This window comes from Perissodus microlepis, chromosome 15, assembly GCF_051167445.1.
Source record: "Perissodus microlepis isolate ML-2025 ecotype Zambia chromosome 15, ASM5116744v1, whole genome shotgun sequence".
NCBI lineage: Eukaryota > Metazoa > Chordata > Actinopteri > Cichliformes > Cichlidae > Perissodus > Perissodus microlepis.
Window position 1 is genome coordinate 12,771,975 of NC_140475.1, and position 70,652 is coordinate 12,842,626.

At 40.6% G+C, this 70,652-nt stretch overlaps 5 protein-coding genes across 9 annotated transcripts; 4 read left to right on the forward strand and 1 right to left on the reverse strand.

Annotated features, from left to right (window-relative positions):
• Positions 1-1,594: 1,594 nt before the first annotated feature.
• On the reverse strand, positions 1,595-6,251 carry LOC146371846 (ubiquitin carboxyl-terminal hydrolase 12-like). 3 transcript variants are annotated; one of them, XM_084954406.1, is made up of 17 exons: positions 6,147-6,251; positions 5,733-5,788; positions 5,307-5,406; positions 5,114-5,197; positions 4,942-4,997; positions 4,688-4,837; positions 4,403-4,540; positions 4,214-4,279; positions 3,985-4,116; positions 3,769-3,892; positions 3,528-3,679; positions 3,323-3,422; positions 3,114-3,190; positions 2,828-2,936; positions 2,671-2,728; positions 2,337-2,494; positions 1,595-2,260 (listed from the first exon to the last, which is right to left on the reverse strand). In XM_084954406.1, exons 1-17 carry the CDS (start codon positions 6,171-6,173, stop codon positions 2,240-2,242), a joined length of 1,608 nt encoding a protein of 535 aa, XP_084810532.1. In that variant the 5' UTR covers positions 6,174-6,251; the 3' UTR covers positions 1,595-2,239. The 3 variants fall into 3 exon arrangements, with proteins under 3 accessions (XP_084810532.1, XP_084810531.1, XP_084810530.1); XM_084954405.1 differs by having other exon boundaries at positions 1,595-2,257; positions 4,403-4,543; XM_084954404.1 differs by having other exon boundaries at positions 4,403-4,543.
• An 11,213-nt stretch (positions 6,252-17,464) lies between these two features.
• On the forward strand, positions 17,465-20,851 carry LOC146371847 (uncharacterized). Its single transcript, XM_084954118.1, has 2 exons — positions 17,465-17,575; positions 19,736-20,851. The coding sequence occupies exon 2, from the start codon at positions 19,798-19,800 to the stop codon at positions 20,155-20,157; it is 360 nt and encodes a 119-aa protein (XP_084810244.1). The 5' UTR covers positions 17,465-17,575; positions 19,736-19,797; the 3' UTR covers positions 20,158-20,851.
• A 709-nt stretch (positions 20,852-21,560) lies between these two features.
• On the forward strand, positions 21,561-27,157 carry paplnb (papilin b, proteoglycan-like sulfated glycoprotein). Of its 2 annotated transcripts, none has more exons than XM_084954116.1 (12): positions 21,561-21,776; positions 22,117-22,226; positions 22,420-22,480; positions 22,570-22,672; positions 22,743-22,870; positions 23,353-23,673; positions 23,994-24,170; positions 24,247-24,397; positions 24,483-24,563; positions 25,811-25,964; positions 26,092-26,167; positions 26,548-27,157. In XM_084954116.1, exons 1-12 carry the CDS (start codon positions 21,720-21,722, stop codon positions 26,827-26,829), a joined length of 1,701 nt encoding a protein of 566 aa, XP_084810242.1. In that variant the 5' UTR covers positions 21,561-21,719; the 3' UTR covers positions 26,830-27,157. The 2 variants fall into 2 exon arrangements, with proteins under 2 accessions (XP_084810242.1, XP_084810243.1); XM_084954117.1 differs by having other exon boundaries at positions 26,551-27,157.
• A 686-nt stretch (positions 27,158-27,843) lies between these two features.
• erh (ERH mRNA splicing and mitosis factor) lies at positions 27,844-31,368 on the forward strand. Its single transcript, XM_084953105.1, has 4 exons — positions 27,844-27,992; positions 28,442-28,529; positions 29,766-29,886; positions 29,984-31,368. The coding sequence occupies exons 1-4, from the start codon at positions 27,990-27,992 to the stop codon at positions 30,090-30,092; spliced, it is 321 nt and encodes a 106-aa protein (XP_084809231.1). The 5' UTR covers positions 27,844-27,989; the 3' UTR covers positions 30,093-31,368.
• Positions 31,369-31,475: 107 nt separating this feature from the next.
• ppp4r3a (protein phosphatase 4 regulatory subunit 3A) lies at positions 31,476-42,206 on the forward strand. Of its 2 annotated transcripts, none has more exons than XM_084953103.1 (15): positions 31,476-32,681; positions 32,860-32,915; positions 33,016-33,114; positions 33,260-33,877; positions 34,698-34,775; positions 34,874-34,990; positions 36,350-36,466; positions 36,558-36,689; positions 37,125-37,227; positions 37,313-37,471; positions 37,592-37,761; positions 38,623-38,765; positions 39,375-39,565; positions 40,335-40,555; positions 41,105-42,206. In XM_084953103.1, exons 1-15 carry the CDS (start codon positions 32,540-32,542, stop codon positions 41,228-41,230), a joined length of 2,472 nt encoding a protein of 823 aa, XP_084809229.1. In that variant the 5' UTR covers positions 31,476-32,539; the 3' UTR covers positions 41,231-42,206. The 2 variants fall into 2 exon arrangements, with proteins under 2 accessions (XP_084809229.1, XP_084809230.1); XM_084953104.1 differs by having other exon boundaries at positions 38,626-38,765.
• The last annotated feature ends 28,446 nt before the right edge of the window (positions 42,207-70,652 follow it).

Consider the following 70,652-nt stretch of genomic DNA (forward strand, 5'->3'; position numbering starts at 1 on the left):
AGCAAGCTTTTCCTGGAAGTTTTCCAACGCTTGGCGGAGGTGTGTTGGTGGCCAGGGAAGGAACGTGCCCTCCGGTTGTTGCAAGTGGCTGCCATCAGTCTCTCCAGAAGACCATCACAGCAACTTTCATGGGGCAAATGGGGCTGGAGGACCAGTCCTCTGCCTAAACCAGGTGGCTGCAGCCTGGCCCCACACTTTGAAAGGCTGGATTGCTGAAAATGGTAGTGCTAGAGAAATTTGTGGGGGGGGGGGGGGGGGGGGGCTACCGGCCAGGACAGTGAAGTGAGTCTGCTATCACTAGCCGGTGAACCTCGAAACTGCCATCACCCTGGCCAAAGACCAGCTGGCGACCTGTCCGGGTCAGTCATGGATATTCACAAATACCCCATAGTACTGGTGGAAATGAAAGATCGGGGGGAAATGCATAGAGTAACGGCTGCGGTTAGCTGACGGCTAGCATACCCCTTAAATCTCAAAACTGATTGGTTGGGGTTTAGTAGCTCAATAGGGCAGTATGCAGGGCTGCACACACAGCCAATAGGGACACATGGCGTTTGGGCCGCGTTCAGCTTGCCGGTTCCAGCAATTCGCTACACAGAAGATAATGGCACTATGCAATTTTCGCCCTTTGATCAAATGATGAGAGCTGATAGTCAAATAATGCGCCCTGACATAGCACTGACATTTCCACATTTTGTAACGACAGACCATGTTGAGCGTGTCGTGACACTTGTACAATGGAAGAACACATCTACTTGTTGGACGCAGAAGAGCCACTGAGAAATGATTTTTTTAGGTGGCTCGTTACAACTCGATGGCTGGTCACCTGGAATAAGATAAGACTCTGGACCCAAAAATTGACCGATTTTACTGGCCAAGAATCTGTTTGGATGTGCGCTGATGGTGTGCGTCCAGTGGTGTCAGCTGGTGAACCAGCTGGCCATTCCAAAAGTGCCTTTATGCCCTTACTGCCCTTAATGGAGGTACCACTTGAGCACATTGGCATGGACCTCATCTGACCATTTTACCGACGAGAAAAAGTAAATCTTTCGTTCAGCTGTTGTTAACTGATCTTGACTTTGTTAATTAAACGTTGTAAACCTGCTTTCAGTGTGTCCTGTACATGAGTTCTTTCAGTAAACCACAGCACGGTGTGTTTTTTGAGCTGATGAAGTTCAGCCAAAACAGGAAACATGCAGCAGGAGACAGTAACTTGTTAAAATGTTATAAAAGGTACAATTAAAGATTTTCATGGATTTTTCAAGGATAAATGTCTAATTTGATCAAAAGTTCTATATGCCATTTCTGGAGAGAGTGCAGTGGAAATGTTGTCACTTTTGGACTTTGCTACTTGCAGCTAAACATTTGCAGCTAAATAATGTATAATGTAAGCAGAAACTGCTACTGAATGAGGGAATATTTGTCTAAAAACTTAAACTGAACTAGAAGGGTACCAGTGCTCCAGCTTACCATCTTTACCTGAGTAAATCTGTTTGTTGAACAATCTAAAGGGTTGATTCAGAAACTTCTGTGACATCAACTTAACTGAGACTCATTACAAATTTCACAAAACACAGTTGAATACTTAGTTAATTAGTTTTTATTAGTTATTTTTGTTTTTGTTGTTACGTTAATTTTAATAAAAAATAAATGAATAATATCTTTATTTTATTTTATTATTCATTTATTTGTTTATTTTTTTGTTGTTCCCAGAGAGCAAGCCAAACACCGGTCCTGACTATCTCTAGTAGTGGTGCACCGCTAGTAGACTTTGTTTTAACCTCCTAGGACCTGGAGTCCATATATGTGGACATTACATTTTGGGTTGTCTAGACCAAAATATAAAATGTTGCTATACAAAGGCCTGATATTCATGTATGAGGACATCATGCTGCCATATGTCATCATATGTGGATCTCATTTTTCACCGAAATAAAAATCAGGTGAAAAAAAAAAATCAGGTAATTCTTTGTTTTTACATTCATCAGGTCCCAATCAACCCAAAATGGCACAGAGAAATTAAAAATGCATGCCATTAAAAAGTCCAGGTCTTAGAAGGTGAACAATGTCTCTGCTGATGAGACCGGTGAATGTGGGGCGACGGTGGCAAGAAAAAACTCCCTCCTGGAGGAAGAAATCTTGGGAGGAACCAGGCTCTCTGGGAGGACCCTTCCTCCTAAGGGCAATACTTACCAGCGGTCTGAGACGACGGTTGTTCCTTCTCAGCATGATGATGGCTCTAACTTGCTTCCACATCCTGCTTTAGAATGAAGAGAAAAATGATTAACAAGGTAATAGGACATTTCAAAATTCTCTCAGCTGCTGTGTCTTCTTACGTTTCTCTTGTAAAACAGGATGTAGGCAGACTGCTGCTGTTCCTCAAAAACTGCCGATCCAGTTGTGTGGAGCACCTGTGCATCATTATAGGTGAGCCAAGGATCTGATGTAGACTGTGGACTCTCCTCAGGATGCACAGAATTACAGATGTAGTGTCCTGTGATCACATTAAGACAAATGAATCCAACTTCTAAAAGTCAACTGATTCAAGCAAACAGTGGTTTGGACTTAGTGCTTCTTAGAACATCAAAAGCTTTTGCGTGTGAGTCCTTCACTCAAAAGTAGCAAGTTCTGTTAAATCATTTTCTGTTTGTAACAAGTCAGTTGTTTTACCTGATTCTGTGCCTCCATAGTGACTAATGATGCTTACGAGACCGTAACGGCCATCACCCTGAGAAGGAACAAATCCAAAGATTGTCAGTTTCATAAAGTCTCACATCAGTGTGATAATTAAGCTGATTCTCTGAGATGTTCTGCAGTCTGTTTTTACCTGTTTGGATGACACCACCAAGTCCCTCTGCAGCCTGACGGGGTCATTCACCTTCTGAAGCTTGTGGGTTTTTGTAAAGCCAAACCTCTTCAGGTGAAAGATGAGAACTCTGGCAGAAAAGAAAAAAAAAACAACCCAAGGTACAAAATAAGAAGAATGAGTGTCAAACACAAACCGAAGATGGGAGAAAATGACTGCTCAAGTGTTGTCTTAAAAACTCTGATGTTTAGTGCGCCACAGTTTGGAAATCAGGTCAGTCGATCAATTCTGATGTGACCTTACTCACCTTGGCAGTGTATCAAAAGACTGCTTCACTTCTGAGGTCGTCCCTCCACAGTCACAGGTAAATTCTATTTTTTGTTCCTAAACAACAGCACAGAGAAAACAGGCTTTATGTTAGAAAAAAAAAAATCACAACATATGCACACAAACACAAACAAAAAAGGTGTGTTAAGATCAGTGATACTACATCTCTACTGGAATTTGTGATCTTACCTTCAAGTATGTCCCTAACATGTCCTCAACAGACCCCTCTGGAACCAGGTCAAGAGACAAGCTTGTGAATTCCTCTTGGTGTGATGACTGGTGACCGCAGCTACACATTTAAGGAGTAACGTAGTTAAAGTACCGATCAGGTAGGTGGAAAAGAGGTATATGAAAATGTTGCAATCAGCCCTGTGTTTCTGAAAGACTGGCTTACCTCTTGCATGTCCTCATGTTTTCCATTTTGAAAACATGATGGTCTTCTACTGGGCAGGTATAAGTTTGGCCCAGGAGAGCTGCTTTCCTCTGCAGGTGAGGTGAGAGGCTTTTGACCTCATCGAGGAACAAGGTTAGGAATTCATGAGCGTCCTGAAAGAACAACACAGAGGAGATTTAGAACATAAACATAAACATTAGAAGGTAAAGCAAAAAACAAAATGTCCAAATAGCTGACGCACTTTCTGTGCACTGCCTTGGTATTCAGGAACCTGTTTGCTGAATGCCTTCTTAAAAGATATTAGGCGGCGTTTTTTAAGGTCATAATCTCTTGATTCATGACAGTCCCTGATGTTCATGAACCTTCTGTAAAAAGGAAAGGGTAAACAGACATTTCTGGTGTTAGATATCTTTGTTCTTCAGGTTTTTGAAGAAAGTAGAAGGTTGACGTAGCGCACCTTAAGAGCCGAGCTTCTGGGACTGCTCTCCACAAAGTCTCCTGACGTCTGACGTCTCTAATGAACTCCTCATTGTTGAGGAGGCTCTGCAGGCAGGAGTTCATGTAGCAGCTGTTTCCAGTGTTTGGAAACCTGACACACATACACAAAGTTTACACTATCAGTGTAAAATAACTCATTTCCACTTTGACAAAGAGAGCTTTGGTCCTCGTGCACCACGTGTACTCACCCGAAGTGGTCCACAGTCTGAACTTTATTTTGCATTTTTTTTCCATCCTTCATATTTTTCACTACACTATTGCAAAAAGGTAAAAACACAAACACACAATTAGGAAAGATGTCAAGAAGCTAAGCAGTGTATGTGCATGTATGCATGAGCTTTGAAGTTTAAACATTTGGGAGGACGTTTTTCTCTTACATGTCAAACACCTGCTCCCATACATCCTCTTGTGCCAGAAGCTCCATAATCAAAGTGTTCCAACTCAGGTCTGATGACTCACTATTTTCAGTGGTGTTTTTAACCTGGTTGGAACTTTCACCACATTCCTTATGGGTGCTGCTGGATGCAGAAAGAAGAAAGGAGTCAGGGATGCATAGCAAGCACAACAAGACAACAAACAAACATTATCTCTCTGGAGAACAGCATTCAACCATCTAATGCTTATTTTGATCAGCAATCGGCCAAAATATTAAAAGCACTTACCTGGGATTGTCTGTAGTTTTGACCTGTACTGGGTCCTCTGAACTGTTCGGTGGAGGCTTGACGTCCAGTTCTCGGCCTTTTGTTTCTAGGCAGTCTTTTTTTGGTGGTGCTGCCTCGGCAGGTGTACAGTCATGCTGCATGTTCTTTAATCTGCAAAAATATACAAATATATAGAAGATTAAGTATCAAATCTGCAACCAGAAGGATCCCAAAAGAATTTTGCTTTAAAGTGAGAAGATTAAAGTTTCCCTTACTTGTCACTCTTTTTATCAGGTTCCCCTGTTGTTTCTGGAGCAACCTGCCTTTTTCTCTGTAGAAAGAAACCAAAAGACAGGACACAGCTGTGTGCTTCATTGCTCTTAATTGCTCCCATTTCATTGTGATGAATAAATGCTTGATGATAGTGACTCTTTCCATAAAACATACCTTCCAGAATTTGAAAATAGACCAGCGGGACTTTTTTTGTGGCTTTACAGTGGGGGTCTCTGCCTCTGTATCGCTGTCAGTTTCCTGTAGAGAACGAACAAACATAATGTTATTAAAAAAGTAAAGTCACTTCAAATTAACAAGTACATTTTAAGGAAAATATGCATTTCATATGTCTTCTGTAAAAGCAAACCGAGAAACAGCAGAAGAAGTGTCTCCATTTTCTTTTCTTCTTCTTCTTTATACCATTTTCATGGTTTGGTGTTGTGGCAGCAACAGAAGCATCCGGGACGCTGATCGAGGACAAAAGTGTAAATGTTATTTTTCAAAGTGGAAATTTTTAACAAGGAGCACATCCTGGATATTGCAAATAAAAAATAATAACTGTTATGGAATACCAAAATGAACAAAATCATGTATTTTGTACATTTACACTCTATATTTTCAACTAATCTCTGAATCGATATAAATAATAGACAAAACTACAAGTAGTAAAAACGATATAAACACACAAGGCGGAAGAAAAATAACAATAAAAGGGAAATAAAACAGCTCACACTAAACCACTGCTATAAATATCTCCGGCAACATTGGATTAAAGAGTCACACATTTCTTTACCTCTGTTGAGACGTAGAAGGAATTTCCTTCTCTGCCACGTTTTGGTTTTTTGATCTCTGTTTAGAAAGAAGAAAACCAACATCAGTAATGGCATAAAACAAACATACCAAGGGAGGCTCTACATGAAAAGTGTCCAGTTAGAAAATTTGGTATTATTTTAGATTATTTATCAATTTAGTGAGCTATCGACTCATGAAGTGGACCGATATGAATATGTTTAAATAAATTAAAAACAATTTATTCATGCCTTAATTTGAGTTTTAAAGTTTATGGTATGAAATACAAAATCCTTCATTTGGTTCAAAATTCAGTTTTTACAAAAATCATCTATGAAGCTCCATTAAAAGCTTCAAAATGCTTATTTACTGTAAGAAAATATACAGAGAAATGTGCTACAAGTCTCTTCAAACTTACCTTTCTGAGAAAAAAACGTTTGAACATCTTTGAACCTAAGTTGATGGCAGTGAAAATCTTCTGTGCTATGCAAAGGTTCAACTGAAAACAAGTTCAAAAGTTGTATATTTATAAGCTTTCAGCATAGAATGTTCATACCCTGAACATATGTCATCATAATGTATGGGGCTAATTTGCATATTTTGGAATGTATGCTCATCGGAACTGTGTGGTACTCGTCTCCAAGCAACCCCACTGTACATGGTTGAAATGTACAGCGCAATGTGCAAAAAATTGCAAAAATAAACAAGACAGGACAGTGCAATGGATATGTGCAAAATGCTGAGTATTGTGCAAAAGTAACTTGGTGTGTGTGTGTGTGCGTGTGTGTGTGTGTGTAGAGCAGGGCGATATGACCAAAAATATTTATCATGATATACATTTGAAAATTTGCGATAACGATATAACTGACGATATAATTGACGCTAGACAAAATACTTTACAACTCCACAACTTTATTAGTGCAAAAGAAACCCAATCAATGTATTTTCACTTAAACAAGCAGCTGTTTTTTATGTGCATTAAAGTTATATAAAAATGTAACATTGCAAAAACCTTGCTGACAGTTTAACCAAAAGGCATTTCCAGTGGAAATTGGCCGACATATCCTCAGCATAACCATGTATAATATCAACAAAACTTAAAAAGAGGTTATACACACACAATACGGTAATATTATGTTGACGCACAGTACGTATCACTCCGCGAGGCTCCTGCCTAATATAGCCGTAATGCTCAAACAATCCATCAAGTGGTGCGGGTTCGTAGCTTAGCAAAGTCGCACTAAAAGATTTGACAGATTTTCGAGCGCCGTGTATCACATAAAATCGTATCGAGGTCAGTAAACACAACCAGAATTCATACATAAGGCACACAGGATTATAAGGGGCACTGTCAATTTTCAGAAAAATCAAAGGATTGATTTTAAGTGTGCCGTATTTTCCAAACAACACGGTAATAACGACGGCCCGCTAGCATGCTCTACCAAAAATGTGCTTTGTTGCGTATCTGACGGACAAAAGCTAAACCAGTCCCACACCACTGAAGTTGCAACATTTTTACAAACCAAATCTGGTTCATCCGTTTCATTCAACGATCCGCTTTCGCTCTTCTCATTCTGCGTCGCTGCCATGTGCGTATGTAAACATAGGCACTGCGCATGCGCGTTTTACCCATATTCTATCGCGATATTTCATTTTCCTATCGTGGCCCAAAATTACACCGGTATTACCGTGAACGGTATGATAAAGCCCAGCCCTGTGTGTGTGTGTGTGTGTGTGTGTGTGTGTGTGTGTGTGTGTGTGTATGAGTGTGAGATACTGCAGATAAGTGCTTGGTAGCGATGTGTGAAGGTGTGTGTGTGTGTCAGTCCAGTCACTGAGTGTTCAGGAGTCTGACGGCTTGCTGGTACCTCTTTCCAGAAGGCAGCAGGGTGAAGAGTGTGTGAGGTCCTCCATAATGCTGGTGGCTTTGCGGATGGAGCGGGTGCTAAAAGTGTCCATGATGGAGGGGAGAGGGGCTCCAATGATCTTCTCAGCTGCTCTCACTATCAGTTGTAGGGTACTGCGATCTGATACGGTGCAGTTACCATACTAGACAGTGATGCAGCTGCTCAGGACGCTTTCGATAGTTCCTCTGTAGAAGGTGGTGAGAATGGATGGTGAGAGATGGGCTTTCCTCAGCTTCCGCAGGAAGTAGAGATGCTGTTGGGCCTCCTTAGTTATGGAGCTGGGGTTAAGGGACCAGTCTCCGCCAGGTGGACATCAAGGAATTTGGTGCTCTTGACGACCTCCAAAGAGGATCCATTGATGTTAAGTGGGAAGTGAGCTCTCTGTGCTCTCCTGAAGTCAACAATCATCTCTTTTGTTTTGTCCACGTTCACAGACAGGTTGTTGACCCTACATCTCTACAGATGGCCCCTAGCGCAACCCTTCAGCCTACTAGTAATTGCACCTATGGTACAAATTTGAGCAAACTAGGTGACTTCCTTCCTGTCACCGAGTTGTAACATTCACAAGATTTTCAGAAAACTTGACCTTTGACCTTGAGGTCAAGGTCACTGATATTCAAACTGATCCCAGAACTTCAGTAGATGCACCATTGGTATTAATTCAAAATCCTATGCCTCTTGTTCTGGAGTTATTGTCTTGACCAAGCTGAGTATACAATTATGAAAGAATTATTTTCCATTTTATTTCACTATCTGTAAATACGGCAAATAAACAGTATTTGTGACAATTACTAGTAAAGCGGTTAGTGAGAATCCACATCTGATTACAGTATAATACACTGCTTATTTATGTAAAATCATCATCAATAAATGTGTTCAAAACAGAAGCTACACTGGCTTTAAAAGTTTTTGTTAACTCTGACTAGGGCTGGGGCATATCATACCGTTCACAGTAATGCCGGTATAATGTTGGGCAACAATAAGAAAATGAAATATCGCGATAGAATATGGGTAAAACACACATGCACAGTACCTTTGTTTTCATACGCACATGGTGGAAAAAGCGTGCTGGCGACAGAGAATGAGAAGGGCGAAAGCGGATCGTTGAATGAAACGGATGAACCAGAATTGGTTTGTAAAAATGCTGCAACCTCAGTGGTGTGGAACTGGTTTAGCTTTTGTCCGTCAGATACACAACAAAGCACATTTTTGATAGAGCATGCTAGCGGGCCGTCGTTATTACCGTGTTTTTTGGAAAATATGGCACATTTAAAATCAATCCTTTGATTTTTCTAAAAATTGACAGTGCCCCTTATAATCCCGTGTGCCTTATGTATGAATTCTGGTTGTGTTTACTGACCTCGAAACAATTTTATGTGATACACGGCGCTCGAAAATCTGTCAAATGTTTCAGTACAACTCTGCTAAGCTACGAAGCCGCACCGCTTGATGGATTGTTGGAGCATTACGGCTATATTAGGCAGGAGCCTCGCGGAGTGATACGTACTGTGCGTCAACATAATATTACCGTATTGTGTGTGTATAACCTCTTTTTAAGTTTTGTGGATATTATACATGGTTATGCTGAGGATATGTCGGCCAATTTCCACTGGAAATGCCTTTTGGTTAAACTGTCAGCAAGGAATTTGCATTTGCAATGTTACATTTTTATATAGCTTTAATGCACATAAAAAACAGCTGCTTGTTTAAGTGAACATACATTGATTGGGTTTCTTTTGCACTAATAAAGTTGTGGAGTTGTAAAGTATTTTGTCTCGCGTCAATTATATCGTCAGTTCTATCGTTATCGCAAATCTTCAAATGTATATCGTGATAAATATTTTTGGTCCTATCGCCCTGCTCTAACTCTGACTACCTGTCTGCTCTCACCTGTTTCTTTTGCTCTCTCTGCTGTCTTCATCCTCCATCCAACTCTACAGCTATTGTTTGGGATGATATGATGAAACTGAAGGGTGGCTGGGCACCTGGAAAAAAAAGAGGTTGGATGAGGCTGCAGCTCGTGTCCCAGCCTTACTGGCATTGCCCCTCAAACCTGCTGCACCACCCCTTCCCTGCAGAAATGACTAGAAAAGAAATGACAAATGATGGGTCTCTGATGGGCAAAGACAGACAGACAGACAAAGTCCCTAGAGACACAATTTCAGTCAGTTCTATGCCCAGTTGTTGTGAATAAGGGTAAGTATGGAATTGAGTTCCTGTTTTATGTTTGAATAATTCATGCTGGTGTTACAGGGCTTAGTAAACAAAAACTAATTTTGATGAAAGAAGCCAAGTACAAGGACCTCAACAAAGCCTACAATGAGGTGTGCCTATTGGAGAAAAAATACAAAGAAAGTCAGGTTGGCTCAAAGCATTTGTACAGTACTGTATCCGAGGAAATCGATGATATTAAAGCCAAGTTCATAGAAACTTTATATAGCTTAAAGTGAAATTATCAAAGAAACCTCAGCTACTTACCTGCTTTTGACTAACAGTTCTCTGAGTTTTGCTTCAAAGAAATTTTTTTGGTTTATTTCAGCTGTTTTCAATTGATATTGACTTTGTTAGTTAAATATTGTTAACCTGCTTTCAGTGTGTCCTGTACACGAGTCCTCTTAGCAAACCATGACATAATATCTTTTTGGAGCTGATGAAGCTAAGCTAAAAATTATGGAGGACCACAAGAGCCACGCGCATCGAAATAAAGAATTCTGTGCTTAAATATTGAATTGTAGAATAAATTCTCCATTTGTAAATTCATTTTTGAATTCCAATTTAATAAATTGCATTTCAAAATCCATTTTTGATTCCTGTTCGCTCAGGGATTAACCTTTGGATTAGCTGTTGGATTAACAACTTCATTTTAAAAATACTGCAGCTATTCAAATTAGCCACACTGTGGGATGTAAGGAGCTCTCTGATTGGCCCATCTCTGAGGCCGTCTCTCCTGCATGAAGTCCAGGTGCTGGTTTTCCAGTGTGTGCATCTGTCACACCATCAATGGCTGCAGTATGGAACAGATGTGGGTGTGTCCTCATCTCCCAGAGGAGTCCAAATCATCATCAAACAGCCCTACAGACACAAAAACGTGAAAATATAAACAACCAGACTATCAGCAGTGATTTAACTACTTTAAGATCTCTGAGAAAATCATTTACAGTATATATCACTGAATTTAAGGCCTTTAAAATCACAGAGCATACAGAAAAAAGTACTAAACTGAATCAATTTCAGCTTTCGTTTTTCATGATGTATATTGTATTAATAATTAAATTTCATTATCTGTGTCTTTACCGCACATTTGCCACACAGGTGGAGATACTGTAGGTTCAGTGAATGCTTAAATTGCACTGATTAGAATATACTGGACATTCAAAGCCAAGATTCAGCGCACTGTGTTAGAAGATGGGATTTGATGAATTCATCATATATACAACCTTTGATCATCATTTATGTCCAGTTGAGAATGAATCTGTGCACTCACATATTAAATGAACTGAAATCAGTAGTGTGATCTCCAGTCTTGATATAAGGAATGAGAGAACTGACAGCTGTTATTTTAATCCGCCTGTCTCAGTTGTTTTAACTCTAAGTATCATAAAGTAATGTGGTAACATCTGGATTGACGAGTTTACTGTCAGCATTTTAATCGCTAGTTTAAATGCTGTAGGCTGCAGCCATTGCTCTAACACTGTATAAATGTAACAGGGCTCAGTGCTGGTTCTAATAGTCTGAGCTGCTTCCAGCTTTATTTGTGAAGAGCACAGCAGCTTACAAAACACATAGCGAGCTCGTACAGCTGCGAAGTAAGAATTTCATAACCTAAGATGACCTTAAAATAATGGGGCTACGTGAGGTGATGCTAGCGTTAGGCATGTTAGCACGTTACCTTCAACAGGTGGTCAGACTGAGTAAACAGGCACACAGTCAGAGGTTGCGCTCTCCGTTTCGCTGCAGGGTCCCTTCATTCTTCACATATCATGTTGAGCCGAGTGTAAATCCCGAGGCTGAACGGCCTTTGTACAAGTACACACGCTTAGCAGGGCGAAGCTATGAGCTAGAAAAATCCAGGCAGACAGCCTGTGTCTGTCCAACCAATCAGAGAGCTCCTTACATCCCATTTGAATAGCAGCAGTATTTTTAAAATGAAGTTGTTAATCCAACAGCTAATCCAAAAATTAATCCTGAGCGAACAGGAAAGGGAAATGGATTTTGAAATGCAGTTTATTAAAGTGCAATTGGAAAAAGAATTGTGAAATGAAGTTTATTACATTGGAATTCAAAAATGTTTTTTGAAATGAAGTTTTTAAAAAGCATTTTAAAAATCAGTTTATTAAATTGGAATTCAAAAATGAATTTACAAATGGAGAATTTATTCTACAATTCATTATTTTGGCTCTTGTGGTCCTCCATAAAAACAGTCATCATGTAGCAGGAAGCATGAAGTTAAAATCTTGTAAGTGGTACAATAAAGATTTCATCCTGAAGTGATATCATTGTTCCAGGATAAATGTCTTGTCTGAACAAAAGTTGCCACTAGTCAGGGAAATGCTAACCAGGTGCTGGGATGGTTCAAATCCAGCCTAGAGCAGTTCTATGTGAGATTTGCATGTTCTCCCTGTGCCTGTTTTCTCTGTGTTCTCTGGTTTCCTCCTACACTTAAAAAAGTATTTACAGGTTAGGTAACTGGTCATTCTAAATTGGATGTAGGTGTGAATGCTTGTCTGTCTCGCTGTTTTATCTCTGTGACATGTGTACTGGGCTTGCCCCATGACATCTAGGTTAGGCTACAGCTACTCTGTGGGAGAAAATGAATGGATGGTCTCGTCTAAGTCATGTACCCAGATAAATTTTGGGGTAAATAATATAATGCTACAATTTTTCTCAAATTATGGAGCCAAGAATCATAAGGCAGACCACCATGTTAAAACTGAGGCTTCAGACCACATTACATAGGTGGTCGATTTTATTATACAGTATTTAGTTCAGCCACAGTTAAACAGAGATGACAGATCACATCAGATTTTCCTCAGTCCAGCATATCACTGATTTATAAAGCTTTACTGAATGATTTCTCAGCATAAAAATATTTATTACAACATAAATGTTTATGCCACTCTGTCTAAAGATCATTTGCGCCAGACTGGATCCGGTTACAGGCTCCCCAGGTGAGAGTTCTTGTCAAAAATTTCTAAAAAGAGCTAGAATGTCACCAATACGCTCTTCTACATCTCCCTCCCTACTTTATACATAGCGGACAGATGGAACTAGGCTATCGGTTTGCTAAAGTTAGCCACGCAATTAGTTCACACACTAATTAGCTGTGAGAGGCAGAGGCACACCAGATTTCCCCAGTGTCTAAAACCCGTTTCCCAGCCTGAAAAAGAGTAAATGAGGTCCTGGCAAAGACAGCAGAAAATATCCAGAAAGAAAAACATGGCAGCTCATACAACAACATTTATCAAAGAGTGGCGTTGTTATGGGAAATGTGAATGGAAATTTTAATCCTTCTTTGTGGGAGAAACAAATATTCCACATTGCCTAATCAGGAGTAACTCAAACATCTATATCTGTTTTATATAATATCATAATATATATATCAGCAGGAGAAAAAGAAAGAAATTAGATGGTGTCTAAACTTTCCATGAACCCTCCCCCACTTTTGTTTATCACTGAATAATCTTGTAAAAATTAGACCATCTTAGGGCTTTAATTTCATGTAAATATCTCTCATCCTGCCCTCCTTGCTGCTGGGATGAACTGTGGTTTCACTTTAGGGCCAGGGGTTCTTTAAAAGGCCAAATTCCCACATGCTTCTATTTGTTTTTACTGCTAGCCAAATGTTTTACTTCACTGGAAAGAGAAAATAATGTCTGGTGAGTGTTCCTGCAATGTGTGGGCATGTGTGGAGGAACATGTGCATGAGTGTATACTGAGGGGAAACTGCACGCCTGAGAATGTGGAAGAAATACAAAACAATTAAAGCTCTGTTAAGAGAGTGCAGTGTTGGCAGGCATCTCATATCAGGTGCAGCAGAGACCCAACAATGGAATGCTCTGAGGTGGTGAGTAGATCGATGTCAGACGTCTCACTTGTCATGAAAAAGGCCCAGATGCTTCACTTGATGGACAGTCTGGACACATTAGCCATTCAAAATGGACACAAGTCATGAGAAGGTCAACTTGATGCCTTCAACCTTGCATGAAATCCCTGCAATTTCCCTGCAAAGTCTTTGATGAGAATCATTACTGTTTGCTCTGATTTTTTTCTAGCCTGGTTCACTGATCAGGTCACGCAGTAAGAGCCAGTTTTATCATTTCTATTTATGGTAATGCCTCCAACTAGCACAGCTATAGTCTTTAAACCAAATCTCCTTTTCAACAATGGCATCATCTCAAAGCACATTACTTTTCAGTTTCAACATTTGCCAAAAGTAGCAGAAATCACACATTTTCATCATCTGGGCCTTTTGTTTTAGGCAAAGAAGGAGGGAAATATTTGAAGCTTCCCATTCCAGGGAACATTTTGTAACAATCAGGTTTCTGAGCAGTGTCCAGCAGACTTCACATTGTTTCTCTAAGGGGGAGAAAGAAATTCTCTGGCATCATATGAAAGCGGGGGAGGCCTGATTGGAACATTAGCTATTCATGCACTTGTACTTCCCTGGGGGGACGGGATCGGGAATCCCACCCATTTACCAGAAAACGAGAACGTCTCAAGGAAACTGATCCCGATCTGATGGATCTGGGTGGAGCTCTGTTAAGCTGTTTTTCCTTTCACTTTTAGACCAAATCTTTTTCAGAATGTAATATTCTAAAAAATTACTTCTTTCTTTTTAAGATATTTAGCTGAAACTCCTTTACAGAGCTGACTGACAGTTGACTGACAAGTCAAAATTTAAATTAAAAGAGAGAAAAAAGTTCAAATCTAGTTCTTTTCCCTTCTTGATTTTTTTTGTATGATCATTTTCATCTACAAAAACCTAATTAACCAGCCGATACATTAAATAGTCTGTGAAAACAAATACAAACAAAGCATATATTTAGTATTTATTCTGTTTCTATCCCACACATCAAGCGAGCACAGAGTAAAATGAGCATTCATTCAGGGTTGGGCTCTGGATGTACCTCTGTTTCTCTTTTTGGTACTGGGCATGTTTGTATGCATACAATGAGTTAATCAGGGCATTTACTGTATCCTTCTTCAGTTGCTTGCTTGTGAGTTGTTCATCATTCAGTTTTGTAGTCAATAACTGAAAAGCATGCTCTGTTGTGTTGAGATCAGGTGACCCACTTGGTCACTGAAGAATATATCATTTCTTTGTCTTGAGAAACTCCTGCTTTTGCGGTATGCTTTGGATTGTTATCCATTTGCGATGTGAAGAGTTGTGTTCAGTTTTGTAGCATTTAGCTGAATGTGAGCAGAGAGTATAACTCTGTACATGTCACAATTCATCGTTCACATCATCAACGGCTGTTTTATCCTCTTTGCAGACCTCTTTCCATTCATGAAGCCTTCTCTAGATCGTAAACTATGACATGTCTACCTCCTATAAAGCATTCTTGATTTGTTGTGAAGCAGTTTTCCTTAACCATGGAAATAATTCTGTCATCATCCACGTCTGAGGTATTTCAGTCCTTCTGGTGTTGCTGAGCTGACCACTTCTTTTTAAGAATGTAGAAGATTGCTGATTTGGCCGCTACTGAATCTTCCAATGAATAGCCATGAAATGCAAGTTCAATATGTGGAATCACCTCCATTTCTTTTATCTGCCTAATTTGTCATGGAATAATGAGAGAAATTGCCCCTTTTGCTGTGAATTGTCTAATTACATGTTAGCCTCTGAAAAATGGGTCCTATGTCTAAAAATGGCCATATATTTCTTGCCCATTTACACCAATGAGGTGCCATAAATAGTGTAGGAATTCTGTGTGTCAAAGACCCTGAACCCTCCAAGGCCCTAAGGACCGAAGGCACGCGTGAGCCACTGCCTCGTAACTTTCCTTTTTCTTCAGTGACAGAGAGCCTATTTATGCCCGCATTTTGAGAATAAATCACATTTGGGAAACATTTTCATGAAACTTTTTCTTCCTTTATGAGCAGTGATGATAGCGGCCTCTCTGAAGGCATATGCAGACAAATCCAGAGTTTGTGTTCAGATTGTTTGTGCAAATCCAAGACAGTGAGAGATAAGGACAGAGACAGAACGGCTGAGACAAATGTGCATCCACATAATCCACGTAAATTGTTTTACCTAGACTGAATACTAGACAGATAGACGAATGAACAAGGTGCCAGAAAGTCCCAAGGTTTTGAAAACTGATATTATCACCACCACCTTACTTGATAAACCTCAGCCACCTAATGTTCAAGGTAAACAAAATCAGCCTTCAGGAATTTCCCCTTTCACATAAACTTATTATTCAAACCAGATCAAATCCACTTTTTTGTTTCTTCCTCTTTTATTTTTTATTTTTTTGCAGTTTCTTTGTGGTTTACTTGCAGTTAGTGCGCTACCAATCAGACATACAAATGCTATGTTAATTGATACATTTATATACTGTTGTAAAGAGGGGTTCAGCCACGGTCAGACATCTGAAGGGTCAGGGGGTTGTTGCAAGTATGTTTCTGTTAAACCTCCAAGAGTGAATCTATTTTCTGAGGCACCTCTGACACTCATCTAGACCTCAACAATGCCCCCTTTCTCCTCTCTGCCTCACGCTTGGCTGGCCTCTCTGAATACGACCCAGGGTGAAATAATCCATACTCCTGATCCCCCACACAGCACTTACATAAAGAGCACCCACCTAACCACACATGCAAAGCTACACATTTTAGTCCTTAAATGTTTTTAGGAGCTCATTGAAACACATGCATAACCTCGTATAGAGTTGGCAGCCGCCTGCAACTTTAAACCTCAACAAACTATAATTGAGAATTCACATTCGCAAAGGACAATAAATAAAGCACACATAAAAAACGAGTTGGTGCACATAAAAGATACAGAAAAAGTGTATCTCAACCTTCCTTTCTTCCACAGAAGTGTATGGAAAACTTAGCTAAAAGCGCCATCATGTGGAAACGTTTGGAAATACACAGACTTTACCTTCAACACTTTCAGCTTTACACACACACACACACACACACACACACACACACACACACACACACACACACACACACACACACACACACACACACACCATAACCATAGTATCTAGTTTCTTTGGATTATTGTAAAGTAAAAAAATAAATAAATAAAGGTGAGGATGCATTAGCGCACGCAGCATGGGTATCTTACACATCTGTGATGTTTCATTCAGATGACATTACCAAGCCACTTTCTGCATGCATTACATTTTTATGGCTCCAGAGTAAGGATCCGGGTGCTTTGGAGCATTATATGAAATGCCAAAGGAGACCTGAAACTCCTGAGCAGCTGAAATCTTACACCAAGCAAGAATGAGAAAACATGTTACTGTCAAAAATAGAGCTTAGTATTTAGCATTAACAGTTACAGAAGGGTTTCAACATTTCATATGCTGTCCCATTTTAAATATAGGGATCACCGGAATTTGAAATCATTGCATTAAATTTCCACAAACCATTATGATTTTACACGGACCCAGCATGTTTTGAAAATGTGGTTGTGAATGAAGAAATAAACTAAAATAAACTGCAACATGTTCATCATGATGTTGCCTCTGAAAAGTAAAAGGTATCTGTCCTTTACAACTAAATGTTCTGTGTTGATAACGTACAGCAGGGTTTAGCCCTAAATAGCACCATTGTGGGCATCATAGCACAGAGGGAGTGAGTTAGGAGGAGGGCAGGCCTGCTGCACTCTGGCTGGGATCCATATTTAACACATAATCTATATTATCTTTAGTCTGCATGTTGACACATTCCGGATACGCTCAGTAAATAACCACAGAGACAAGTAAGACTTCATTTTCTTGTATTTCGCTGATGGGAAATTTTAATAGTTTATTGATATGTTTTGTTGAATACTATAATGAATACTTTGCTTGATTTTTATTTTATTGATCGTTTTTTGTCTGTTTTTGTCTCTTCATGCTTTAGTGAAGAACTGATGAGGGTCTTTTTCCTCCTGATCTGTCATACCAGTATTTTTTGTGAGCTTTTGCTTTGAAAAATTAAATCTGCCACCTCATAAATACGAAGCAATATTTTTTGAGTAAAATGCAACTCAGATATTCAAATACATGAAATTAAAGGTTTACTTATTCAAATAATTGATCATTAAGGCAACTGTACTTGGCATAAACTTTAAGAGTACAAGTGAATTTAATTTGACCAGATTCCATTAAATGTAACATTTTATATTGTACTTATGCAACAAAATTACATCAGTACATAAAATTTACATGTAATTTAATTGCTTAAAGTCACACACACACACACACACACACACACACACACACACACACACACACACACACACACACATATATATATATATATATATATATATGAATGCTGTTTTCTGGCATCATACTGTCTGCAAATGTTTATTTTATAACAAGACAGCTGTTGTCTTTGTTGTCTAGGTAATGTGTCCTGAACCGATTCATTAATAATTCATTACTTTTCTTTTGAAACTTACACCCTTGTATTTTACACCACTCTCAGAGTAAGGGTATCCCCCTGACATTGGCCTCTATCGAGCAAGTTGTCATGTTTTGATAAGAGACCGAGGGTGGTGAGGTCATCGTCTAGACTCCTTATCTTTACAGCCATTTAAAGGGTAGGAACCTTTGGTGGCTCTTTAACACATTTTTGAACATGTGGATTTCGTCACTGTTTTAATGCATTTAACTATTTAATTCTTTAAAGACTTTAAAATTGATTGAGTGTATATTTTAAAAATCGAATCTTTTAAAAAATTAAAAATAGGAAAGAATACTTTTGTTTGTTTGTTTTACAGCACTAAATATTTTCGTATCCAAAGACTTATTATTACTTTCCTTGTGTTTTCACCTGTCTCATCACTTTTCCCTCCCTTTTCTACGTAGCCCTTGTGGTTTCCCGTTCTTTTCCCCGTCACCTCTGTTTATTGCCAGCTTTCTTTGGATCTTCTCTGACGTTTGCGCCAGAAAACTCCGGGAAGATGATTATACACTGTTTTATTTTAGGCTGTTTATTTTTGGGATAACCAACGTAAAAGAATAGTGGTGATGCCTTTGGTTCAGGCTGTGAAACGATCACTTTACACTTTTAGAGAGGTCCCAAAAATTCATTGCATTGACAGCACGCCGGTGCATTAGTGCATACTGTTGGCCTGCTCATCTGTAAAGTTTCCATTACTACTGAACAATATGCAGTTTTTTAGAGTAACTGCTGGCATTTGCCTGTAATTCCTTAATGTAAAAGAATGGTCCAAGCCACATTCTGCATTTATCCAAATGGCATGTGACATTTCAAACTGACTTGCAGTAGTATAGCTCCACGTGTCTTCAATAGTTCAGCTTATATTATAACGCGCATATGACTGTGTGCATGTGTGTCAAGGCAGAGGACGAGGTTAATCCATCTGCTCAGACAGCCGAAGGAGTAAATAGTCTCAATTTGGGAGGAGGGAAGAAACACATAATCTCATGTCCCGCCTGCCCCTCATCGAAGCCGGCAGCAGTTTGGACTAGGGGGTGTGGGTGTGGGTGGAGTAGGGGGTTATAGCTTGGTATAGCCATGTCAGTGAAAGGGCACTTGGATACACATAAAACACATACAACTATACACACATACACCCAGGGCCGCCTCCAGAATTTTTTCATGGGGTGGCCATATAGGAGTCACTGAAAATATTGGGGTGGTACACCAAAAATAGCATTTCCAGTTTTATTATGCTGTTGTCAAATATTAATTACTTGAAAAATATAGCAAAAAACAGAGTAAGAAAAGAATGATATGCCTAGTTAATTTCCTGCTATTAAAGTTGATAGATGGAAATGCATTTTTCATTCCCTGTGAAGAGCTTAGATCTGCATCTTTGACCTTTCTCACCCAAATTGAATAATTTCTTTGCAGTTGAACCTATCACAGCTATTGGCTACAGCTAAATGCTTCCCTTTTCTTCCAGAAAACTGCTACACTGAAGACTGACTTGAGTATCAGGTGACTGAAAGTTGCTACAACACGAGGATGGAGACAGAACCAAATCCAGAAGAAGGAGCCAGCGCTCCAGACAATTCCAAGGAAGAAGGAAGTCTGGACACGTCAGGGTTTGAAACAACTGCTGAGCGTCTGGTGGAGCTGATAAACAGCATGGAGGTGATGCTTTTGGACGTGGAGCAGTTGAGGACCACCTGCAGCGAACAGGTTTCTGAGCTGACGCATGCGGCAGCAGACCTCAGGAAACAGCAAGAGGACCTTAAAGAGAGCTACTCCGAGCTGTCCCGAGAAATACAGGAAATCGTGGAATCAATGGACGACCTGTTCAGCACCAAGAGTGCCTTTGAACCTCAAGAGAAGCAAACACAGAAACTGAACCAGCAGCTTTGAGGGACAAAAAGTGACTGGCAGATTTTGCTTCTCTTTGTAGAGTTTTTGGGATTGTGGTTTTGAGTTTGGATGCTTACATTTTGAATGGATGGGTCGGTGATGGGGCGAGATGCTGAAGTTTGACATTGCTGAATCGTGCTTTCTTGTCTTTGTGAAGATTTTTGTCATTGATTGCTAAGTCTAGCAACAACAATATTTTTTCTTATTTTAATAATATAATATCACTGACTTTATATATATATATATATATATATATATATATATATATATGAATGCTGGATTTTCCCTTAAAATAATAGTTTCATTTAAACATTAACAATATGAACCCAACAAAGGCACAGTTTATTGCCTTTCTTTTTTGTTTGATTGCTATGTACTTGCATCTTAAAGGCGATGACAAGAGACTATAACTTAAAGCCTATGCTGCCATTTAACTAAAGATTTACTATCAAGCTTGCTGTGATTATTTCCCCCCCCCCTATATGATATACTATTATATACTCACATTCTGTTTTGATTATATAGTTTTCTCTTGTCAGCCTCAACGGCTCCTCTAGTATTGCAGCTCATTGGCACAGGAATGTTGATGTTCACTGATTCCCGGTGTTCCTTGTCCTCCATGCTATGTTCACATCCAGGCCATGCTCCACTGTGGTTTCTTGCTAAAATAAAACTAAATAGAGCTTTAAACCTATGTTTACCTCCCACTAGCTCCCCTGTTGTGATTTACTCGTCTGTATTTAGTGGTTACAGGATGTGTGAAGGAGACAATCAATGGTGAGACACTTCAGAAAAGGCAATCAATGGAAAATTCTCTTTCACACTGAATCACGTTTTAGTGCGCTTCACAAATAATACAACTTTAAGATATGTTGCAGAGACGTATTTAAATTGCATGTGATGACATATGTAACCTCCTTTATATTATGAAATGAACCAAACTTTGATGATGTTCCATTTCTGCATGAATCTATACATTGCCTCTACATTTGCATAATTTCTGTACCTCCAAAACATTTGTGTGAATAAAAAGACTTGATGTAAATTAACAACATGAGTCTCAGTACGTGGGAGTTCTAACTTCAGACATTCTGCTCCAGCAAGAAACGTATTTATGATCAAAACAGAACAAAAAAATAGAAAACCAGTGTTTCTCTTAGTGGTTGAAATCTGACACTTTATGGGCTGTGGTGTCAGTAAGCGGTGAGAGGGTGATGGAAGAAGAAATGCTGTGTGTCGTTGCCTGCTGTCACTGCTGAAGTGCACATCCCACCGTGCAGCTAGTCAGCAAGCTGGGAATTCACTTCAATCAGGTAATTCAGTAAAAAGATTTTACATGTTTTTTTTATCTAGCTTTTCATTTGTATTTGCATGGAATAGATACTTGTTAATACTTTAGCAGGTGTCCTGAGGGACTCGGGTTTCATCTGATACACATTAATCTGTTAATGGATGAATGAACTGCACGCACATCATTTGTGTTAAATGGAATTTCTTGCACTGTAAGTTGCGTTAATTAATTGCTATCCTCGTCAGTAGTTCAGCAGTGGCTTAAGGTGAACATGAACATCCTGCAAGTCCTGGGACTCCTACAGCTGCTGGCTGTACCTGCTTTTACAGTGAGTTTTTTATGTTAACAATATTAATAGTGTTGTATTATTACAGATTCATATCAACAGTACCTTATGACACAGGAAGATATTCCTTTGATTTTATTTATTTATTTTTAAGTGGTAAATGATTTATTTTCTGATGTGCAGGCATGATTAGTTCAATGTGTCACAGAACAGGTTTGTAAAAATGTTGTGTAATGTATAAGTGTTAGTTTGTGGCTACTTTTTTTAGTGCGACTTGCATGCTTTTAGTGTGTGAGTTAGGGATTTGTGTCGGGTCCTGATGTCCCATGTGGGAGCACAGCATGTTCCAGAGCCTGACTTTGAGTTTCTCTTATTTGCTTAGTTGACACGTTCGACCCACGACTACTGGGGTGAGTTTGGAGCCTATGGACCCTGCAGCCGCAGCTGTGGCACAGGGGTGGCAGTGAGAACCAGGAAATGTATTAGTTCAAGGTAGGGCAAAGAAATGCATGGAGTAAAGAGCCTCATATTTATATTCATTGCTATTGTGTTTTGAATATATGAACTTAAGGTAATTTTGTATTCATTTGTAACATTACAAAAGACTCTTCTTATATCGTTTTTAATTTGTGTCTTTTTTAACACTTAAGTGTGCAAATGCCATTTATTTCATTTCCTTCTGCAGGACAGATGGTGGACATAACTGCATAGGATCCTCCAAATCATTCCGCACCTGCAATACACATGTAATTATCCTTTAAACCCATTTAAAAATACTTGCACAAAGAGAAAATAGATAGTATCTTGTTTATATATTAGATTTCCTGTCATGCAGGAATGCCCAGTGAGCTCGAGGGATTTCAGGGAGGAGCAGTGCTCCCAGTTTGACAGAATGGACTTTAATGGAAAACGCTACACATGGTTGCCTTATTGTGGAGGTACATGTACGATATGTACAAAAATATTTAAGTGTTTTTAGGTTTGTGACTCCCTAACCTTTTCTAGCAGCTAATCCATGTGAGCTCAACTGTGTCCCGAGAGGAGAGGATTTCTTTTACCGACACAGAACTGCAGTGGTAGATGGGACCCCGTGCTACGTGGGCCGCAGTGATATCTGTGTGGATGGTGTCTGCAGGGTGAGATTTGGAGCTGCAGATTAGACCTATGCATGTGACTCTTACTTAGTTTGAATATTTGGGTTTCAATGTACCAAATGATCCAAGAGCAGGGTGTGATGCTAGAATAGAGCATAAAAATGAATCTAAATAAGGTCGAAAGACCATCTGTATATTTTTTACTTTTAAAGATGCAGATTGTTCAAAGCAAAGAACAAAATTATTTTCTTTATTGCTAACTCTTGTTTGTCAGCCAGATTTAGAAAAAAAAGATTGTTGAAGTTAAAGGTAGAAAAAGAATACATAAGATATTTCATTTGTTATCCTTAAAGTGGAAACTAGGCCCCTGTCTTTGACTGTGGATGCAGTCTTTTAGTTTTCTTTTAGTCATAGAGAATTTTACTCTCCTAAAAGGGGATTTATAGGACTCTTTTCACTTTTGTAATACCTGTTGGTTCTTTTTCTTATAGTTATTTCCTAATAATTTGTCTTTTTTTTTTTAGATACTGACCCGTGGAGAGTTTATGGGCTTGGATGAAGACACTAACTCAGTACACTCCTCTGCTCCAGTTGTTGTTGCTGCTCCTCGTCCAAGAGAGACATTCACATATGTCTATAGAGCTAGTGTGTTTGGCGAGTGCTCTGCCTCGTGCAGCGGAGGCATGCAGCATCGTAGTGTGGAGTGTGTAGTTGAGGACGCAGTGAACCCCCGTGTGGTCGACGAGACTTACTGCATTGCCCAGCGCCTGCAACGGCCACGGAGTCAGCAGGCCTGCAACATGCATCCATGTACTGCAGAGTACAGCGTGTCCAGCTTCAGTGGAGTATGTCTCCTACAGTTAAAAACTATCATATTTGAACTATCCTAATGATATGAAACAGAATGAGAGCAGGATTTATGGTATTTAAGTTGATAGTATTTAAGGTAATATTAATCCGACTATGATTTTCAAATCTGTAAAAACAGAAAAACACACTAGTTATGTCTACTTAGACCATCTTTGCCTTTTTAATTTTTTTTGGCTGATACAACACCTACCTTGGATAGAGTATGACCTTGTTCATATATGATTGTTACACTGCTTGTATTTATCAACTCAAATCAGTTAAAAATATTAACTAAATTGTTGCATTTGATGGTCAGTGTTCAGCAACCTGTGGAGAAGGACAGCAGACAAGGGAAGTTGTTTGCGTTGGACCAGGAGGCGAACATCTGCCTGATCATGCATGTAGTGGACTGGTTCGACCTCCTGCTGTCCAGGCCTGCCGCAGACCTGCCTGTTACACACGCATAACCTGGCATATGACAGAGTACGGCCTGGTAAGGGAACAGAAAGCCAAAAAAAGTTTTAATTGTTATTTTCCTTTCCGCGTTACTATCTTTGTTTATCTCGCAGTGTTCGAGAAGTTGTGGTGGTGGTGTGAGGGAGAGGAGAGTTGCCTGTTTTGACACAGATTTGAACCCCTACCCTGAAGATCGTTGTGGGTTAGCTCACAGACCACATTCTGTGGAGGAATGCAACACGCAGCCCTGCCCTGGGGTGCAAAGTGAGTGACATCTGAATGCAGCAAGTTCTGATAATTTTTACTTCTATTTATTTATTTTATATTGTCAACCTTGTTTCTTTTCCAGCGGCCCCAAGTGTGCAGGACCCAAGGCCAGGTGGAAGCACTATTAGAGGATTTGTGCCCCATATTCCAGAAGAACCTTCAGGTATGAAGAGTGCAATATACGGAAATGTTACCATCTTTCTTTGCATGGTTGAGCATGCAATTTCTTTATATGTGGCACTACAACATAAGATCACCGTTGTCTGTAATAGAACCTCATAGAATCATATCATCCCAATAGAGCACTTTTCTCTCAGACTGCAGGCTTGCTTGTGGTTTCTAGAGATTTTAAAATCAGAATGGGAGGCAGAGCCTTCAGCATTCAGGTCCCAGTTTGGAATTCAGGAACCAGGTCCCAGTTTGGATTTGGGGGAAGTTTACTTTAAAGACTAAGCTCAAAATGTTATTTTTTGATGAAGCTTATAGTTGAGGCTGGGTTGGCTGACCCTGAAGCAGATTGTAGCTATACTGCTATAGGGCACAGACTGCTTCAAGAACTTGTCTACTCACCTCTTTTCATTGCCCACATGTTTACACACCACTGCAGCACCAAATTTGTGTCTTCTCTGTCCCGTAGTCTGTATTTAGTCCTGTCTCTATGCTCTTACCCACTATTGCAAAATGGTTGTTCATATAGGGTTGTTTGATTTTTGGGGTTTGCTTTATAGTACAAAGCTCCTTCAGGCATTTTTTCTTGTGATTTGGTACTACTGAATTGAATTGAACTAATTTGAACTGAACTGATATTACAGTGCTGAATAATGAATTAATGAACATTTAGAGACACCCACACAGACGTAGCAGTGTTTCACAACTCAGAGTGCATTTTATATATGTGAAATCAAAGCCACTGTAAAAAAAAAAAAAAAAAAAAAAAAGTTTCTTAAGGCGCAGACAGTAATTTTAGTATTGTAACACAGTTGAGGTTTCTTCATGCAATAAAGATAATGTACGCTTTCGGCATGTTGTAATTGTTGCTGTCTAGACTATGACTGTGCTGCCCTCCCATTGCCTTCTTGTATTTCATAGACAAACAGAAAATTCCAGACTTGTTTTAGCCTAATTTCCAACTTAGATAACTGGAGGTAAGCCACAAGCTCAAACACAGCCATTTCTTTTTCCTTCTACGAAGCGTTTTCTGTATTATAAAAGCTGTTGTTTTTTTTTAAACTAAAAACAACAACAACAACAACAAACTTTTCATGACTTATCTTTTATTACCTACAAAGAATGACCTGGATGACTGAGAACCTACACAGACTTATTAAGAAATGTTATTCAAAAGCTTTTAAAATTAGAAAGGGATGCATGCATACAGTATATTTGACCTCATTTGTTTACTTGCTTTAGTTTCAAGGCCAGCTACAAACAGTGTGTATGACTCTTACCCTAATGAGGTGAGACCTCACTGTACGCAGTCCCCTTACGGCTGCTGTCCTGATGGCCGTACCTCTGCCACGGGGCCCAGGAACCTGGGATGCTCACAGGAATGTGTCCGCACTAGGTAACATGAATACCTCTAAACACTATTTTGCAGAAAATGCAGACGAAAGTGATGTGAAAGTGTAGAGAAAAATTTTCCCCATTTTCAAACTGAAATTAAAAAAGAAAAATCATCGTCTCTGTTTTAGGTATGGCTGTTGTTTGGATGGGGTGACACCCGCTCAAGGATTCGGACAGGCTGGGTGTCCTGAGTACCAGACTGTGGTAGGAATCACATTATTAACTGATTTTATGAGCCAGTCACAGTTAACCTTTCTGAATAATATAACAGCTGTGTATATAACTCTAGTGATGACCTTCACTTAGTAACAAAGTATTTGCCAAGTTTACTAAATTTGAGTGTTCACCAAAAAGATATGGTCAAATAGAAGCACTACAGGGATAAAATATCATGTGTTTTTAGAGCATTATTCACAATAACAACCATAAGAAAGTATCTTTGTCTCTGCAAAACAATTATATAATCATATATGTAACGCTTAATATTTCTTTCACCATTTAAAATGTCTAACAATTGCAGCTCTTTTTCTGCAGACCACACTACAAATATAATGTATATATTGCTTTGTTTTCTCCTATATCAGCAGCACCCATCACCCACTCCTCCATCCACTGGCAATTTGTGCTCCCTGCCTCGTGATGAGGGCCCCTGTGAGACCTGGACGGTCCGGTTCTGCTATAATCCTGCCACTGCCAAGTGTACCGAGTTCTGGTATGGAGGCTGCCAGGGCAATCCCAACAACTTTGTGTCCCTGGAGGCATGCCAACGAGAGTGTGGAGGTGTGGCGAGGGTGCCTGTATCCACATCTCCAAGAGAAACTACAAGGACAGCGACACTCAGGGACCTTCTGAGAGCAAGGCCATAACCACACATGTCACTGATATCTCCAAAAGTGCCCAGTCATGCTCTCTGTTTGAAGAAAATCAAGTGATTTTGGTACACAAATGTAGCCTATAGTATACACACCAAATAAAGAAAAAAAGAACAACAAACCACATTACACATTTCATTTAAAAATATGATTTACCATCACAAATATTATAGCTATTGGTCCTGGTTTCACTGTCTTTCAGTTTGTTTTTGTGATCTCCACTATGTCAGTGTATGTGTTGTTGCCCTGTAGGTCGGGATTAAAACAAAAAATTATTTCATTGTAATTACTCAAATTAAATCATATATCCAATTAATAAATGTTCAGCTATGTTGTAATTTTGAAAAAAAATTGCTTTATTTGCATCTTCATTTCTTGTAGGGCATCATTACTGACATGTCAATACACGAGCAGGATAATAGTAAAAGCTACTCAGAGGTGCTCCCAAGTTCACAAGGGGTCACCACAACAGCTAGCTCCACTTGTATGCTGGATGTCTTTCTTGATGCAGACCTGAAGGGTTTTGTGTGTCCTCCCAGGGATGAACCAGAGATCTCTCTATGTTAAGTGAATGTGTAAACAGCAAAACAATATAATGACTACAATTTAAATTTACATTTTTTCCCCATTAAATAATTAGCAAGTGAGTTCACAAACTCATTAGAAAAGTCATTTATTGGGTGGCCGTTTCCCCACAAACTTCTGTACAACCAGAAGTCTTTTATGCAGGAGACTTGCAGGGGCTGACAAAGCTTTCAGCCCCTACTGGCCATTAAAAGTAAGGCAGCTTTAGAGCGCTTCTCTGCTGGCTACACTTTTCAGATGCACAACCTGGGTCCATTTAAATAATGTCTATGATAATTAAAAAAAGAGAATTTAGACAAAATAATGTGTACCTTTACAAACAAAGTCTGCTGAAAAAAAAAATCTCATTTTAATCATTACTGTTGCATTATCGGACTTTTATTTTGAAGCAAAAATTATACTTTGAAGGGACTCGATTTTACAACCGGAAGAGGTCTTTTTCACTTCCCCTTATTTTCTTTTAGCCCAAACAGCTACATCGCACGGGGTTCTGAGAAGTTACACTGAATACGAGTTTTTTTCAGTTTTGCATAGACAGTAAATAGCGAGGCTTTGCGTTGAAAACAGAGATGGTAAGTGTGTTTTATTTTACATCTAAATAGCTAATAATTCTAAGTTTAGGCCACACTAGCTTGTGCTAATCACACACAGCTAAGCTAATAAGCTTCGAGGCTAACGCTTTGCTATTCTTATCAAACACGCATTTTTGCCCACCGCTTCGTTGTTTCTTAAAACTTATTTTCACCATCTAATCAAATTGCATATTTTTATCAAATTGCATATTTTTATTAATGTGGCTGAAGTAACGTTAAGGTGGATGTTTTGTAAAAGACTGATGAAGTCGGTGGTCTGCAGCTGAATGACCATCCTTACACTGGTGTTGGAAAATGTCTGGGCAGAAGGTTACACAAGTCTCAAAAACTCGCAAAAAACTCGCATCAGCTGCCCAATTAAGGTGCTTTGGTTTGACACAGAGAAACTACGTGGTGGTGTGTATTAAACATTATCAATCATTTTACAGTCGCACACAATTTTGCTTGTCCAACCAACCAAGAGACCAGAGGGCCGCACATACGCTGACTATGAGTCAGTTAATGAATGCATGGAGGGTGAGTCTGTTTAATGTTTTCATTCATAAATCATCTCGCAGTTTTTTTTTTTAAATATTTACTTTCAGTGTAACAAGTAGTAGTAGCAGATGCAATTTTATTGAATTCATCATCTATTGTGATTCCTCATTCTTTTAAAGGATATTTTTCTCATAGTAAATACATACGAATGATAGGCCAGTGAATAATAAATTAATCCTAGTACCAAGTATTGTCTGTGTATGGGATTATGTGGTTCAGCTTAATTTGTGGAGAAAAAAACAAAAACCCAGACTGACAGTAATCACTTTCTAGTTTCTGGAAAGTAAAAAAGAAAACATTAGAAAAGACATATATATTAATTATGTGACTCTCTTTAAACTATGGACTCAGGAAACATAAAATTCTTTTATGTCAACATCCTTTTTATATAGCACAAATAACATGTAAACTTACTATAAAAGTTTAAAAATAACTACAAAAAAACTTAATAAAAGAATACAAAAGGTTTTATATCTTTTTTTGAATGTTGACACAGCTCAAATTGACCTCAGGTCAGCAGGCAGCTTGTCCCAAAGAACAGGATGACTGTGACTGAAAGCACTCTCAGCACACAGACTAAAAGTATACACTGGAAACCATTTGCTTTACATTAATGGGTTTTGAACTGCAGTTGAGCTCTATTGAACAGAGATTAATCAAGGTTCACTTACACAAAGAATAATCATTAGTATGATATTCAGAACTGACTGCGATTAAAAATACGTACATTTACTCAAGTTATCCATTCCGTAGTAATGGGGTTATCATATACCTTTTAATGCCTTTATTATCTGTAAAGTAAGAGGTGTTTACAATTGTGTTGTGTGTCTTGAACTGCAGTATACACTTTTCAGATTCAGACTACTGTATTAATCCCAGAGGAAATGATGTGGTCACAGTTGCTTCAAGACAGTAAGAACAGTAAATAACAGATTAACGTACCAGTTAAATACAAGGTATTTCAAAATAGCTCTAATAAATACAGATACAAATACAGAAAGTGACGCCAAAGGTTTGTTTGTTTTCACTTATTACTTTATTCCCTTTTTTAGGGCCTCTTTATTTATCTTGTCTTTCTCTTTCAGTGATTACTGTACACCGTAAAGTCTATGCAAATTACTCTTGTTTTTTTGCTGTTTTAACTTTTTCCTGTAGATTGCATTTTGTTGTTGTTGTTTTTGCTTCCATTCAGCATGTTATTTGCCTCTTCCCCAGGTGTTTGCAAAATGTATGAAGAGCACCTCAAGAGGATGAATCCAAACAGTCCCTCCATTACTTATGACATTAGTCAGTTGTTCGACTTTATTGATGACTTGGCAGATCTGAGCTGTCTCGTGTAAGTATAATTAGCTGTGTATGAATTTGAATGCAGCACAACATTCCCTTTGGATGCATTGGTCACGTTTCAATAAAATATTTTACTTTTTATACAGATACAGAGCTGACACTCAAACATATCAACCATACAACAAAGACTGGATTAAGGAGAAGATATACGTCCTCTTACGGCGTCAGGCTCAGCAAGCAGCTAAGTCAGTTTGACAGGGGGAATTCTTTCATATTGTACCAAACATGAGGAAGAGAGATTGGGGGGAAAAATTGGGGGATGTGAAAAAATTTGGGGATTTTCTTTTTGGAAATGTCATCCTTGGCAGCATGTGTTTGTGTTTGTAATTTGTAACGCAAAGCCCTTTTCAGACATGGTTCCACCACTGTGCTTAAGTGACGGCACTTTTTCCATTCAGGCCACTTTTTGCAGCTTCATTCAGACACGTAAGCTCTTTTCACATGTGCACTGCAGCCTGATGTCTTTCTTGACATTACCTGAGAGAGGTGCATGTAAGAACACAAATGTGTGATGCAGTTGGATTGGACATAAAATGGATTTCAGCCAGGAACAAAATTCATGTAATGCGCATAGGAACTTAGTAGTCATATTGTGTCCTTTCTATAGGATATTGTAATAATGCAGCTCCCTCACCTAAACCACATGGAAGGCTTGCTTTTGTGTTACATGTGAGAAAGAACTTTACACAATGTCCTGATATGCCTGTTCCAACATTTTAAGTTTGTGTGTGAAAACGGCTATACTGGCAACTGTGGCAAAAGTGTCATTGATCTCGCAGGACATTTGCCATACATGAATTCATTCGTATTCATTACCTTTTGGAAGTAATACATAAAAAATAACTGATGAGGTTAGTCATTTAATTATGAATCTGACGTGTGCCATCAAAAAAGACTACATGTATGAAAAGGGCTTCTTTTCTTTTTCTTTGTAAAGACTGCATTGCCCATTTAACAAAGGGAATGTTTTCACATCGTTTTCATTGGCAAAAGAGGTTTGGAATAATTGGGGTGAAACTGTACATTTTGGGCTTTATACTGAAAAATTGGGTCATGGTTGGGAACCTGCATGTTTAAGTTGTTACACTATGATGGGAAGAATGGAGAAATACTCCACGGGGTAGAAAAACTTTTTTTGTGTGTTTTTCAGTTTCCCTAAAAGTTATGTGAATTTTATTTCATTTTTTTCCCTATGTACATTTTCCTGGGTGGTTGAATTTCAAGATGTTGTGGATTTTGAAAGCAGCCGTTTTATTTTTGAAGTAGATCAGTGGCTGAAGACTGGTGATCACATGACGACCCAGGATATTTGTTACTATAATTAATGGACGTTTCTGAGTTTCATTATGTTTTAAAAGCCCACCATTGTGATATAAAACGTTTTTGTAATCCTGCTGTTTTGCATAACAACTGATTTCAACTCTGCATTTCTGTTTTCTTTTATTGAAACAAAATAAACGATTGTTTCTGACTGGTGTCCACTCATGTATTTGCGACCATTAGTGCGATGAACACTGAATTTTTATACACAATGATAGTGTGGCTGGCAGGTAAGTATCGCAAAAGTTAGACCCATTCATGCTGGATGTGGCCTCAAATTCAGTTTATTTTCTCTGTTACTGTCTCTTTAAATGTGGCGGGCTGCCCTGTTGTTGCCGTGCTGGAAACCCCGTACTGACTGTGAAGGGACCCAAGATGGCTGAATACTCACGGGGGGCACTTAGCAATTATCTGAGCAAGACATCGGCAATGAATGGCAAATAGCAGTATAATGTAAAGCGTAACCTTCAAGTAATTATACGACTCCAGTTTGTTGGTTTGCACAGTTTTGGGGATGCATGAGTAAGAGTAAGGAGAGAGTGGTCTCTCCGCGGCCCCGAGCCAGAACATGGCGGAACACTTGGGGAAGAAATAGCAGCTAACGTTAGCTAGCTGGCGTATTATTTAAAGAAGAATAGAAACATTGTTCCAGGCTTAAAACGGGTGTCTGTTGTCCGCAAGTATAAAGTAATGTTATCGACAGCTAGCTCTAGTTAATCTGCTTCAAATGGTAGTTTAACATTGAATATGTGGAGCATAGGTACTTAGCGTACTAGCTAGCGAGTTAACTCGCAAGGGTTGATAGCTAACGTTACCTGTAAGCGTACAAACTGTACATATAAGCAGGAGTGTTTCGTGAGCCAGTCATCGTAACATCTGCTTCATTTTCAGTACTCTGTTCTCAGCTGTATATTGCAGTGACATTCGTTGTTTTGTCGTTTAACGCGTAAGCTAACGACGTCCTCCGCTCTTTAATTTTGTCGTTAGCTTCCTACAATGGTTTGTACGCGGATTCTGCGTGGCGCCTTGCCTATAGTGCTGGCAGTGTAAGTTTTGAGGCAGCTCGTCAAGAAATGCGAGATATTGCAGTAATAATTTTAACAACTATTGCGAAATCCTGCTGGAAACTTGTTGAGGCGTTCCACTTTTAAGTTGCTTTTTAGAACTTATCCTAAGTGACCCCCCGCCGATTCATATTTAGTTAATACTCTTGTAGAAGTGAGCAGCTGTAAAAAGTGAATTGAAGTTGTGGCGTTACTAGGTGAAGAAGGCACCCCGTAAAAGGCCCGGAAGGGGAGAACGGGTTACAAGAAACTGCCAGGATGACGGACACTCGTCGGCGAGTCAAAGTCTATACCCTCAATGAGGACAGACAGTGGGATGACCGTGGGACCGGGCACGTCTCGTCGGGCTATGTGGAGCGCTTGAAAGGCACGTCTCTCCTGGTGCGAGCAGAGAGCGATGGTAAGCGAACATAGGAATGCCACACGATTATTGTAGTAGCTCAGTTATTACTACAAAAACAATACATTCCGCACTCATTTTAACCACCTGTATCACCTGAAATTTGCACACGTATTACTTATTTGAAGCAAATGCAGTAACCTACAATTTTGGGCTACCTTTGTTTTAAACCTGACAGGTTCCCTTCTGCTGGAGTCCAAAATTAACCCAAACACAGCCTACCAGAAACAACAGGTCAGTACATAACATGATGAACATACAAAACTGATCCCCCCCCCCCCCCCCCCATTCTGCTCTGTTTATTGTAAATTGGCTTTGTTTTTCTTTTGAAAAGGACACATTGATAGTGTGGTCAGAGGCTGAAAATTATGATCTAGCACTCAGTTTCCAGGAGAAGGCTGGCTGTGATGAAATCTGGGAGAAAATATGCCAGGTTAGTGTACTTAATTTGTGTGGGTTTGAGTTTTTCATCTCCATTAGTTTGTGGGTTTGATGCTATTTGTGTTCCTGGTGATCCCTTATGTAGTTACATCCTGAGGTGCTAATGTGTTTGTCCGCACTTGTGTTTTATTGTTAAGGTGCAGGGAAAGGACCCTTCAGTTGACATTACACAGGATGTGGTGGACGAATCGGAGGAGGAGCGTTTTGATGACATGTCATCCCCAGGTTTGGAATTACCGCCATGCGAACTGAACCGTTTGGAGGACCTGGCTGAGTTGGTGGCCTCTTCTCTCCCATCACCACTGCGGCGTGAAAAACTAGCACTGGCTGTGGAGAATGAAGGCTATATTCGCAAGCTCCTGGAATTGTTCCGTGTTTGTGAGGATTTGGAGAACAGAGAGGGACTGCACCACCTGTATGAAATAATGAAAGGCATCTTCCTGCTGAATCGTACTGCACTCTTTGAGGTGATGTTCTCTGATGAGTGCATAATGGACGTCATTGGTTGCCTGGAGTTTGACCCAGCACTCCCGCATCCAAGGCGGCATCGTGAGTTTCTCACTAAAACAGCCCGGTTTAAGGAGGTGATCCCCATCTCTGATCCTGAACTGCGTCAGAAAATTCACCAGACATATCGGGTGCAGTATATTCAGGATATGGTGCTGCCCACGCCCTCTGTTTTTGAGGAAAACATGCTGTCCACCTTGCACTCCTTCATCTTTTTCAACAAGGTGGAGATTGTGGGCATGCTACAGGTGAGATAAGCAGACATGTAGTAGTATGATCTAACAGTATGGGGTTGTTGTTTTTATTTTGTATAAACACTACATTTTAATTAAATGGTTTAATTGAAGCAAGTGTTATAAATAGGTAAACTTGTGAATATACTGTAATCCTCACAAAGGAGAATTTCTTTTATGAAATGTTAGTGAGCCTCAAATTACAGTAATTATAGGATTGTACATTGGTTTTATTTTTGACTGATTGTACTTTTACCCTGTCTGAGATTGTCTGGCAGCCTTTTATGATCATGTGACCTTTGTGTTTTTATCCTGTGTCAACTCAGCATTGTTTATGTATGACTGTCTCCATGGAGGCACAGTAGTGTTGTGTAAATCTGTTATGCTGCGCTAGAGGAAAACTGAAACGGGCACATTGTTGACTCTGGTGTTCTTTGCTATATCGCGCTCTGAAGTCAAACACTACAGATATGAGTCTTTGCTTCCTTAATTAGCATAAGGCAGGCAAGCTTAAATCAAACCGTTCACTAACCAAGGTTTTAAAAAATATTTAAAGTGGTAGTAGATGTCATTGAATGAGACGGTGTTTTCAGCATAAACATATCAAAAGTATTTTTATGACCAGATAGGTTACATTGTTTATGCTCCAAATTTCTCATTGACAAACATGATGCAATTCACTTTTGTTTTCTGTGTAATTATGTCAGACTTGTACCATTGTAAACCAATAACAGCTTTATAACTTGTGAAAATTGGGTGTCTGTCATACATTGACATATCAATCATACTCTTAATACTGACTTCTTAAAATCTCATCTCCCTTTTTTGATGTCAGGACGATGAGAAGTTCCTGACAGACCTCTTTGCACAGCTAACAGATGAGGCCACAGATGATGACAAAAGACACGAACTGGTATACCAGAATTTAATAATTTATTTATTAAAAGTTGTTGCAGTCACAAACTCTTAAGATCTTTGTTTTGTTGACCTCTGTTTGTTTATTCCTTTTAGGTAAACTTCCTAAAGGAGTTCTGTGCATTCTCTCAAACATTACAACCTCAAAACAGGGATGCTTTCTTCAAGACATTATCAAACATGGGCATTCTACCTGCACTAGAGGTTATTCTGGTAAGTCCAGTGGCATTAATCTCAGATGAATAGTTTTGTGGTTTTCTCGCACTAAAATAATTTGTCTGTTGACGTCAGTAGCTTTGGTGATGTTGCATTTTGATCATGGGTGATGCCTTCAACTTTCTGATGCAATAAAATTGAATTAAGGGACATACTAGTAGTATGTCCCTTAATTCTATAACAACAAAATCTTCTTTTTTTGTTCTAATTATCTATAATTATTCTATTAAAAAATAACTGGAACATGCTAGTTTGCTCATTACATTTATTTTTTGCTGAACAGTACTTGAAGGTTGCCAGGGCATACCACAGGAACACCTAGTTGAGAAAGCAGAATCAGACTCCAGCATGTGATATCTGTAGCATTAAATGTGTTGTGACTGAGAAGATAGCATATTTCTTTTGTATGCATCCCTTGTCAAAAATAAATTTCAATTAAGTTTTATTTTTTTCTTTTAGTTAACTCGTGTGTTTAACTTCTCACATGGAATTTGAGTTTAAATGGGCTTAAAAGAAGTACTATGTGATAAACACTGAGGCTTAACATACATTGAACATGCATGCAGTTAGTCATCAAAGTTGTGGTTTCAGGGCATGATGGGCTTTTTGGCTAGTAAGCTAATAAGATTTTTTTTTGGTGGTGGTACAATTCATATTATCTGCTTGTAAAGTGTATGTGAGGAAGGTCAGGAAAGACCTTCTGCTCATATAGTCATTGGGGTAATGGGGATTCACTGTCCAAAGAATTTGTTAGACATTACAAGAACTACTAAAGTGCAACCATGAGTCAAACTCGAGCTTAATGATTACTGTTGTGAGTTAAAGCAAGGTCAGGCACTAAGGCAGAGAGATTTACAGATTTTAAAGTGTTTTCTTGGGGAATGGGGAAAAAAAAAAGGGGGGGGGGGGGGGGCAACTTGATTAACTTTACATGGGGAAACCAGTTTAGCACCTCACAAAATGGCAATAATAATGCGTAAACGTGCAAGTGAGGTGTCCTTTCACTGTATGGGTCTTTTCTCTATAATTTGCCACTGACCTTTTTATTTTTGTTATGTTTAAATCGATAGTTTTTGTTCTTGAAATCTTGAGTTGGGTTTTGAATTGTTTGCTCTCACTATATCGATACAATTACATGTACTTCTTAAACCTGTGCACACAAGCTGATTTTGAAGCTGATCATGACTTTTGTTTTCATTATATCACTCTTGATTTTATCAGAGAGAGAAACAACAAAGGTTGTTCCTTTTTTAAAAGTTATTACTTTTGAACAATTTTAAAGTACATTTCAAAATTTCCTGGCGTGCAAATCAAAAATCTGCTGATAAATATAATAAATATATTAATTTTGAAAAGGGAATGGACGATGTTCAGGTGCGTGGGGCAGCCACAGATATCTTCTCTTATCTGGTGGAATACAACCCCTCCATGGTACGAGAGTTTGTCATGCAGGAATCACAGCAGAATGATGATGTGAGTATATACACAAAGGCAACATGATAAATAGGAATGATGTCCATTTATCACAATGATGCACATAAACTAAAACTTATTTGCCTTTCAGGACATCCTCTTGATCAACCTGATCATAGAGCACATGATCTGTGACACAGACCCAGAGCTTGGTGGTGCAGTGCAGTTAATGGGTCTGCTGCGAACTCTGGTGGATCCAGAGAATATGCTTGCTACTGCAAATGTGAGTGTGAATGCTGCTTTTACATAGTTTCCATTATGTGTGTATGTACTATTTACACTGACTGTAAAACAAACAAAAATCAAAACAAAACAAGTCTATTGCGCAGATAAGAGTTGGCTTTCAAAATGTGTAAGTGCTTAAATACAAAAGAGAACAAATGTTATGTCTGTGGGTTCTTGCGCTTTGGACAAAGACAATAGTCCTATCAGTAAAAAAAAAAAAAAAAAAAAGGGCAGATTTCCTTGTTAATCAAGTTACTGTCTAGTAACTGAAAACATCACTGCCACCAATTCAACAGGTTGGCCAGGATATCTGCAGCTTCACTTTCTTGCTTGTAATTCTTTTGAACTGGAGTGAAAAGCTCAAGTACATTTAAAAATTTAGCAATTCAGCAAAGTTTCTGTTTCCTTATTTTTTTTATTTTATTTTTTACAGAAAACAGAAAAAACTGAGTTTCTGAGCTTCTTCTACAAGCACTGTATGCATGTTTTATCAGCTCCACTACTGGCCAACACCACGGAAGAAAAACCTAGCAAAGGTACTGAGTTTTTGTTAGATTTCTTTTTTTAATCTACAAGTTTTTATGTTGCTAGCTTTCTCACGTTCTTTCTTTCCTCCTTTAGATGACTTTCAAACATCCCAGTTGCTGGCCTTGATTTTGGAGCTGCTAACATTTTGTGTTGAGCATCACACCTATCACATCAAGAACTACATCATCAACAAGGATATTCTCAGGAGGGTATTGGTGCTCACAGGCTCCCGGCATGCTTTCCTGGCTCTATGTGAGTCACAGTTCTTCCAACTCTATATCTGTCAAAGTAGAGAACAATACAATTAAAGTCAGTTTGACAAATAAGATCATCTATTGCTTAATATTGAACATTGTGTTTCTCCCTGCACAGGCGCCCTGCGTTTCATGCGAAGAATTATTGGTCTAAAGGATGAATTCTACAATCGCTACATCATGAGAAATTTTCTCTTTGAACCTGTCATCAAGGCATTCCTCAATAACGGCTCACGCTACAATCTCATGAACTCTGCTATTATTGAGATGTTTGAGTATGTTCGTGTGGTGAGTATTTTTCATACCAAAATTTAATAGGTAAACAACAGTATATATTTAACACAAAAGAACCTTGAGCGACATGATCAGCATATAAATGATGTCAGAGCGCCATAATAGCAGTCTGTACATCTCATGGTTAACTTGGTTTGGGAAGCTGGAGGGAAAAAAATGTTTGGTTTCACTTGTGTTACTGATTTTTGTTCCTGTTTTTTATTGCTTCTCACATTTGAAGAGCCTGTAAAACCTGTACTGAAAAAACTGGTCATGTCTTACAGGTTTAAAAAACCAGTGTATGGCTAACTGATATGCAAACATAGCTGTAATTATTTGTTAGAGAGAATACGTTTTTAATGCCTATCTTAAGTGATTTTATATTTAATCAGAGGAACTGATATGTGTACGATGTCAAACTAAATCCCTAAAAGTTTACAAGTATTTTCACACCTATGGTCTTGAGTCCATTTAAACCAAACTGTGACGTGTTTTAAGGTTGTTTGGTTCTGACCAAAACAACCATGCCCAAGACCGTTTTGAGGAGATGGTGGTGAAGTTAGCTTGGGGTTTTGTCAGTGCAAAAAGAAAGCAAACAACAGAAGAAAAAGCTACAGGTTTACAAACTCATCACCTGATTTGGACCAGAGTAAAGGAACTATAGGTCTGAAAATGCTCGGAGTCCAGTTGTTATGTGTGCATTCATTATAATTAGTTCTAATCTACCTTTTGTATTTCCCTCATTGGCTTCTTTCCAACTTTTTTTTCCACTCTGCTTTATCGAAAACTGTAAACTGCCCATCTTTTTCTCTTTCCATACTTTCCCCCTCTGCTACCATTTCTGTGTTCTCCGCTCCCAATTGCCATTGCTCCCAGGAGGATGTGAAGTCTCTAACGGCTCATATAATAGAGAACTACTGGAAGGCTCTTGAGGATGTGGACTACGTCCAGACATTTAAAGGCCTAAAACTGCGGTATGAACAACAACGAGAAAGGCAGGACAACCCCAAACTTGATAGGTAAGAAGATTTTGTCTTGACTGCTGCCTTTATCTAATTATGTATTGACAGACAATGTTTGTCTGACACTAAATGGAAAAAGTGCGTGTGACATCTTGAATGACTAATTTTGATGAATTTTTTTTCATGAATTTTTTTTGTGAAGGCAGATTTGTTGAGTCATAGTGCTATTTTGAGCTGCTGTGTTGTAAATCGTGCCCAGTTTATATTCTTTTGAAACGCATCCTTACACTTGTATTTCAGCAACTGTACAAAAGCAAGTTTCCACTTATAGAGAAGGTTTTGCAACTAAATGCAGTCTAACCGTTAATAGTTAAGCAATAGACCAGTCTGGATGGGTTTGTTTTGTTAATCTGTAATACTTCTGTTAAATTTTATGTTATAAAATATCGACTTAATTTTTAAATGAATGTGGTATATGTTTTATAACAGCTTCTTGGGCTATGTGTATACTTCATGTGTATGTGTATACTAATGTAAACCACATGTTTGTGGATTACATTAGTTCTGTAAGAGGAAATTTGGCTAACAAAAGAGCTTTCAAAGAATAGAAAATCTTCTTCTTCTTTTTTTTTTCCTGATTACTGAACTGTGCATTTTCTTTGACAGCATGCGCTCCATCTTGAGGAACCACCGCTTCCGCCGTGATGCACGGACACTGGAGGATGAGGAGGAGATGTGGTTCAACGCAGATGAAGATGACCTTGAGGATGGCGAGGCAGTTGTTCCTCCCTCTGATAAAATGAAGAGTGAGGAAGACCTCATGGAACCAATTAGCAAGTTCATGGAAAGAAAGAAATGTACGTGTAAGGAAACTTGTGGTGTTTGGTGGGAAATTGGGGTTGGAAAGAATCCCATTCTTTAGTTAATTATATAAATTAATGTTACTAGCTGATTATTTCTGAAAACGAAGCCCCTGTAAATTTGATAAAAGAATAGATTTTATAAAGGGTATTTCAGGGTTACAGATATAATGGCAAATTTTAGGTTAAAAATACATTGTAATTGGGTTGTCTCGGTTACATTGACAGCTTTAGGTGTAGTCATGGGGAAATCACCAGTGTATATGGTTCTTACATTATTCCTCCCCAGATGAAAGTTGTTTGTGTTGTTTGTCAGCAAGAAGCAAAAACTACCAAACTGAATTTCCTGAAATTTGCTTGTAAGGTGTTGCAGAGCCAAGATAAGTTATTTTGATTTAGATTTTTTAAAAATGGTGCATTGGGCTTTGCACATAATGTGTTCTGTTATTGTCTTGTATGGCAAACCAAACTAGACTTCATTAAAGGTATATTCAGGTACTTCAAATGTATTGCTCTGCATTTGTAAGGATTCACTCAAAGAAGACTGTTTTTGTTTGGTTCAGCATAGCAGTGCCACTCAGGACCAGTTTTTACATGCTGGCTAGGTATATTTATAAGTAGTGAGAGACACCTAAGAAGGAAAATATGTCTTGCAAAAGCCTGTCCTGATTTCTGAGGAGACAATTATATTCACCCCTCCAAAATTTTAAAGAATTTTAATGAGAGAATGACCTTTTCTTTATCACCTCATCATGTTGACCCACAGTGAAAGACTCAGAGGAGAAAGAAGTATTGGGAAAGTCGAGCTTGTCGGGCAGACAGAATCCCAGTTTCAAGCTTTCCTTTTCGGGCTCCACTAAAACCAGCCTCTCCAGCCCTCCTTCATCTGCCTCACTAAACCCAGGTTCTCCAGGATCGCCAGGATCGCCAGGCTCTCCAGGCTCAGGCGCACGGAGCTCACCCTCCACCACAACTGTAACCACAAAGGTACCTGTCAACATTTTTTTTCTTTTTTCTTAATGAGCAAAGTTTAAAAAAAAAAGATTTGCACAGTGTTGGCAATGCTTTAAACACTTAAGTGAAGGATTTAGTAAGAAATGAGATTTAGCTATGAATCTTCACACATATACTGTTAGATTTCTCACAACTCCCCCTCTATTCTTGTTATGTAATACAAAAACTGGACATGATAACCATTGTGCCACTGGACTAGGATCTTTTTTCTAGCTGACTTTATTTACATGGTGGAAAAATAGAGGGGGGATCCAGATTATCAGAAAGTGTGTTATTTATGGATTTAATAGATTTCTAAAAATGGAAGACTCACTGCACAAAATGAGGACAATTAACACCAAATAATATACAAAAATGGGGAAAAAAATGCAGTGAGTTTAGTAGTTGTGAAGAATTGCATGCAATATTGATATGTATGTGTAATGGGCATATGATTGCTAGTTATAAAGAAAGCAGTGTTAAAACATGTCTGCAAATAATAATTGCAGTTTCTGCAAACTGGGTGTCTCGTTTCTGCTTCAGGGAGGTTTGGTGGGACTTGTGGACTATCCTGATGATGATGATGACGAGGAGGAGGAAGAGGAGGAGGATGGAGAGAGTAAAGAAGACCCTCTGCCACCCTCAAAGAAGTCCAAGCTGAGCTCCTAAAGAAGCGTCACTGTCTCAGCTAGTGCACCGCTCAGGCAGTCTCAGCGCATAGACTTTACACAGGAACGATCAAACTTGTAAACAAATTGAATGAATGAAAACCACCGCTCAGTGTCAACGGGTGGCCACATGAGGAGCAGACTGTGAATGGATCTGAAGGCTCCTCACACTAGTCCAATTCATACAAGTGCCAATCAGGAGACCAGGAGTGGAAAAACCGTCTGAAAATGGGAAGAGACGATTGAAAGTTTGGAGAGGGGAAAAAAATTTCACTCAATAAATCTTCAGCAGACTCAAACAGTATGAGCCATGAGTTTGGTAATTTAGCAACTGGAGGAAAAGACCACATACAAAAAACACATACAACACAGACTGAAATCCCAGAGAGCTCGCGGGCTTGGACCATAACCCACTGACCCCCACCTGCCCCCCACTCAGGGAAGGACATCACAGTGGCCCAAATGGGTCGGCCAATTCAGACCTAGAACCACCACTCGCACCCCCGTCCCCTCCTCAGAATCCACTTCCTTCCTGTTCCTTTCTCCTTTTCTCCCCTGCTCTCTCCCTTCTCTTTGTCTGTTGCTTTTTCTCCCTTTTTAAGTTAGCATATAGGACCAGATGGGAGGCAGCATGTGGCAAAGCGCTGTCCTTGTTGTCATTTGATGATGTCATCAGTGTCGCCGTTCCTCAGCGGACGTTGTTTCTCCGAAGAGGAAAAAAAGCCAGCAGTTTCTTCATTATTTTCTTTTATGTTCTGTATTTGTCACAGTCTTTTTTTTTTCTCTCTTTTTTTTTTTTGTAAATGACTACAAAAAAAAGACCTGCCTTTAAATGTTCAGGACGTTTTCAGTCACACTTGAACAGGTTTTTAAAGACCTCAGTAGGTGAGCTAGTTTTACCCTTTTTGCCCTTTGAAACTGCAGATTTTTTGGAGAATTTGTAATCCCGTCTTGATTAAAGATTGAGTGGAATTCTAGATGTGATGAATTTTGTCATATCTTTTGTTTTTCCTTTCTTTTACATGAGTGTACACTAGTTGTTCAGAAAATTTGGGACCATTAAAATGATCTTTGCTGTAAGATGTCCTACTACCCTTTGTCCTAGTAATCAAGTGTTCCTGGCTGCATCTACTTTAATACATCTTACACAATTTTTGGCTCCTTGCTAGAAGATGGGTGCCCCTGTTTCTGTAGCGCAGACAGTTCTTTTTGGTTCACAATGGTTCCACAAACTAGAAGGTCAAACTGAAGAAAGATCTGTAATTCCTGGGACTAAAGTATTACCATTATGTTCCAACTAGCAGACAAGGTATCCCAAGTTTTTTGGGGGTGTACTTGGTTGCTGATCTCCTAATAATCCACCAGATGGCATCCTTGGTCCATGAGAGAATCAACTCTGAATTGTGGGTTATTTCAACTGTGCTTTGCAGTCCTTACAGAAATTAGTCATTAACTCCTCCACAGAGAAAGTATTAATACCTTGCTGTTGTTTTTAAAATACTGTGTATTACATGTGGCATCTTTTAACTTCTTTGTTGAGACGGTAATGGGTGGAACATGGGTGCTTGATATACCACATTGGGGACAAATTGTTAAAGATGCTGGCTATTATGTATTTAAAAACAAGGTCAGATACACAACTGCAATTTTGCAAGTAGACTCCATTAGAACTTGTTATCCTGATGGTATTATACCAGTATGATTCCTTCTGCCAACTCATATAAGTGACTAATATGAGGTTATAATTTCTTTAATCAGTCTTAGAAGAGGTATTGCTAATCTTCGTCATAACTGAAAGCACTTTGCAGCACTTGTAGCCATGCAAGTGTTTTGTTTTTTTGGAGTGGAAAAAAAAAAGTTGACGAAAAATGTCAGCACCCTCCCGTTTATGTGGTCACCTCAGTGGGAGTCTGAGTACAACTCAAAAACAAACAGTATCAAGGCCACCAAGAAGTCACTGTGTTGTCCCTCCAAGTGCATTGTGGCCTTCAAACATTGTTTATTAATTAAAACCCAACAGAAGAGGATCACTCGGTGCTCAGCGTGCAACGAGAGCCGTCGCACAACGCCTATTAAGGCCCCCATTCACATGAAAGCCATCTCCAGACAACAGCAGCTTTTGAAGAGCAGCCCTCCCTGCCAGCCTCCGTTTGCTCCTCAGCAGGAGTGTGGCAGAGTGTGTGTATATGTGTGAGATCTCCCTCTTTGCCACGGGAGAGGCCAGCTTGGTCTTGGTGCCAGCCACTGCTTCACCAGAATGCCAGCTCCACTTCCAGTGCCAAGTCGTTCACCCGGCTCTGCCCGCCTGTATGTCTGCCAGGCTGAAGAGCCCCCATCAGGGACGCTGCTGTCCAGCTTCCTACTGGGCCAATGAAAAGTCTCTTTGACAGCTGTCTTGATCAGCTCCACTCCTAAAGCATACTGTCTGCCAGTTGTCAACTTTCTATACATTGATTGCATTAGTAGATATCTATGCAAATGCTAAAAGTAGCAGAACAAATGATAGTATAGATGAGGCTCACTACTATACTGTGTGCATACTTTCATAAGAAACAAAAAAAATGGTGTATTTCAAACAAGGTTGAAATTTATGAGTTATACTCCCTGCCACCAAATATATACCTCCCTGACAATGTGGTGGTTTTGATCAGTAGTGATTGCAATCTGTTTTTACTGCTTCGCTTTATTCCATCTGGCCTCACATAACATTTATTTTTTGTCTGTACACATACCTGTTTATAGAGCTTTTGATCTTATCACCTTATTAAGTTGATAAGCTGCTCAGAACAAAATGTCCTACCTGTCAAGAACCCTGGAAACGTGTCCACCAACTCCCTGTTCTGCAGCAGTGAACATTTTTATTACAACTGATGCAGATGCTGTGATACAATCAGGGGCATCAGAGAAACAAGCAGCGGAAGCAAGGGAGGGAAGTTACGAACATACAAAAGTCACGTTATTTTCAATTAAAATGATCAATTTAGTTTATAGCCTTAGATAGCCATTACAGACCACTTTAGCAGCCAGTTTCCCAAAATGGTTCAGAGCATGCAAAGTGCAACTTTTGGACACTCGCAGTTATAAATAGCAAGGTGTCTGACATTTATGGTTCTCTTTTAGGGCTATGATTTCTTTGCTTTAACGAAACGAGAGCAGAATCAGTAGGGGGCGGTAGAGACCACTTGTGGATGCCAATCAATGCATAGATTTATAAACGTAGAAAGGTAATCAACCTTATTATGTGCAGTGTTTGGTTTACTCCATGCCATTTATTTCTAAACAGACTCATTATTTTTTTAGTTTTTGAGAAGCACCTTTAATTGATCAGTGGGGGATGGGGAAGGAAAGGGGAGTTATTTTATCCCGTGTAATCCTGGTAACTAAATCAGGATATATGAAAGAGGAAATGTGGCACGCATGCGGTTTTTGGAAGCCTGGCTGAGCTTGTCTAAACACTCACACAAAGTCCACCTTTATGTCTCCCTACCGGGCCGGGCGTCGCGGCAGACAATGACCCGTATTTCCCGGCACAAAGTGCTCTCTGTGTCCGCCGGAGCTCCCCCGCTTTAATGGAGGTGATTGCCCGTGTTCAGTGCAGCGCGTCCTCCGCTGTGCGTGATTAATCACCGTGTTAAACGCTGGAGCTGGGCGTCCCTCGGGCGGAGAGAAGGCCGGTAGGCCGACGTGGAACCCCCGGGGCTGGGGGGCAGCCGGGACGGCCTCGGGTCAGCATCCGTCGGCAGCGAATAAAAGAGTGAGGAAAAGTCCTCATCCGTCACATATGGTTTACATTAAAGCAGAGGTGAGATGCAGTCACGAACAGAAGTCCAACATACTGTGACCTACATGTTTCTGAAGTGGTGGCTGAAAAAATATGAGGTCTCCAAAGTGACATCTATATATCAAGATAATTTCAAATAACTGACTTCTTAGAGATTGTCCCTCCTCTCCTCTGGATCATGCTAACAAGCTTGCATATTGCTGTAATGTTATTTACCCTGAAAACTCCATCTAGAGCTGACGTGTTGATTTACAGTATAGTGACATCTGCTGAACCTGATGATGATAATCTGATCAAAGCCCATAGTGTTTAGTGTAGTGTTATTGGTATGTTTTGGGCCAAATATTGAAACGGGTAATTTGTATTTTATTGTGAAGTAATGAAAACCAATGACCTCTACACGCAGTCTTCAACTATTTCTGTGATCCTGAATGATTTAAAGCAATATCAGGAGGTGAAAGCATTTTCCAACATAAATTTTAGACTAAAGCATACATAAATAAATAAACTTTTTTGGCGTAATTGCTCTTTAAATCTCTTCTATGACCCATGGAGTTAGGTCGGGAATGCTTTCCACCCCTCAGGTTGGAAACTGCTGTCATATTCCTTCTGTCTCTCCTCATAACTTGCATCCACTGCAGCTTAACAGTTAAGTTCAGTGCAGCTAAAACGGCTTCTAAATGTGCACCATAAACCAGCAGTAAGCCCGTGCTTCCTTTGTTTCTCGCTAGCAGACCGTGGCCCCTTCATAATTCTTGTCACTCTAAATCAGAGATAAATAATGAGCTTTCCCATGGAAGCGATGGAAAGTGGAAGAATTTGGGGCTGATCTGCTATTGCTAAATGTTAAGTGGCTGTTATTGTGCCTCGGCATGGGGCACAGGAAACATGGATGTGAATGTACGAGCTGCTGGGCTGCGTGTTAAATGGAAATGTCACAGTGATAAAGAGCGCACCTTCCGCGCCCAAGAGCGTGTGCTTGTTTTTGTGCGTGCATGCGTGTGAGAAGACTTGGTGGCATACTTTGGAGGCGCACTGTAAATCCACAGCTTGAGCTGCAGATAGCTGGACGCTCACTGACACACACGCACACAAACACTCAAACTTGAATCTATTCCTACAAGCAGCGTACTTTCCAGGAGTTTACATCTAATGCTGCTCCAGTAATGTGAGCTCACACGTCGGAATCTAGCAGATAAAATCCCCACCCGCGTAAATTTCTGACCCTATTAAAAGCACGTAAAACTCACACTGAATAAAATAAAACCGAAGGTGTTGAAGAGAAATTAGGCTGAGCAGCAGTGCACTGGGAAACACAGCAGTTTCTGTGAAGGAAAACGCTGGGAGGCGCAGACATCCAACATGTAAAAATCACCCAGGGCAAGGAGGTGAATGGGCCAACCATGATGTCTGAGATATTGAATTTACCTCACGTAATGTGGCATGAATGAAGCCCTTAAAGGTATCAGTTTTCAGCCAATAAACAGGGAGAATCAGACACATGGTTCAGTTGGAGTTGAACATGTGAGGCAGTCACAAACACCCACCCACACACACACACACACACATATAGCCAATGCCCCGGTCACCCTGTCAGGCTGCTACTGTGTACATTAAAATCACCATTCGACTTAACAAATCAAACCTTTCGCTATATGTTAAGGTCTTGACAAGCTTTGATTTCTGTCCGTAATCCAAAACTAACCAAACAGAACTGTTCCAAAATACAGTAGCAGTCGAAATCGTGCTTGACATTCACTATTTGAGTCCGCTTTTGTATTTCCACAGACTGAAAGCCTGTGCATTACCAAAACGCTTATGTTTTTTTCTGCTTCTTCTTCCTCCATTCAGCCAGGCCTGATGGCTCCTGCTGCTGGAGTGTCTGAGACTTTGATGGCGGCTCTGTGTCGTGTGGCGTTGGCGTCCGCGCTGTGCCAGGCGGCGTGTGTGGTCAACAGGCAACCGAGAAGCTGCGGGAAAGCGAAAGGGCTACGGGTCAAGGCAGAAGCCCCTTTGGTTCGAGACAGGGCCTCACCATGTATCTCTTCTCCGTCCACTCTTCACGCCTTCTATTCATCTTCAGATTTCTGTGTCTGTCTCCCTGGCTGACCTTGAATAACTCATACCTACAGTACGCATGGCATATGCCTCTTTCACAATTTTCTGCATCCTGCAAAGACTTATTATATCCTTCTCACACACTTACACCTCATCTTTCTCTCCTCCCTCCCTCTGTGGCCTAGGGGCATATGGTTTGGCTGGGCAAGAGATAAGAGAGACGTGTCAGCATGTGGTACTGAACAAACACATCTTTCATTTCTTCCTTTCTTCTCTCCTGCTTTAAGTCCACTTCCCTGTCCTAGTCCTTTCTCCTCTCCTCTTTCGTCCCTCCTCTTCTCTCCCGATCTCCTCACCTCCTTCGTCTCTGTGACGGCTGGGTACAATTAGGAGCAGAAAGCCTTTCGTCTTGTCAGGGAGAGACTTTTGTTATATTTGTGGCTGATGGAGAGGGGAGCGGAGGGAGAGAATGGGCTTCAGATGCTCTCTAGGAGTGAAGATGAGGGGGGAAATGAAGGGCTAGAGGAGAAGAGACAGATCTCCTCATGCTGAATGAAAGGCCTTCTTTCCTCTCTGGTAGGGCACATCAGAGACATGCTCTCCTTCACTTTATGGAGGGGAAAGTGGTTTCCACCAAACTCTGCTTCCATTTATCTTTGGCTCGCTCGCCCTACTCGCTGTACACACACTTCCTCACGTGTTCACATTTGTACGGCACATGCACGCACATGCACGTTCTGCACGCATACTGGATTTGCTTTGATTCCTGATTGCTTTGGTTTCTGCGGTGGCTTGATCAGGTTACTGTTTAAACTCTGTGCCAAGCCAGTGTGTGTGTGTCTGTCTGAGCCTCTGTGTGTGTGCGTAGAAGTGTGATGATGGTCCCTCAGTCAGTGGTGGGAATAGCACAGTTTCAGCTGCTATTATTAGCCCTCTGTTCCACAGGCCTGATTCTTTTCCCTGTCTCTTGTCTGACACCAGCATTTCATTATTATCTGGCTCAAGCGTAGGAACATCCATGCTCCCAGTGCTAGCTACAGCTAGGACGCTTTCATTCCAACAAGGCTTTTTATAGGCTGCTACTCTCGTATACATTATGTCCTTTATTGTGTGAAAGACACAGGGTAGACAGAAATGGGTTAAAGCATCATTTGGTAGGTGTGGGTACCTTAAGATCTACTACAGCAGTGTAGCGGTCACAAAAACACATAATTTGTTCATATTTCAACAGATGAATCTATGAAAAATGGCAATGATAATGCATAAAAGCATAAAATTCAATTTTTGCACCAGTTTATGAAAACTTGGAAGTGTGCAGTCTGTACTTGAAAAAACATTGAGCTGAACAGGCGGAGGACAGAGGAAGTAGTGGCAGGCTTGTCAACTATCTATTGCAGATGAATAGTATCTGACACTTATGTCCTTAATAACAAAAATCCAGCAAAGACTTGGGATGCCTCTAAACCCTGAGTTGACCCATCTGCTGTTTGCTGAAGCTTTGTCCAAGATTTCTTCAGTAGAAGAGTGACTGTTCTTAAGGAAGGGAAACAGGGATAAAAGGCTGATGTATGATAAATTACACAAGAAATTGACTGAAAATCAGAGGCACCAGATCTTATGGAGTGATGAATTCAAATGTGCATTCTTTTCCTTCAAGAACCCTGGAGAACTTTTCCTAAAGACTACTTAAAGGAAACTACATATAAGCTTGCTCTAAGAGAGTTTAGGCTACGTTCAAGACTAAAGGCAATCATACCAAATACTGGCTTTCAAGCTCATTAGAATTATACAAACATGGTTTTACTGGTTATACATGGGTATGCTGCACTCCCATGCATGTTTACATGCTTCAATAAATTGCTGCACCTTTTCCCATTTTCACAGCAAAAACATAAAGACTTGAGGAGTGACTCAAGACTTTTGCACAGTACAATACATAAAACAAAAAAACAAGCTTAGTATTATTATTATTTTTATTATTATTTAGTGTTCAGCTGCCTATCAGAGTGCTGTTTCCAGCCCATACTAACCCCTTGATGTACTAGTTCCCAGAAACAGGTGACACACTTACTTCGCCTTTCGTTGCGCACTCAGACACCAGCAGACAGTTGACAGATGCACCCTTGACCGGTGAGCATTTCAAGGACACAGTCCTCACACTTGAATAATTTGAGCACAGTCACCGCTCACACATATGAAGACAAATGCATACGCACACTTGCTCGCAGTACCCAGCGCACAACCCCCCACCACACTTACCAGTCTCACAGAGTGGCTTCCATTACAGATAAGTGCAGCACTGGTATTGACAGGGTCATGAAGGACCCTAGCTGTTGTGACCTTTGAGACTACTATCTGTTTGACCAGCCAGATGGTCAAAGTGAGAGAGGCTCAGTATTTTGAAAAGAAAAAAAAAATGCCACAACAGGGTTTTTTTTAAAAACACCTTGCACTTCAGAGAAAGATTTCAAAAGAGAAAAGCCCCATTAGTAACATTTCTAATATGCTTGTATGATATAGTATGAATGAAAGAGGAATTTCCCTGTTAATCATTCATGTCTGTGTTTATGTTTGAAAGTGTGCGCGGGCAGCTCTCTCTGGATGTTTTCTCTGCATGTGAGCCGTATGGCTCTCAACAAAAATAAACTTCCTGTGAGAAGCGCCTGCCACAGGCCAAAATCATTCTATAGCCCCTCTTTTCTCTTGTGTTTAATTCCTGACCCGAGACCAGTGTGATGTTAGTTTAGCAGTGCTTAAGATGCGTCCCTCGAGCGGCGAAGCCAACCAGGGGCAAGAGTGCTGTGAGTTTAGTGTACATGAATGACGAGTCCTCTGTGGTTTTTAACTTTAACTTCGGATCGGCGCGAGTTCAGAAGTTCAGTCTGTGAACGTAGAAAGTTAAATCTATGAAACTGTCTACAGGGCTGTCCCTGACATTTCAAAGTCGTGAAATTGAAGATATTTTGGGTTAAAATGTCTTTGAACTTCTTTTTTTGTTTCTATAAATCAGTCAGTGAGTGATGTCCAAATATACGAGGGATGAACTCTAAATTTGTCTCTTCCTGTAAGAACATCTGGGTCTCTCTTTCTCTCATACTCACACACACACACACACACACGTCCCCCAACCGACACACACATTCATGTATAGGATATAAAATGTTATCCACAGTTTCCCTTTGTCATTTCATCATGATTTTGGGTGAGAATTTATGTGAGATAATAGCAGTAAAACAGCAGTGTGATGTCACGTCCACAACCACAAGACTTTGGGCTCCCACATTTTTGCGCAGTTAGTTTGATTTAATCAATTTTGGTTTGTTGTTTTACTACACATCATGACACTACATTGTATAATAAATGATGGCATGCACAATTGGTTTTCAGCTGTTTTAAGCCAAAGGGCCAGCAAAATGGACTGAACCATCCTCTTTGTCCACATGGGTGAGAATGTGGTTTCTGTATATAAGATTATTTATTGTCCCTGTGGCTTCCCCCTGTGTTTGGTTTACTCCACTAGTATATAGACTGAGCTGTCTTTCATTGAGTTACGTCACTTTGTTTAGGTTTTGTTAGGCATTGTTTTCGTGTAGAGTTCTAATCAGTTGACCTCTTTTTTTTTTAGGCTGACATATTTCTTAAAATAGCCTATTTACGATTATATTTCTTGATATTGTCTTTGTGTTTATGGGGTATAAAAAACCCACATTTTAAAAATTATACCTATGCCTGGGCATCCTTCGACTGCTTGGTCCCTTACAAGCAGGAAGGAATCTATGAGAAACCATATTTCTTCTTCCTGTTAGAGTACCAGGCTTTATGATTGAGGAGGTGGTGATGGCGGTGCTCTTGTGGTTTAGTTAAATCCTAGACCCGCTGGTCATGTTGCTCACGAGGTGCTGAAGCTTGGGGAGCTGATGCTGGCTAATGGGCTGAAACGGCTCACTGTAAATGTCGCTGGCTTCCTGGGTGGTCATCTTTGTCAGGTGGGGTATAAACCTAAGTGGTACTGAAAAGGTTTTGACTCAAGTCCAGAAAACAGTCCTTAGCTGACCACTTGGAAAAATGTGAATAGCCAGAGAATTTGTAGATTTTCTCTCTATGGAATTCTCAATTGATACAGAAGACCTGTTGTTGTTTTATTTTTGCTTTTTTCTCTGCTTGGAGTTGGTGTCCTTGCATCGGATTGTCAAGTGTGTGCAGGCTTTGTGGTCAGTTTTCATAAACACACACATTGCTAATGTTGTATCTGTCTTATCTGTCATCTATCTGCAGATCTCAGTGTTATCTGTCCTATAGACACCCTACCCAAATACCACAAGCTAGATCCCACACTGGAGAGTCAAAGTTCACCTGGTTGGGATCTGACCCCTGTGTGACCTCTTCTGATGTGATTGATCACTAACACAAAAGAGTCCCAGTGGTCAGTGGTCACTGAGGTCCCGGGCCATCCGTTAGCCACAGCAGGGGCAGATAGGGGAAAGGTTTCCGGGTCAGGGGTCAGGGAGATGCCACATGCTCGGTCGTCTGTCACATGGTTTGGCCCTCTTGGATGACACTGGACGGCTTTGAGAACCCAGTCCAGTCTCCCTGTAGTCCACCCTTCTGGATAGATGTGATTCATACAGGCTATCAGTTCCCTCTGATGAGGCCAACATATGACTTACGGGATGTGCCAGACTTTACAGAATGTTTAGATGCCATGTGGTTGTAAACCAGGGCAACAAAAAGAAGCTCATTTCGGGCTGTCTTATATCTATGTGATATACCATGGAAGTAAGTTATTTTTATGTGGCTGTTGTTTAGTCTGTGTAAAAAAAAAACAAACAAAAAAAACAAAAAACAAACAAACTTAAAAAATTCAATACCACATTTTCTGTTTTCCTGTCTTTGTACACATGCACATGACCCTCCAGCCCCCAACATCCCCTCATTCAACACACACACACACACACACAGACAGACACTTATAAAGTGGAGGTGACCCTGTCCAGACGGGATATGAGGCTCAGTTCCATGGCAAAGCGCTGCTATTACTGCTGAGGAGGTGAAATGTGAGCCAGCTTACTGTCCTAAATCGATGGACTCGCTTCTGCTGTCCCAGGAGTCTGCTCATTCTCTATCACTGTCACCACAGCCCGTCTATCTCCCTTCCTCCACATCTCCCCTCTCAGTTTCTTATGCTCTTTGTTGCTTTCACGCCACCCCCTCCTCCTCTCCCCTCTGTTTTAGTGTTTGTATCTACAGTTTATCTCTTCTTATCTCACAGTAACCGACATGCAACATGAAGAAATCTGATGGACAGAAATGAAGAAATGTGAAGCCCACAGCAATTAATACACAACAGTTTGCATGATGCAACATGTCTGATAGCACCAGTCATTATCCTGTGTAGCCTCTTCCCTCTATCTTCCCTTCTTGTCTTTCCTTATCTTATTTTTTCTTCCGCTGAAACTTTAATAAGTGTTCGTCTTTCTGTCCTATCGATTCACGGCGGAAATCACTGCTCTATCTTCCTGCTGCTTTGGAGGAATGGCAGATCAGCTTTTCATTTCAGTTCAGTTTAATTAGTGTGTGTGTGTGGTGGAGGTGGGGGTGGGGTTAACACAAGACGTTTAGGAGATGCGGGATGAGGAGGCAAACTGTAGCACCCACTGTAAATAATGTTTGTTGGCGTTTGTTTCATTGTATACGCAGGCATGTACTGTACATCTTTGTTAGTTTTCACATGTGTAAACACATTTAAGCTATAAAGACAGGGAGTAGGATTGTGTGTACAAATACATCCTTCAATGCATATATATGAGACTTTGTGTTGTGTTTGCATGTCTCTGTATACTTGACAATGAGGTTTCTTATACTTCCTGTATAGTTAGGACCAGCTACATGTTCAGATCCTGAGAGTGTGCTCCTTATTTTAAAGTTGCCGGTAAAACATGATATTAGGGAAACTTGGCCTACATTACTGTGCAAAACGTTTAATCCACTGCTAACTCCTTTCAGTTTGGTTCCAAGAAGCCAAACTGTTGTAATCATTTTTCAAAATGGTCTTGAGCAGTAGTGCTACAAAAGCTTCTCTGAAGTTTTTAGAAGTTTGTCTTTAGATATTGGCTGCCTTTTGCTCAGTTTTAGTCCGGCCCTTTTACCTGACCATCTCTAAAAGGAATTTTTTGTTGTTTATGTAGGGTTTTTTTTAAGCCACTTAACACAGACCTATGAATCATTCAGGCATATAAAAGTCGCCTAACTCAAGGAGTGAATCAGTGTTCATCCCTTGAGTTAGCAGTCTACAAATAACAGACAATTTAGCAAAGAGCCCATGCTAATCTAACAATTTTAAATTCTATTTTTAGGAACTTTGTTGCCAGTGACAAAAAGGCTTAAAAATAGTATTTTTAAACAACAAGGCAATTACCCAAGAGCTAATATCTGTAAATCTGGCATATCTCTACGTACTGTGCAGTGTGTCCTTAAAAAATCTGGGGAAGTTAGACAAGCAGATGATTTGGTTCAACAGTGAGTGTCTACAGCCATCTGTAAAGCACAGAGTAGGATCTTTCATGATTTGCATATCACTCCCAGACATTACTGAAGCAGCATCGGATAATCTCGAGAAAGAAAAAACAAAAGACAGCGAATATCTAAAAAAGAGCTTTCAATGTCCTTCAACATGCCTGCAGCACTGTTCCAGAAGACTGTTTAAACTTTACCTAAGAGAGTTAGGGTTGTGTTGATAAATGAAGGTGGTCATACCACACCAAGGTTGAATTTTACAAACTGTTTTTGTATCTTTTTTTAATATATTTCCATTTATGTTTGCATGTCTGTATTTTCCATTTTCCTACTAAAATATAAAGATTCAAGACTTTTGCACAGCACTGTATATGTATTAACACTGTGGCTCCATAGTGTAGTGGTTAACACATTTGCCTAACATCCAAATGATTAATGTCTGGAGAGCGGGAGGAGACAAGTCCTTTGGAGGGTTACATCAGGAAGGGCATCAGGCGTGAAAAGCTGCTAAATCAAATTTGTGGAATCATCCATTGTGGTGTCCGCTTGTCAATAAGTCAACAGCCCAGAGGTTTTCACTATTCAGTGACATATGAGGAAATGAAATGGCTTTGCCAATGAGTGTGATGGGTTAATAAACACGTTAACCCATATATACTTGTGGTCAGAGGTTTTTGCACTCATCATGAATGGTAATTTGGGTGTTTTAATGATTTCTTTGAACTGTTCTTTTTCCAAGGTGGAATGGCTCTACAGCATACATCTTTAATGACTTTTAAAAAACACAAGTTTTGATTTATTTTGCATTATCTCAATATCACACAGGGTGAAAAATATACAGAGAGTTTCTGTTGTAAACATCTACTAAGGTTCAGTAGTTCAGTCTTGACCTATAAGGTATTTTTAACTATAGGGCTGTTTCTTTCCAATCTGATCACTTAGATTTGGATGGGTTGGATGGGCTCTGTCAGTTTCTTTGCTCGTGTTGTCATAGCAGAGATGAGATGGTTAGAATTATGAAAAACAAGATTCAAGAATTTTGTTTAAGATAAGGATTAGTAGCAGGGGTAGGTTAGTTTAAAGTTTAGTTTCAGGCATGTAAAGGCCTAAGTCTAGAGATGCAACTCCCAGAAGTACAAACTTGTGTGTATGATGATATGCACAGCTAAATTCCCTTCATTATCACTTGGGGAACACTTTGCCTTTGCAGAAGCCATGACTGCGACCCCCTGTTTCAATTCTAATATAAAAAAGAAGGCAAATTCCAGCCAGGAGGATTTTCCTGTAAACGTCCTCCTCTGGGTGAGAGCCATCAATCTGCCTCTGGCAGCATTCAGCCCGGAAACAAGGATCACATTCAGTCAAAACAGACCAGTGTTTGGTTTCCACCGTAGAACACGGTTGGACGCCAGTGGCAAGACCCTCACTGTGTGTGTGTGTGTGAGAAAAGAAGTGAGAACCTCTGGTTTCTTTGACAATTTGAAACACAGGTGAACTGTGAACCCCTTGTATCTAATTTGTTAATTTGCCCGGAAGCGAAGAAAACCTTGACAGCCTTGCTTACTAAATGGAGTGAACTTTCATCTCTCGACACTATAATTGCGTGCCAGTGCCAGTTGGTGAGCTGCACAGGCACACGGAAGACGCCTGGTCTTCTCAACACATGTTACTCTGCTTTGTAATGAGTTGAAAACTCCCATCTGTAGCTTGCTCTCTGTTCTCCTTTGTTCTCTGGGTCAGAGAATATAAGCCATTAATCATCACCTGGGTGTGTGACAGCCAGCGTTTGATTGGAGGTTTGATCCCAGCTCTTTGACAGCCTTCTCTCTCTGGTTGGTGTTGCTAGAGGGGTAAAGGTAGGGAGGCAGGGTGGCAGGGATGTGCAGGGGGGTTGAGCACACTTCACAGGAAGCATAATTGGCCGTGAGTGAGTGCTTACTGGATCAGCAGCGAGATCCCTGACTGAGCAGTGTGTGTCAGCTGCCCTGGACCCCCTCCAAGAAGCTGGGGATATTTTTAATTTACCTCCTACATCAGGCCTCAGGAATGCCCCCCTCCCTCCCCACCTATAGATTCCATACCCCACCCCCTCTCCCTTTCATTCACTCTTGCTCTGCTTCCCATTATCTTTATTTGAAATTCAGATCTAGATTGTCTCATCAGAAACACATGTTAGCGGCATACTTGTGTATGTGCGGAGCGTACAGAAGCTGCCGTGTGCATGCCAGCATAGGTACATGTGATCTTAAGCACACAGATTCACATTATTTCACTCTGAAAGCTGATACGTGGGTTCACTGTGAAATGGGCCCAAGGTGCACTCCGGAAATACCTGAAAGCAGAGCCAGGATGCATGTTGTTTTATCCCGCATTGCCAGGTCACAAGAGTTCAGACTTTCTTCACAGGCATGCCTTTCTGATTGATCTGGATCGGAACCAATGACTGGTCCTGCCCTTAGGAACAGTAAATCTACTTTGTTACTAATACATAACCAGGTTGCCGTTGTTTAGATGCCTTCTGAAGGGGCCCTGCTGCTACCGCCGTCTTACTTTGAAAACATCACAAGGACAGTGTAAGGGCTTTCTTGGTTTAGTTTTTTTGTTTCTTAACATGGCTGTTTTTTGAATCTTCAAAAGTGATGACACCATGATGTAAACATTTCTGTCTTGGTCTATATCAAGCCCCTCGGTGCCACTACTTTTGAAATACTTAGAAATACAGGAAGTATTTCTTCTCCACCAACTACTTGCTCCCAGGATGGCAAGACCTCTAGGAGGCAACTATGTGGTCACATACATAAACATACAAGGCAGAAGTTTCTGGTTTAGATGTTATGGGAAGTCTGACTTCAGATTTAATTGTTTTCCCCTTTAAGAGAAAAGATAATATGACTGTTAATCTGACACCTTGCTGACAAGGCAGTCCTGTAAGAGAGGCCGAGAACATTTTGAAGATCAGAAGGTGAGGAAAGGTTTACATTTTCCTTGACTCTCACCATCAAGGTTAGAGGGAGGTGAGCTAAAGCAGGGTTCACTGCCAAGGTCTGCATGTGTATTTCTGTGTGTGTGTGTGCCCTCTCTTTATGAACGTTCACCTGAGGAGAGGCTGTTTCCGCTGTCACGGTAAATTCCTGTGCAGATCTCACAGTGTCAGCACCGGCAGTGGTCTGTCTTTGGGGTGGTCGCACTCAAGAGGCCCCCTGTTTCATAGCTTCTGAGGTCGCCCCCTGCCATGCCTGCCCAGAATAAAGTCTGCCTTTGTGCTCTGGAAACATCATTGATATACCTCAGACAAGCAGCTTATATTTCAGTAGCCAATAGACATTGATGAGCATTTGTAATTGTGGACAAGAAGAAATCTTTAATTATTTCTCTTAATTTGTACACTTAGGTATCCTATTCTTATGTAAGATTAAATCATTGGTTGTTCTATTACAGTGCTTAAACACTTAAAGTTAACAGTTACCTAGAATCCTTCTTAAAGGAACAAAAAGCACAGCTCATGTTGTTCATCATAGAAAGAGACTTATTTTTCTTATCAAGGACAAATCTTGTCAGGTTAATTTTTCATACAAAGTTATTTCCAGTACCAGGATATTCAACCTGTTTGTTGCATTGCATTGTTGTCACACTCAAAACCAGATGAATTGAAGTGTTAGTCTTGCTCCAAGTTACTTTATAAATATTTTGCTTAACAATAGGGATACCAGCGTACCATCAAGATGCCCTTAGAAACCCCCAGCAATTCTGAATAGCCCAGTGGCCAATAAAAAAAGACTGGTTGTACTGGGCAGTTCACAGCTGTTTGGGTTTTTGAACTGTGGAATTGTGCACAAGAGAGCCTCATTCATGCCCAATACGTGAGTTTACTATGAGCTCAACTGTCTCGTAAATTCACTGAGAGATTCTATGAGTACGTTTCATTCAAATCATGTGCTCTAGTTTAAAAGCATTGTGCATCCCATTAGACAGTGATAATAATCTCCAGCCAATTAGGATTGAAGAACCAGATAATTAATGATGTTCTTTTGTCACTGCTTTCATTATTCCGATCTTGCCTTGTGAAAAAGCCACCGACTTGCATATGTGTGCAATAAGTGTTTTATTGTTTTTGTGAACTGGGCTGTGGAGGGGAATTAAATGTGTGTGATGAGGGGGAGGAGGGAGGTGGGGAGGATTTGTTGTTATCTAATATGCTATGTTCAAGCTGATTTTTCCACCTCCAGGTGTAACAAAGCAGGGGAGGCAAATGAGGGAGGAGCCTATGTAAATTAATTTCCTATTGCTGTTTTCTTTGTCTCTAACCCTTTCTGCTTTCCAGTCATATGTACTCGACTTACGCTGTTTCCTGCTACACCCCACAGTCAGTGTCTTTCTCCATATCCTTCACTGCCTCCCATGGTTTTGCTTGATTTTTGTTCTTCAGTCTCTTTGTCTATACATCACTAATGCTATAGATACATGACGTCACTCTGGTGCTTGCACTCATTACTGTAATAGCCCAGCGTGCTCTGCTTGGGGAGGGGAGTCCAGACAGATTTTCCCGCTGTACTCTGCATAGGTAGTGCATCATCTCCCTTTGTCTGTCTTTCTCTACCGACCCCAACTCTCTTCGTGCCTTTGTCTTACAATCCTACCTTTCTTTATTGCCCCATTCCTGCCTTTGTCTTTTGTTTCTTTTGTTTGAACTGTGACAATTCTCCATTTATTTCTCACTGTCTCCCTCTTTTTCTGCCTCCCCCTCCTCCCCTCTTCTTCAGCCTCCTAATTCCCTTTACACTTTGCCACACACTTCCCGTGTCTCACGGCAGTTAGTTGAGCGTAAGTGTTGGAGCCTGGTCTTTGCCGTAAAGTACACTAATAACGATGACCCTGTGGTCTGATGTGCAGGATGTCTTCCACCACGACGACCCCTCTGGGAGGTGTCAGTAGCACTCTCTGATGGGGAACGTGTATATGCGCATATGGGCCCTCATGCGTGTGTGTTTCACTGGTAATGTAATGTAAATATCTATCACAGAAGAGGAGAAAATGGAAGATCAAAGCCGATAGGATGTGGGAGAACGGACAGCTGAGTCTAAATGTGTTTGCCCTGCAATATTAGCTATGGGTCTGATGTGTTTAGAGATGGAAGAAAATCCTAAGAGGTGCTGATTCCTCAAATATGAACTTAATAGATGCAGTTGATGAAAGCATTAGTCTGGCTGCTATTAGTCTGGCCATGTGGAGTGGGGGGTGGTCGTGGAGGTAGAGGGGATTGTCCACTATGCAGAAGGTCAGTGGTTTCGCTACTCCAGTCTGCATGCTCAAGTGTCGTTTGTGTAAAACATTGCTGTATGCTTGGATGTGTGTGTGAATGGGTGTCAAGAGTGCTTTGAGTGGTCCACAAGACTGAAAAAGTGCTCTGTGTAAATATACACCACTCCATTTACCATGTGCTTCTGGAAATTTCTGGACTGCATCATCAATTTTCATGCATCTGTCAAGTTTTACTGTGATATCGGAGAAGGCAGGAGAGCATCTGAAAAGAAAAATGTGAGTCGAGCTCCTCAAGTCTCAACGGGGCAATGAGAAATGATGGGTGGTGACAATACACCCTTCAACAAAAAATGTGCTTCCTCTTCAGTAGCCCTTCCAATCTTGTCCCCAGGCCTCTCACAGCTGTCTGTACCACGAAGCTCTGGCTTGAGAACCTTTGAGGCTCCAGGAGGCCACCAAGCTGCCCTCCCCAAACTGTCATCCCGGCTGCTTCACCCTGAGCCCTTATGCTGGGCCTCTGACCAGGAGCCAGGGGAAAGCATAGGGCAACTAATAGGGCCCTATGGGCACTAATCTTTTCATATGATGTGGCCTGTAGAAAGGTCTTGATATGAACTGAATGTGACAACAGCAAATTACAGCCAACAAAGGGCACAGAGGCCTGAGGGAAGCTATCACACAGTGGATTCCACAATGACTAGTACAAAGCTACTGTCCGCCTGCATTAGCTGTGTCTAACTTTTATTTTGCTTGCTTTCGCCATCTCTTGGTCTCTTCTTTCCTCTTTTACTACTGTCATTACCTCCGTCCAACTGAATGAAGTTGGACGATGTCAGTTAAGTGGACACGTGTGGACAAACTGTCAGCCACTGATCTAGCATGTGAACTCATTTTGTATTTACATGTGCTCATCCTAAATGAACTGGATTTAGGTTCCGCTTTGCTCATACCATGCTGAGATGGTTGTTTGTCTGCTATTGATCACAGCCACTCGTAATCAATCCATGCGGTCTTGCTGCTGCAGAAAAGACGCATAAGTAATTTGAGCATTGCAAGAGACGTGACCAGGAATAAGCCTGACCCCGTCTGCTCCTCCACAGCGTATTGATCCTGCGTTGCTTTTGGCAGATGTATGATGCCAGTTGCTTGCAATCTCATCAACGTGGCAGTAGTGCGCACTGGCCCTGGGTGGTCACTGTGGCAGTTTACGGGCGTTACGTAACCCCCCACGGACGGAGTTGTGATTGGAGACTGATAAGATTTTGTGATCCCTGTAGAGGATTTAACACACGCCTCACTTCATCCCTGATCCCCCTTCCACTCAGCATAAAGCAAATTACTAGTAACAATCTGCAGTGACAGTAGCGCAGGCTTCTAGTACAACAAGGACAATGCCTCAGCTCCCTCCCTCCCTTACTCCCCCAACAATTATAAGTACCCCACTGGGCTCAAAGAAGGCTGTCGGCCTCAATTTCACTAAATTTTACACGTCTAAACAGTGTACTTAGATGGCAGTGAAAAGAAAAATGTTTTTTGTCTTTCTCCCCTTTGTCCCGGCAGTCCTCGATTGTTTCTAATTGATCGTGCTATGATGTTCATATTCATTGCAATTTTCCCATGCATTTGATGGCCTGTGTGCTCATTGGATGGACAGGGGTCTGGGAAGGTGCTGACATAAACAAACACATGCCAACATGACCACCTATGTGAGAAGTAACATGATTTGATAGCTGAAAATGAACTGACAGTCCAACTTTGATCAAGGCATCTTGCAAAAAAGGAGGAAAACAGTTTTATGGGATTTTTCATCACCATAGAAAGGTAGACGTTCTCAGCCGTACCTCTGTACATATAGAAAGGAAAAGACATAGGCATAGGAATTAATGTATGCATGTATGCCACTTTCTGTTTCCTGAAGGTCACCTCAGCACTGACTGTATTAGTAGAGCAGGAGTGGGGGTGGAAGTATAGGAAGTAAGTGGAATAAGACAGAAATGAAGAGTAAGCACAAACAAAGGAGACAGGAGCGTGTTAGCTCCTAATCAGGACAAAGACACCTGATCAAGAATAAAACTGAATATCCACTTTTTGAAATCTGAAGAACATTTCTGAACTTAGTTCCTGCTTGCATTATAAAAAGAACTAACTGCCAGGAAGCACAGCATTGCTGTCTCCTGTGAACCCTTTGGCATAACATTCAGCCTTCATCAATGTTTTCTTATGAGTTGTGTAACGCCACCCTAACAGTACTGGCTCGCCCTTGACTGTCACTCTCATCATCTCCATCACTCCTTAAAAATGGATATTGAGTGGAAACCTGCAATGAAGAAACGCTGTACCCTTAAAAAATGCCTGAGCCACTCTGTTTAGGTCACCTTGTGTTTCCACAAGTGTTTCCCTTTGCACGCAATGCATTGTCCTCCTTTGAGCTAACACTCGGTGTGTTGAGAAACAATACAAATTTAAATGAATTTGCCCTGCAGTTGACTATTTGCATATCTATGTAACTAAGGATGCTCTCACCATATTTCATCGATTAACATATCTCGAAGCTGTCTGCAACAAGATTAATTAAAGCCATTTATCTCCTAAATGTCCCTGCTGTGCCTAAGGACATCACTATTTGTCTTTGTGATGATTACTGTTCAGGGCAGTAGTCTTCACTGGAATGCCATCTAAAGAAAGTAATCACCACTATTGGAAACAATAGAGCTGTGAAAAATCATCCCTATGTGCATTGGACGGCTTTAAGGCGCCAGCGCTGATGATATTCTGTACATCATCCCACCGAGTCGACTATCCTCACTGAACCTCCTGTTGTTTGCATCGATTCTCTCTCCCTCCCTTCGCTTCATTCTCTTGCATAATAGCAGCCGTGAGCTCGTAGTAGCAGCAGTGAGCTCACAGCGGCTCATCCCGCCCACCCAGCCCGGCTCGGCTCAGCCGTTACTGAAAAGCTTCCAGTATTTCATCATCCTCTCTGTCTCCCCTCAATGACCCCAGCTGCAGCTATACTCTCTGTCGCCTCAGGGTGGCAGCGAAAGCATGCATTTTTTCTTCCCTTCTCAGCACAGACACATTGTCCTCATTGACTCTATGTATGTGTGTGTGTGCGCCTAACGGCTGGCACAAATACCAACCGCCCGGAGTCTGCAGTACTCTCTTTCTACAACAGTCTGGCACTGGCTAACACCAATAGACACAAGGGAGGAAGAGAGCGAAAGAGAGAAAGGAGACCGAGTGAGGGAGGGGAAGGAGAGACACTGCAGGGAGAGAAAAAAAGGACAAAGAAAAAAAGAGAGAAAGGGAACATTTAATGCAGAGAAGGAGGAGGAAGAGGTAATGTATAGAATGATGAAGTAAGTGGTAAAGATGGAGAGAGACACAATAGGATGCTCTGGGACATTGAGGGGTTTAAGAAAAGGATTTAAGAAAAGGAAATAGAGTGGGAAAGAAAAAAATAGAAATGTAATGTAGAAAAAAACAGACAAGTGACTGATAGGAAGAAAAATGAGGTGAGAACACAATAGGAAGGATATAAGGGGAGAAGAAAGTAAGGCAGAGAAGGTAAAGAAGGGAGACAGTGATGAAGTACCTACAGAGCCTAAAATATCGTTTTTTGTCTATATGTCCCAGGAAAAAAATGTATCTGCAGTGCAGAGGACATTGTTCTACTGTTATGACAACAGCTGTCCATTGATATGTAGGTATATCTGTGTGTATGTGCGTGTCCTATTTCATATAGGTGTAGCTTCAGAAACACATATTCAACAGACTGGTCTGGCCACAAGCAGGATGGTGGCAGAATATGCTGTAGTACATGTAAAGGGGGCATAAGTGGGTGTGTGAGGAGGAAGGAGAAGGGCTCTTAAGTCAGCACCTGTCGTGTGCTGACCCCAAAGGAATACTGTGTGTGTGTGTGTGTGTGTGCGCGCGTGTGTGTGTGTGTAAGAGTAAAAGGGAGATGTATTGGAATGCTGCCGAATCCCCTGAGGGCCCCCCCACCACACACACACACACACACACACACACACACACACACACACACACACACACACACACACACACACACACACACACACACACATATGCGCACAGTGTGCCCACCATTCCCTCAATGAGTCTTCATAGCGCAGAACCCTGTGATCCCGGCACTTATCACATAGGCAGGCGCAAGAGGAATACACAAGCAGATGCGTACAATATGCACACTGCAAAGTGCGGGAAGGTGCTGGAGGTGCTGTACACACAGGATGGAAGACATTGGCTGATGTCCAGTTGAGGATTATATCACTTCCCCACTGCTTTCTACTTGAATACAGGGAAATCTAGTGGAGCCCCAACTGTGCCAGCGCTTCCCCTTCCTCTTGCTGGCACCTCTGCACCGCCAGCTGCACTACAACTGGGGATTCAGGCGTGTTAGTAATTTACACAATCTTAATCCAACGCCAAATTCCATCTGTAACAATAGAATATCCCTGTGTCCCGAGGAGTGTTTTGTGAAGAACACTTGCTCATTTTCATCCCCATTAAGTTTTGCATCCATAAAACACTTACACACACAATTGAACCCTTCATTGTACAGTACCATTGGGAATTTTGAGGCTTAAGTGTGTTGCTCAAGTACATGTTAAGGGCTATTAAGGAGAAAGTTATTTTATATATCTATTTTTAATAGTTTTCACATTTTTACCTCTTAAATTGCTGTAAATATTCATGGTCACATATCATTTTTATGTCCTGGAAGTGTGCGGTAATTTCCTGGTGCTGTAATGGCAATAAAACCATTTGATTCCAAAAATGATAGGTATAATTTTTCAGACATTAACCCTATAAAACGCTTAAGGATCCCCAATAAAATGCATTTAAGTGAGCTGTCTGGACACCTTCATTGCACTGTGACCTCCTGCCATGACCTTTAACCCACAGAGTGTATACACAATGGGAAGCAATGAAACAAGGGATATGGTAAAGTAGTCGAACTCCCCAAGGTCAAAGACTTTATGGGCTAGGAAAGAAAAAAAGAGGAAGGGATGAGGAACAGGAAGGGAAACAGGACAAGACAAGAAAGATGACAGGAAGTCAAGCTAGTCTGAAAAAATAGTTTGTCACTCACTGGCACATTAACATATACCTCCATGCTCCACATATACCTTCATTCACACACAGACACACACACGCACATACACAGTAGCCTACTTCCCCAGTGTTTTGGTCAAAGCGGCAGAGTTAAGATCCCCAAAGTAATTATGAAATTTAATTACAATTCCTTAGGGAACAGTATGGAAATGAGCTCCGTACCAAAAGGCTGAGAGTCGCACAGCACAGCACAGCAGCTAAGTCAGGGACAACGCTGGAAACACCAAGCAACGTCACGACAGCTGAGGGATTACACAACGGAGCTGACATTTAACATGGCACCTGTGACAGGAGCGGCAGTGTGTCGCTCACACTTTCAGTTTGTCTGTCAGTACTCTGGGTGTGAACTTCAGACACAAAACTTTACATCTGTGGTAGCATTTGATCCGAATACAGAATAGAGGCTGTACTGGAAACCATAGTATAGATTGCATTCTGTCTGATTGACAAAGTGTGATAAGATGTGAAATTCGCGGGGGTTGAAAATAGAAAACACCCAACTGAACCGCGGTCAACAAGCCATTAATCCTGCCTGGCAAACACACAGATGTGCGGAGAGCAAACACAATCCAATCACGTCTCCAAGCCATGGAATGTGGACAGATGCAATAACAATATATGACATCAAAGCATGCATGGTTGTAAGCTCCATGGGGTTGAATAACCCCTCAGATTAGTCCTGTAAGTCATGGCAGCCCCCTCTGTTCACAGACCCAGACGTCATAAATGTCCCCAGACACTGAGAACCAGCGTTCGGGCTTGGCCTCACTAACCCTAGGTGGATGCTGGTGGGTTACTTAGATTTGTAGTCATCTAGCTCCCACGTTTAGTCTTCCAGTGTTTCACACTCAGCGTTTTAACAGCACAGGGGTTATGTCTTAGATGATGAATCCAATACCAGGGATGACCAGAATGAATCAGATCAGCTGCCTGGGGGATGGTTGGGTGGGGGTGCACCCATGAGTTGACATTTTCCAACAAAGGTCCCCATGATCTTGGGCAGCAGAGATGTACTTGACAATGGGAGGAAGTTATTAAGTGTTCAGCATTTTTTTTATCCTGCATGATTATTGATGTATGTAAATATTGGCCCACTCGAGGCATCCTAATGGCTCAGACAAAAGCAGAACTAATCCCATGTAATTACAGGGCCCTTGAGTCATGTGTTTGTATCGCTTCAGTCTCTCCGCTCTGAATGATCTTATAAATCATGAAATTAGAAGGCACTGGAGCAGCACAAACCGCTGCCAACACTTAAGTAGAGACACCATTCCTAACACTCAACTTTAAATTGATTTCTTGACTGTGAACACAGCGCTCTTATAGCATTCATTTATTTTCTTTGCTTTGTTCGTATCTTTTCTTTTCTTTTCTTTTCTTTTCTTTTCTTTTCTTTTCTTTTCTTTTCTTTTCTTTTCTTTTCTTTTCTTTTCTTTTCTTTTCTTTTCTTTTCTTTTGTAAGCTTGGCTAAATATAACTATTTATTGTGGCAGTAGTCCTGTACCTGAATCTCAATCGAACCGACACTGTTCAGACATGCCTTGTTTGGCACAAGGCCTATTTCTTTAAAGTCCTCATAAGTTGTAGAGATATTCAACTTCAGAATAAACATACCAATAAATGAGAGATTTTTTTTTGAGTTTCAAATGTTTGCACTCATCACTTCAGCTCCTGCTGTCACTACAAATGCTGGCTTCTGGCTTCTTGGCAACCAATCTTTCTGAACCTGTCTCACTGCACATGGACGAGACGTCTGTGCTCCTGTTCTGCTAACAACAGGTGTGTCTCTGAATTGAAGGCCACCCTATGGGGAAAAACACGCTGATAGAAAACACACAGAGGCATGCACACACACCCAGACACACAAAAGGAGGGCAAAAAGTGGAGTTGGTGAATGAAGCAGGTTTAGATGAAAGAGGTTCTTTTGACATCACCGGGCTGCTGAGCCTCTGCTGGCAGCTACAGTCAGGGTCCGTGCCAACAGGGCAGATGCTGAGGCCCGGCCACCTGATATGGTAGGAAAAGTTTGAAAAGCACAAGAAGAGGAAGAGAAAAGGATAAAAAGGTGACAAGACAATGGAGAGTGGGAGTGACAAAAAAAACCAATGGTGTGTCCAGACAAGAAAAACATCAAGAAAATGAGAGTTTTGTGCCATTTCATCCTTTTGCTTGCATTTTCCTCCACTCTGCTTTCTCCCTGTCTATTACACACACAATCGCACATGCACACAAATTGTCTCACATTAGCATAATCCTGCCCATGAGCATGGGAGTTATGGCTATGCTCCCAGGAAGGCGGCGACTTATGTTGTGTGTTTCTAATCATATTACAGTTAGCCCTAAACTGATGTTCTTGGCACGGTTCCTGCTGATACACATGCTAAACTCAGCCTCCAGCACTGGACCGCCGGTGTTAAACACTGGGATGATATTTAAAAGAGTCCTAAAGATTTTTGTCTCTTTTTGTACAGTTGTTGATTCTCTTTATCATTAAACATGTTTTACTGCTCTCCTGGTCCTGCTTAGTGTGGAATTTGCAGATGTTATAGATGAACTTTTCCTCCTGGCTTCATTTCTCAACAGAAGTTGGTCAACTTCAAACAGAATCTCACCTTGTGGAAATACTCCATTTAGTTCACGTGAGGGCTCACCTGAGTTGAGCATGTCGGCAGGTTGAACTCGGCTGCCTCAGGCATCTGTGTTTCTCGCGTGCAAGTCTTTTGCAACGAAATGTAACTAAACTTTTATTTGCTATTTGTGTGAGTGCAGTCATGTAGTAAAGCGCTGAAATCACAGAGCGCATTCTTATGCTTTTTACAACACAACCAAAGCAAATATGTTGTTGGACCAGCTTGTCTAAGCTTTAAGGCTCTATGAGGTATGGCAAAAATGGGAACAAAAGAAAATTAATTTGTTATTGAGGCTCCGAGTACATCTTGTTAAAGGCTTCTATTGCTCTAATACCATATTTAATCTAGGTCATGCACTTGTCACCAAGAGGCTTCGAATTGAACTGCGACCAGCTGATAAAAACTGGGGTTAGTTTGTCACCCAAACTGGTTCCTGTCAATGGCTTTTTAGTGAAAACAGACACTGCAGTGGTGCTCCTCAGTGGTTTACACTATGGATAAACATTTGTGAAAGAAAAAATGATTAACACATGCTCATCCTATATGATAGCTGTGATCGGTTTATTAGAAGACTGATATAGAGATTATAGAGCAGCTAAAATTAAGACCAGATAAATAAACTCTAAACAAATCTTTTAATCACATTTAAAGAGCGGAGGAAGGAGGTCTGTGTTGACTTAGCAGCACATAGAGATCCCCTTGTTTGCTGCTCTTTAAGTGAAGTGGAACACACTAGTTAAACTCTATCAGATGGCCTGAGTGTTTTATAATGTTCAACATAAGGCTCTCATCTGTTCTGTACCCCACACAGTTGCATAGGCATGATGCATGATAGGCATGCGCGCGTGCGAGTGCACGTACATGTGCGCACACACAATTGTATCGATACTATCATCTCATCCTACACATGCTCTTTGATGGTCTGCACACGTCCTGCGTATGATCCTCAGAGGGTGGAATTGAAGATGAAGCTTTCTGCAAGTCACAAAGAACCCTGGAGCGGTTGTGGCCTCGTTGCCTCGGAGGCAGGCTGATTCACAGCTCCATCACTGCACAGAGGATATCAATCTTCATCATCAGCACCTGACAAAGAAAGGAATTTGCAGACAGGAAGTCAGCCGTATTTCTAACGGATGTAGCCTTTCTCGAGACCGCACATACACTCGCCATGTGTTCCCGGCTACTGGAATTGGTAGCCGAGTGCACACACAAACACATGGGTTGAACTCCTCGGCCCCACATTTCGTCCAGCATGACATCACGGCACCATGTGAGCCTGAGTGACAGGCGGTCTGTTTGTTTTCCTCTTCAAGACGGAGTCTATTTCCTGTGCTCCCTTTGTTTTAGACCTTAGATTAAAAAAAAGATCTCCCTTTTAAACTCTGTGTTTACACTGTGTGAGCGCTTTGAGGGAAAGCGCAAAGCCGCCACACAGTGGGTGGATTATAAACTTGGACTGAGTTTCAAACAGACTGAATTTATAAACACAGAATTCCCCCACACTCAACTCACGGGTCCCAGCCTGCTAGCATATTACTGTGGATCAAATGCAGACGAGGCCTGCATTTGCACTTTGATGCGTTCGTGTGTGCAGACGCTTGCGTTGGGCTTGCACCTACTTGCGTTTTATGCTTCTCACGAGGCACGGGAAGTCATTTTAACGCTTTACCTGGCGTTATCAATCACATCACCTCGGTGTGTTTTATTGGCACTGTTGGCATGACGGTGTTCCCAGCAGGAGTTTGGTGGCGTGATCTCTGGTTGCCACGTGGTGCTGAGGCACGTGAGGGGGGACGACCTGGGATCTCAATGTCCTATCGAAGGACTACAAGTGCCTGAATACCCATTATGTGCCAGCTGTTCAGAATGTGGAGTAATTGCACTGTTGGCAAGGGTCCATGTGGGCCCCTGTGTTGTGCACCCCGCCACCCCCACCCCGGGCAACCTGCCAAACCCTCCTGTATACTGCCTCCCTGACCCATCCTACCATCACCCAGTGGCACCCCACCCCACCCCTCACCGAGGCCCACCCCTAAACCTCACTCCCCAACCCACATCTTCCCCCAAAACTCTTCCACCCATTACCACCAGCGCTCTGTTCCACATTCCAAGGGGGACACTGGTTAAATCTAATCCCATAATAAGACGCTCAGCTGTCCAGGAAAAGAAAGAGAACTTTCCTCTGGTAAATTCTAGATTTCCTTTTTCTTTTTCCTCTCCCTTCTTTTCACCCCAAGTGGAGGCAAGATGACACTTCGGGCCCCCTTGGCCAGTTGCTTTTGTCTTTCTTCAGGCTTGATTTATCATTCCTTCATTTCGTTCACTCCCTAACTCCCTCCGTCTTTTAGTCACTGGTGTAAGGTTGCCTTTGTGCTGGACTGAGAGTCCTTAAACAGATACACAGGAAGGCCACACTTAGTGAAGGGCCACATGTTTGGGTTTTTTTTTATCGCATTTATTCCAAACACACGGATGCAAGTAATTTTTACATTACATTGCCAAACCTTTTGCTGTTCTCCTGTCTGTTGCAAAGAATAAAATCTGAATTTGATGGGAATTTGTACCATTAATGTAAAATAAGGTCAATAAGAAAAATATGTTTATGTGTCAAAAAGAACAAATTGTTTAGAAGTTGTTGTTTTTCATATTTTTATTTAGTGCACTTGGGTCACAGGGCTTATCTGATCATCTTATAATTATGGCTTGTATTCAAGGGCCTTTAGTGAGAATTGCACTTTTCATTATAGTTTAGGCCATAAATATTTGCACAATGAAATAATTTATCTCAACATAACCACAGTGGATTTGTAAAAATGTGACTAAATCACAGACTTTTAGCTTCAATTCAAGTATTTTTTTTGTTCAGATGTTTTCTGCGAAATTCTAATTTGGGCTTTTGCTGTTTCTCTGATGGGTTTATTTTTGTTTTTCAGCCTAATGATGGCTTCCTTCATTTGCACCCACATCTGTTTGGACCTCATATTAAGAGTTCCTATGAACAGCAAATTCAACAGTTGGAATCAGCTCCAGATTTGCTTCATCTGTCAGGAAATAACAAGGGATCAGGTCTCACCTTGCCAATTCTGTCAATACATCAATTAATTTTGAGCCTCTTCTAATGAAGGATTGTGTACTAAAATGACTGCAATTCCTAATGCAATGTTAATGCAACAGTTAAAATAAAAAACAAAAACAAATAATAAAGCTCTTGAAGGGGCTAAATTACAAAATCGTATTACTTTCCAAAACCTTATGGACCTAACTCTGTATGTATGTGTTTATTGAAAAGCCTGTGTGAGAATTACCCTGATGAACACACACTAGAGCTTTGTCTTTACTGCCAAATATTAACAAAACCAACAACTGTCAAAAGGTAGCATTAAGCATCTTATATAAGGGTTTATTTATTTACTTCAAACTAGTATGTTATTTCGTGGCTAGTTTTAGTTTCAAACAATTGTCATATTGTTTCCTGCCCTCTTTTTAACTGTTTCTTTTTTTATTCCGTCTTATGCTATTGCTCTGACCGACTGTGAAGCACTTTGGTCAACTTTGTTGTATTTTTATGTGCTATAGAAATACATTTTGATTTGATTTGATTTACTTCAACCGCATAAATAAACATTTAAATGATCGTTTTGTATACTTTTAGAAAACTTGTTCACAACATCAGTTGTTTTACAACATTTGTGCTTTGTGACAGAATTTCTACATCCACTTTGCTGCACTTGTGAGCTTTATAAAATGCAAAACAACAATCTTATATTAATTTATACAGACTGTGATCTAATTTGACTGTGTACGTTAATGTGATTACAAAGATTACAATGGGGTGTTCATGTAAACACTGTCTATAGTGGAGTATTATCTTAATCCTGTGGTAATTAAATATGCATTAATTGCTTAATTGTTAATTGTTTTTTGAGGTTCTTCAAAAGAAGAGTCCCAGAATTCCTGTGTGTTTGAGTCAGTCTGTGAAAAACAACAAAATAGTGTGTGTGTTAAATACATAGTGTGTTCAAATGCGCCTAACTAAGTGGCTA

Bases quoted from the DNA above. Each gene is read 5' to 3' on its own strand.
- LOC146371846 (XM_084954404.1), bottom strand. From the start codon at position 6,173: ATGTTCAAACGTTTTTTTCTCAGAAAG. The intron at 3,423-3,527 runs GTAAGCCAGTCT...TTAAATGTGTAG, and splicing joins AACATGAGGACATGCAAGAG to CTGCGGTCACCAGTCATCAC. The intron at 2,937-3,113 runs GTGAGTAAGGTC...CTTTTCTGCCAG, and splicing joins TCTTTTGATACACTGCCAAG to AGTTCTCATCTTTCACCTGA.
- LOC146371847 (XM_084954118.1), top strand. From the start codon at position 19,798: ATGGAGACAGAACCAAATCCAGAAGAAGGAGCCAGCGCTCCAGACAAT.
- paplnb (XM_084954116.1), top strand. From the start codon at position 21,720: ATGAACATCCTGCAAGTCCTGGGACTCCTACAGCTGCTGGCTGTACCT. The intron at 22,481-22,569 runs GTAATTATCCTT...CCTGTCATGCAG, and splicing joins TCCGCACCTGCAATACACAT to GAATGCCCAGTGAGCTCGAG. The intron at 24,564-25,810 runs GTATGAAGAGTG...TACTTGCTTTAG, and splicing joins TATTCCAGAAGAACCTTCAG to TTTCAAGGCCAGCTACAAAC.
- erh (XM_084953105.1), top strand. The intron at 28,530-29,765 runs GTGAGTCTGTTT...CCTCTTCCCCAG, and splicing joins AGTTAATGAATGCATGGAGG to GTGTTTGCAAAATGTATGAA. The intron at 29,887-29,983 runs GTAAGTATAATT...CTTTTTATACAG, and splicing joins GCAGATCTGAGCTGTCTCGT to ATACAGAGCTGACACTCAAA.
- ppp4r3a (XM_084953103.1), top strand. From the start codon at position 32,540: ATGACGGACACTCGTCGGCGAGTCAAAGTCTATACCCTCAATGAGGAC. The intron at 32,916-33,015 runs GTCAGTACATAA...TCTTTTGAAAAG, and splicing joins CAGCCTACCAGAAACAACAG to GACACATTGATAGTGTGGTC. The intron at 37,762-38,622 runs GTGAGTATTTTT...CATTGCTCCCAG, and splicing joins TGTTTGAGTATGTTCGTGTG to GAGGATGTGAAGTCTCTAAC.